Source organism: Physcomitrium patens, chromosome 16 (assembly GCF_059467195.1).
Source record: "Physcomitrium patens ecotype Gransden chromosome 16, ASM5946719v1, whole genome shotgun sequence".
NCBI classification, from domain to species: domain Eukaryota; kingdom Viridiplantae; phylum Streptophyta; class Bryopsida; order Funariales; family Funariaceae; genus Physcomitrium; species Physcomitrium patens.
Genome location: NC_143425.1, coordinates 151,305 through 223,393, shown reverse-complemented (window position 1 = coordinate 223,393; position 72,089 = coordinate 151,305). Strand labels below are relative to the sequence as shown.

Genomic DNA, 72,089 nt, shown 5'->3' with positions numbered 1-72,089 from the left:
AGTAATTATGCATCTAAATCTAGATTTCAACTATATAAACATGCTGAATATATAATGCAAAAGCAACCTCTAGAAGAACACCACCGATAGTAGAACTGTGAACAGTGTATTCCACAACACACGTAAGGGAACATTTGAAACATTAAAAGGGAGAAAAGATGAATCTCAAACCTCAGGGCAAACTTGGCAGCTTTAGCAGGGGCATCTGTCACAGTCGAATCAAGTTCCGCCTGTTTCCTACAAGCAGAAACAAGAAAATTCAAGTATCGGATTTACGTAGATCAACCTTAACTCAGCTCGAATAGCTGTATTAGAAATGTTTGCTTTGTCGGGGATATCTGTGGACAATACAACGTAACAGCTTGACATGTCTACGATACCATAAAAGAAGAAAATTTGTCACATTAACAAGTTCACAAATCTGCGGAAAATTCACACTTTTTGACAGGACTAGAATTTAGATCCAGGAAAAACTCTTACACAAAAATAAAAATAAAAGTAAATGGGAAAAGGGGGGGGGGGTCAATTTCTACTTACAAGCACTTTAATTATAACTCGATCTAATCTAATCCAAAACATTAAAAATTAACATTCCATTATTCCACTTCTACTAATTAAATCCTAATAATACCTTCAATGCCATTTTGTACATTATCTTTCGAAACTTGATGCAAGGCATAGCTAATATAGATCCAATTGAAAGATTGAAAAAAGGTGAAGGTAAGATTACCTAAAACTTGGAATCGATTTTCGAAACAATTCGATCCATAAAATCTCAGTGGGAGTGGCCTGGTGTGGTTTATCAGAAGGAAATCGCCATGGGATTGTGCACGGTCTGTAGGTATAATCAACCCATTGCTTTAGCAGCGGGAACTCCACTAGTTCGGCCGTGCTTTCCATAGCGGCTTCTGTTAAGTCTGCACTTCGTGTCCTAAAAGCCGCGTCAAAATACGCACTTCGATATGAATCTTGGATTGTTACCAACTAAAGCGTCGCCAAGACTCACGGAGGCCCTTAGCAAATCCTGCAAACATCAAGGTACGGCGTTCAGAGCGCCACAGACACTACAAAGCGGACCGATCCCCAGTCATGGGCCTTTTCAAGACGCAATTCGTCGAATTTCGAATTCGACATCCACTACACAGAGAAAGATTATGACTAGACACCCAATTGAAAACCGCAAGAAAAAACTACAAGACAAAATTCTCAGAAGGTTCTGCTTGACTTGAAACCACATGAATAACTACACAACTAAACAAAGAAGACTAGAAATGGTTCTAGATGTAGGAAGGCACCCACAATCAAAGCTCAGAGAATGAGTGGTAGAAACGAAGGAGATGGGGAGGCGAGGGAGCGACTAAGTATGGAAGATAAAAGAGTGCATAAGGCAACACGAGAAAGGGGAGCTGACCTGAATGAACAGTTTAACTCCAGTGGGAGAAAGGCGGAGAGCATTGCATGCGAATGAGGAGGTGGTGAGAAAATGAATGGCGCAAGCGCTGTGTTAGGACAGTTGGGTGATGAGCAGAGAGAGAGAGGGGGATGGAATTGCGGCAAGCAACGCAGTTGGTTCAATTGGAGTTCTGTTAAGCAGAGTGCAAGGGAAACTTGTGGCAGCAACTCAAGACACCTAATGGTTAGGGCAACCTCGGGTTGCATGGACCCCTCTCCCCCTCCCCTCCCCTCCCCTCGTGCACACATCCATCCGGGCATGGCCCTCCTCAGCCCTGTGCGGGGGAGGTGGCATGGATCTCATGCGTGACGGGCACACGGACTCCGATTCGGCCGAGGGGCGGAAGGGAAGCGAAGGGGGGAGGGAAGGGAAAGGGGAGGAGGGTGGAGCCGAGCAAACAAACAAACTAATGGATGGATGGATGGATGGATGGATGGATGGAAGGGCTGTGAGTGTGCCATTCATTGCCTCTCCTCTCCTCTCCTCTCCCCTCCCTCCTCTTCCCTCTCCGCCTCCCATCCTTGCTCCCCCTCCCACCCTCCGTCGTGCTGCTGTACCTTCCGCTGCTTTCGCATCAGCATCAGGATTGCCACCCTGACCCTCTGGTGGGGCCATCGTAATGGATGGATGAATGAATGGACGAATGCATGCCTGGGCTTTATGGATGGATGGATTTCCTTCGTCTTCCCTACTGTGCTGGCCTCCCCCTTCCCTCGAGGGGAAGATCTATTGCAATATGTATGTATGCATGCATGTATCTACCTATCTGCCTATGTAATGTACATATACACACATACGTATACAGATCACATTATATATCTAGTAGCTTGATACGTTAGAACTCATTTCTTTAAATCATTCTTTCATTTGTCAATTCCTACTTCCAACTGCAAGGTAAAGTCAATTGTATTTAGACTGAAATAATATTAAATTTTATTTATTGATTTAAAATAAATCAGAAATCCTATTTTAAACAATAAAAATATTAGTTTAAACAATATTGACATTACAAACCTATCAACTTTCAAATTATAGTTTGAATTGAAATTTCAAATTACAAGACATTGCTATTTTATTAAAAATTATGATGTAAATAAAAAATATTGTTGTAATATATTGTTTTAATATATTTCAAAATTTAATATACATAAAAATTTGGAAAAAATATAATTATTAATGGTGTAAAAAATATTCTATTGTAATAATAAAATAATAAAATAATATCACTTTATTTGCAACAAAAAGACGTGGTAAATCTTTTAATCAAAATTTTAGATTAAGCCAAAAAAAATAACAATAATAACAATATTCTTTATAATTCATAGTACTTTAAATTTAATAATGAAATCTCTCTCTCTCTCTCTCTCTCTCTCTCTATATATATATATATATATATACAAATAAATAAATATTAAAGTGACTCATTGTTTTACTAAATCAATCCACTCTATTGTAGCCATTATTAGAAAAATGGATCATTTCAAAAACCATCATTAGAATCATGATCTTTATATCAATTTTCTCCATTTTTTGTATTCTTAGTCTTCATCCAAATTTCCTTTGTTCCTAGCCTCTACTCTTTCCATTCTCAATCTTCATTTTGATCCCCTTCATTTCCATCTAATGTTCTCTTTGTGTCCTATACAAAAGTTATTGTACATAATAAAGAGATTTTATAGCAAAGGTGTACATGTGCAGTTGGCCTTCACCATTGACAAGTTCATTTCTTACACAAGGAGAGTAGGATTTGAGACAACTAGGCTGGTCATTAATCTTATTTGAAGAAAGAGGTGTAAACAAAATTGCTTAATATTTTTGTACAAATCTTATTTTATTTTTAGTATCTTTTTATTGTATAAAAATAAAAGCATACGTTAGCAATAATATTGGATCTTAGTTTTTTCAAGATATATTTTCTTGAATTTTTTTTTTTTAATAAAAATTAAAATCTTTCATGCTCTATATAGCCTAAAAGTAAGAGATATTTAATAAAAAGTCTTCTAAAGATGGTCAAAGAAAAGGTGGTTGTGGCTGAACTACTACAAGGGTGTGACATTAAAGAAATGAGAGAAGAAGAAGCTAAAAAATATAACGTACTTGCACAACCATATTCAAAAGCTTGCTATTGATTTGTACCACTTGATTTTTACTACTTGCAAATTAATAGCAAGCTTTTGATTTGTACCACTTGATTTTTACTACTTGCAAATTAATAGCAAGCTTTTGATTTGTACCACTTGATTTTTACTACTTGCAAATTAATAGCAAGCTTTTGATTTGTACCACTTGATTTTTACTACTTGCAAATTAATAGCAAGCTTTTGATTTGTACTACTTGGTAGACCATAACCGCAAGCCAACAAACTATTTAGGAGATTTTCTTTGAGGGAATTAGCTAAATTCTTATAGCACAATTAATTTACAAAAAATTGCATAATAAGTACTGTTACAAAAATACTATATATGACACTAATCAAGAAGTTGAAACAAAAAGTTTTAATATGAAAGCAAACAAGAACTTAATTAAATTAGATGAATATAAGATCAATACCAAGAAGGTGAACTAAAGCTCCAAGAGATGTGTTGTCAAGATTGAAGATCCCGTCAACATTGACTCCAAATATATGATATATTAAGAAGTTTTTTAAGAAGTCTTCATATTCCTTAAAGAAGAAACAACCTTAGAAAGCTTTATAAGAAGTTTTCATGTTGTTTGAAGATGAATCAACTTTAGAAAGCTTCATAAGAAATTTCCATGTTGTTTGAAGATGAATCAACATTAGAAAGCTTCATAAGAAGTTTCCATGTTGTTTGAAGATGAATTAACTTTAGAAAGCTTCATAAGAAGTTTCTATATTGCTTAAAGATGAAGCAACCTTAAAAAGCTTCATAAAAAATTCTCATATTCCTTGAAGAGGAAGCAAATCTAGAAAGCTTCTCGGATAATTTTTAAATTTTTTTTAGAACTTTTTTGAACTTATTAGAATATTCTAATAATCTTTTAAAATCCTCTAGAAATCTTTTAATTTTTTTTTGAAAATTTCTAAAATTTAATAAAATATTCTAAAAATATTTCTTAAATCTTCTTGTTGGATGTTTGTAATATCACATCTTTTTTTAACTTTGACTTCTACAAAGATCATCAATTTCATATTTGCTTTCTTCAATATATACAATATTTTAATAGTAATTTTATAAAAAAATCATCCTAAAATAGGTTTGGATTTTTAAGGATAGTATTGATGAAACTCATGTATCTTTTGTGGTATATTAATTAGATTTTATATTGATATATATATATATATATATATATATATATATATATATTCATTGATATTGTAATCATGCCAATGAATATAATATTCTAACTTACCTCTATTTTTTTGAAAATCAAGGATCTTTTCCACCTCATATTCTATATGATTATCAATTTCAATGCAAGGTAGTAATGATTATATTCTTCTTGAAAAATTTGATTCTAAATAAGCTTCTAAAAAAGAAACATAAAAGACTAGATGTATCTTTATAGATGTGGGTCGTTCCAACCAATAAGCTACTTGATTGATTTGCTTTTGAATATAAAATAGCTCCAATCTTTAGTAATCTAATTCATGTTCTAAAAGATTTAAAAAATAATTTTTTGCTTTATAAGTTAGAGATAAAATATGGCTTCTTTGACAAAATATCAAGATCAATCGACCTTACAAAAGACTACTAAAGATTGGAACTATTTTATATTCGAGACATGATTTTGACTTTATATTCTAGACATGGTTTTGGCTTTATATGTGTTTATAGTTGACTTTTAATTTAAAAATTTGGTCAACAACTTAACCACATGTCATATGTGTAGGTAGCTTGTAGAACTAGCTAATTATGTAGTATGCACATAAAAAACTTACCTTATAAGTTAAGACATGTGGCTTGTAAAATCAACATATATTAGAAATTCTTATCAAAGACAAGAACTTGATGAAAGAAAATGAACAAATATAATATAATAAAAATAAAGAAATATATATATTAAAAAAAATTGGAATGACTATTGCGAAAAGACAAGAAAATTAGAGACTCTTGAATCTAGATGAGAAGCAAGAAAATAACTGATAAGAGTGAAGACGGCTTCATTCTTACTTCTATATATATTATCTAACTAGGAGCTATGTCGCAATGTTTTATAAGACCTTTAATATGTGTTGACTTTGTGAGACACATGCTTTAACTTTCAAGGCAATTTTTTTATGTATGTACCACATAGTTAGCTTGTTCTTTAAGCTATCAATATGTGTGGCATATGGCTAACTTATTGACTATGATTTTAACCTAAAAAATCAATCATAGACACTTATAAAGTCAAAGTAGCTTCTTTGAAGCTTCTATATAAGATATTATAGAATTAACTTACTTTTACCTACTTTTATCTAATCATGTAAGTAATTATTGGTTTACATGTGTATGTCCATGACATTACCTCTCCTTCAAGGGACAATTTCTACAAGGAGCGATCATCATATGTTGAAGAAACCTAAAATGTGAAGAATTATATTTGCTACATACTTTGATCTTTCTTCTCTTTGAAGATGGTTGATAAGGCCTTTCAACTATTGATAGTGTCTCATACCAAGGCAAGAAGACCACCCAATTACTTGATTGTTGTTGAGACCTTCATAACTTCCTTTAAATAAAATACTTAGAGCGTTGTTAGAAGTTGTTCCTACTTTTAGTAAAATCACCAAATATTGCAAGTTCTTTTTACAGTCATGATACCAAATGCATTGTATCTTGCCATCTATTCGAAGAAAAAACATGTTATAAGTGTAAAATTCACTTTTTAATCTAATTACAAGATGGCTTCAATTAAGAATTTCTTGTAATGGGTGGTGTGAAGTGAAAGTAGTAAGAAAAAAAATAAAAGAAGCAAAATACAAAACAAGTGGAACAAGTGCAATCAAGCAACTGTATACTACAAAATTAGTTACAATTTTTTTTTATTAAGTTTTTATCCAATAAAGAATAAGAAATAAAATTAATTTTTTTAAAAAAAATTAATTTTTTTTATATTTTTAATGGTATAAGAAACATATAAATCTAAATTACTATGAGTAAGTTATGAAGGTTTAAAAAATAACAAATAAATGAATGAAAATTTAAGTAAATAATTTTACGTCAAGAGTAACTTACTTAAGAGATCAGGAATTTGAGCCTCACTAAGGTTCACAAGTAGTGTATATTGGTTGCTAAGAGATGCCACAAGGCCTTAGTCTTATCTTCTTAACTACCTTTAAGGTGCTACAACCTATATGGAACTTGATCACCTCCCTTCTTACAAGGACTATACTAGTTGTTCGTCCTCCTATTTTCTACTAGTAAACTCCATAATTTTATATTTTTGACTTCACCATGGTATTTAAAAACATCCAATTAGCCTAGGAGCCCATTGTGGCCTTCAAATCTTACTCCATTTCTTTTTAATGGTTTTTGAAGTGATAAAACTCATTTTTACTAAGATATTAAAAATTACTCTAAAATTCTTTAAAAATTCTAAATAAAATTTAAAAATATTCTAAAAATTCTAAAAATTTCTATAATATTTTTATAATATTAAAATAAATTTGAAACTATAATTTCTTACCTTGATATATTTTTATAGTAATAAAATTTATTTAAATCCACTATAAATCCTACTTTCTATATAAATAACTAAAAAAACATGAGGTTCTTTTTCTGGCTTCTTCTAATTGCTAAATAATATTTATAATTTTTTATAAGTAATACATATAGATAAAAATTCAATATAGATATTGATCTTAACAACTAATACCTACTATTCAATAATAAGTAAAAATCCTAAACTAACTAAAATAATTACTTCCAAGACTTATTAAGACTCCATTTTTTGTCCATTAATACTTTTTTCCTTCATTTAATATCCACTAAGCACATCTTCACCTAAAAATTATAATTTTGGTACTCCATATGCATTCTTTTATTTAAAAAAAATTAGTGAGTCAATTTGATGACTCATACATATTATTCTTGAGGATCTTCATCTCGATTACGTCGTCTTAAAGGTTATAGCAATTGTAATGTCTCATCCAACAAGACAGCAAATGAAGGCTCTTGAGTCGAATCCGATAGTTATTAGTTCTCTATTTCTTTAATGTCACAAATATAAAGTAGCTGCATAAGGATAGAAAGTAGAATGTTATTATGCATAGATCTTATTTCTTTTATAGAAAAGATCCTTATCTTGGTTTTGATGGATGTCAATGATAAAAAGCCTCCATCTTCTTTGCTACATTTACAAGATTCTTTGCTAGCTTTCATGTGTATTCATTGATATCATATCCATGTCAATGAATAAGCTAATCCAATTTATTTCGGCACCGCCTTGAGTCTAGAACTTCTTTCACTTCAAACTCTTTATTATTATCCACTTTCATAGAAGGAGGTAGTACTTGCCTTCTTCTTGGCATGTTCGTAATCTTGTATGATTCAAGAAGAGATACATGGAAGACAAGATGGATCTTCATTGATTCTGGTAGATGTAATCAATAAGCAACTAGATTGATATGTCTACAAATAGGAAAAGATACAAACTTACAATAGTTCAACTTATCACAAGAATAAGTAGCTTTATATTATGATAAAATTACCATATCTTGTCACTTACATTAAATTATGGTTGTTTCTTTCAATAGGCATCTATGTTGATCTTTTGTCACTCTTGAGCTTCTTTTAATTGCAACTTTATTATTGCATGTAGCTTAGACAAACAATTTGCTAAATCTTCTGCCTTAAGATTATTAACTTTTGCAAAGTCAAAAGTATTAAGTCATAGATAGTAACCATAATTAACAAAGAAAGGTATTTATTGCATAGAAGAATGCATCATATTATTATAAGCAAATTGTGCTAATGGCAAGAAGGTTCTCTAATCGTCTTGTTGATAATTGATGGTACATCTTAAGTATTGCTCCAAAACTTGGTTTAGTTGCTTTGTCTATCTATCAATTTGAAGATGAAAAATCAAAGATAGTTTTATATCTATCTTTATAATCTTAAAAAAGATTCTCTAAAATCTTGATACAAATTGAATCTCTTTATCCAATATACTATCCTTGAGCAATCCATAATATTCATAGATATTATCAAAAAAAGCTTGACTATTTTTTCACTTATGATAGATTTTATATATGGTATAAAATATGCTATCTTTGTAAAATAATCTACTATTACAAATATAAAATCATGCAAACTTGAGACTAGAAGATCCATAATAAAATCCATAGAAAAAAAAGACTATGGTTATTCTAGAATAAGTAATGGTTGAAAAATTTTGTAAGGTCCATGACGGGGAGTTTTTGATTTTGAGCAAACATTCCATGATTGAAAAAAATCTTTGATTGTCTTCTATATTGGCAACCACCAAAAATCTCTAGATATCAGCTCTAAAATTTTCTTGTATCTAAAATATCTAGCTACTAGAAAATTGTAGCATACTTGAAAAACACATAAATGTACTTCTCCTTTTGGAACATATAGGCGTCCTTCAAAATAGAGTAGGTTTTTTTTGAATTTGAATTTGGAAGCATCATGAAACTTAGAAGAAGGATTTTTGAGATACATCATTTCAAATGATGGCTTTGTAATATATCCTAAAAAAGTTTAAATTATTATGAATTAGAAGATTTCAAAAATGGTAAGAGATGTCCAATGCTTTTTTAAAATCTATCAATTACTATTGGATCTTCATCAAGGACTTTTTTCAAGTTACAACTCCACTTACATGTTTGACTTGTATAGACAAACTTCAAAAATTAAGAAGCAAAAATAATATTTAATGCTTCAAAGACATTATTTATTTTTGTATCAATCTTATATTATGTCAATTTTTTCAAGCTACTCTTTATAGAATAAGATACATTGGACTTTGCTTTTGATATTGTATTGTTACAAATAGGAGTAGATGATAAACTTAACCTAATAGCTTTACATTCAAGAAATTTTTTAGTAGCCAAGATCAACTATAACATTCACAACAAAGAACTTCTTGCAATTGTAGATTAGTTTTAAAAAAAGAGCCATTATCTAGAAGGTGCTTCTAATCTGGTCACTACTTATATAGACTACAAGAATCTTGAATGTTTTATTTCAGCATGTAATTTGAATCTTTTTAAGCTTATTAGAGCATGTCTTTATTAAGATTTGATTTCAAGTTCATTTATTGACTTGAAAAAAAATAAGATTTTTTAGATGTCTTTTTTAAACATTCTTATCTTGCATCAAAAGAATGAGACACATCTTTAGATCAATAAAGAATGGTTTTTTTAAATTAGTTGTTGTATTATGTGTATTCTTGCTTGAGAACATATTAGGTGCCTAGTTAAGGAAAGTAAGTAGGAATGTAAGAACAATCCTACTAAGTCTAATAGAAACTTAAATAACCTTAAATAGTCTTAAATAATCTTGAACAAACTTTGAATAATAAAAAATAAATTTAAAAGAAGTTATAAAAGAATACAAAGAAGTATTAAACTAATTCCAAATAAAAATAACAAAAAATCTTAAAGAAATATAAAACTAAATCTTTATAGAAATGACAATAATTTCAAAAAAATACTAAAAATAAAAATCTTTAAATAAGTAATAAAAAATTATTTTAAAATACTAAAAATTTAAATATTAATATAAAACTAATTAAAACTAAAATTGAATCTTAACCAAATCTTAGATAAAATCTTTAGTCAAATCCTAATTAAAATCCTAATCGGATTTTAACCAAATTCTAAGTTAAATTTTAATTGAAATCCCAATGAAATCCTAAATCCTAGATAAATCTTACACTAGATCTAAACCAAATCCTAAAAAAACCTTAGATCAAATCCAAAACTAATCCTAATCAAATCCTAAATTTTAAAAAAATTCTTGACAAATTCTATAGCAAATGGAATTTTAATAATTTATAATTGAATCATTGATATCAATTCAAATTTTGCATACTTCTTAATATCTTAGTTAGAAATAATTATAAGAAAGATGAAATTAATTTTACTTACCAATTGAAAAAAAACAAGATAATTCAATCGGATATTAGAAGGCCTTTTACTTCAATCTAAACGCTAAACTTTTAGTGCCAATATTTTCTTCTTGAATTTTTGAATTTTTCCCAAATTTCATCTAAAATTTTGAAAATTGAGTCTAAAATCCATACAAAAAAAATTCACTTCAATCCAATTAGTAGATTGCGGGAGATCTTAGAAATATTCATTAATCCTCAAATTCCAATTTTTGAGACTTCAACCCATATATATCTTTATATACTTTGATCTAATAATTTGATTGACTTCAAAATTTCTACATGTATTAAAAACTAAAACACCAACATATTGCCCAAAATTCACTTGTACTTATACTACAAAACTTAAGAAACCTTCAAATTTGCAAACATATTTTAGTTTCTCAAAAATCTAAACCAACTGAGAACATCAATAATTTTGATAGTCCTTCAAAAATTCAATATTCACTTGATTGATATAAATCCAACATCCAAAAATCTTTCTTCAAGTTTGCTTTTAAATTCTACTCTTTGATTTATCAAAAAACCATGGAGTCACCATAAGTATGTAGTTTTGTGCCTTGGGATTTGATATCAATGCAAATTGATAATTAGTCCTCTTTAGATATCAATTCTTAGCTTTTTAAGGTAAATTTTGCTAAAATTCACTTTTAATTCCCTCTTATACATGTGTATATTATTCTTTATCTCATTTACTTTGATTTTGATCATTCATGCATTTACAAAGCAAATAGAAGTTCTTTCTATAAAAAAGTAAAATTAAAAATAAATTTTTTATTATCTTTTTGTCATTTATTTTTATTTTTTTATTACATCTTTTTATTAGATTTTTCTATAATAATATTTTTATTTTTATTTTTTACTATATATTCATATTACCACATGACACTAAAGTATTTTTATTTTTGGATATTATAAGACTTTAGAGCTTATATCTATATATTTTTAGTGGTTGCAAATCTAAAAGACAGTGAAAGACTTTGTCTAGTCATGTGACATTTATTTAAGGTCAATAACTCCTCATCATCAATTCTATAGACTTTTCCAACCATTGCCTATATCCAAACAATCATGGTCTTTTATTTCTATAGATTTCATCATAAATCTTTTAATCTCAAGTTTATATGATTCTATATTTGTAATAGTAGATTATTTTATCAAGATGGCATATTTTGTACCATATACAAAATCTATTATAGATAAAAAAAATCTAAGTTTTTTTTTGAAAACATCTATCACTATTGTGGATTATCCAAGGATTTTATATTAAATAGAGGGATTCAATTTATATCAAGATTTTAAAAAATATTTTTTAAGATTTTAAAAGTAGATATAAAGTTATCTATGACCTTAAATCTTCAAATTAATAGACATATGGGGCATATTAATCAAGTTTTAGAATAGTATTTAATATATACAATTAACTACTAAGAAGATGATTAAACAACTTTTTTGCCATTGGCATAATTTATCTATAATAATACAATATATTCAGCTATTCATCAAATATCTTTCTTTACTAATTATGATTATCATTCATAACTTGATACTTTTGACTTTTTAAATGTTGATAATCTTATGGTAGAAGATTTGGCAAATTATTTGTCAAAGCTACATGTAATAATAAAGATGCAATTACAAAAAGCTCAAAAATGATAAAAATTAAATACAAATACTTATTGCAAGGAACAACTATAATTCAAGAAGAATAATAGGGTATGGAAACTTTATTGTAATATTAAAAATACTATCTTTTGTGATAAGTTGGACTATTAGAAGCTTAGAAATTTTTTTATTTATAAACAAATTGTCACGGCCATAATCATGTAAGCTAATAATTATATATAGAAATAGGTAGAAGTAAGTAAAAGTAGATAAAAGTAAGTTAATTCTATAATATTTAATATAGAAGCTTACTTGAAACTTCTTAGATGCTGCTTTGACTTCATAGGTATCTTTAATTGACTTTTTGGATTAGAAACGTGGTCAACAAGTTGGCCATGTGCCACACATGTTGTTAGTTTGAAGATCAAGCTAATTATGTGGCCCACACGTAGAAAAACTTGCCTTGTAAGTCAAGGCATGTGTCCTACAAAGTCAACACATATTGGAGGTCTTATAGAACGTCGCCACGTAGCCCCTAGTTAGATAGTATATATAGACACAAGAGTGAAGGCTTCTTCACTCTTGTGAACTCCTTTCTTGCTTCTAGTCCAGGTTCAAGAGTCTTTAGTTTCTTGTCTTGTGGCAATAGCCATTTCAGTTTCCTTTTAATATACCTACTTGTTTATATTTTGACTTATTATATCGAGATAGCCTTTTTGTGTATATTTTCCCTCATCGAGTCTTTGTCCTTGACAAATTAACAAGAGTACACTTACAATATCAGAGCTTTGTTTTTCTTGAGTGAGAGTGGATTACCCCTTTCTCTTGACAAGACATAAGCGTATTAGAAGTTTGCGGATTACCCACTTCTAAACTAATATCGTTCTTAGTATCTTCTTTGTTATCAAGTCTTTCTTTGCTTTTGTCTTGAGCAGTATCAAACAAATTTTTCTTAGTGTCATTATGGCAGAGCTTGTTGAAATGAAGAGTGCAATGGCACAAATGCAAGAGCAAATGAGGGAGTTAATGCTTGCGATGCATCAACTCAATTCACCAACACATGAAAGAACAAGAATAGCAAAAAGTGGGGATATAGAGATGATCGGAGCTGCTTCAACATCTACAACAAATCACGTTCCTTCTCCAATTGTATAACACCCTGTAAGCACTAGAGAACCAAGAATTGCCTTACCCGAGAAATTTGATGATACGAGATCAAAGTTTCGAGGGTTCATCAATCAAGTACAATTGGCAGTTGAACTTCAACCGCAAAGCTATCCAACTCCAGGATCACAAGTCAGGTTTATTGGCACTCTACTTTCTGGTTCTGCATTATCATGGTTTTCGTCTTTTCTTGAACAACGAAATCCAATATTGGACAATTTGGAAGCTTTTTTGGTGGAGTTTCGATCTATGTATGGTGAACACGATGCAACTCGTGTTGCAACAAATAAGATCCGAATTCTGCGACAAGGAAATCGCTCAGTAACAATGTATGCTTCACAATTTTGACAACTTGCAATTGACATCAAGTGGGATGATGCTGCACTCATTAGTCAATTTCTTTATGGATTTTAATACGAAGTAAAGAAATTGATGCTCAACTTACCTGATCCTCAAACTTTGAGTCAAGCAATCGATTTTGCGGTAAAATGTGATAATCGACTTTTCGAATTTCAATCCGAGAATCATTCACGGGAACCTCAACGTTATTACTCAATGGCAACATCAACATCTTTGCCAAACATACATTCAGAAGTAGAAGACATGCAAATTGACGCGGTACGTTTTAAACCCCTAACTGAGCAAGAAAAGATTCATCGTCGTCAAGAAGGATTATGTTTATATTGCGGAGAACCTAAGCACACTGCTCAACATTGTCCAAAGAAACGACGCAACTATAAAATGAGGGGTACGACGGTCAAAGAAAACAACATGTCGGAAAACGGATTCGTCCAGCTACAATAGGGACCATGCAACTGGAACCTTGTACAATTCCTAATGAAGGTCCTATCCTCTCCTCAGAACCCTCTCCTTGTTTTATAATAGACTTATATTTAGGACCTAAGAATTACAAAGCCTCTGCTTTATTAGATTCGGGAGCCTCAGCATGTTTTTTAGATGAACAATTTGTTAAAAGTCGTAAAATATCTTTTGTACAGAAACCTAAACCAGTACATGTAGAAGTCATAGATGGTCGTCCCTTGTCTTCTGGAGATGTCACTCATGAAACTCATCCTATAAAAGTAACAATAGACGGTCATGATAGCTACATAGCTTTTAACATAATTAAATCCCCGTCCAATCCAGTTATTTTAGGTTTATCCTGGCTAAAAAAATATAACCCTCAAATAGATTGGAATTCGCGTAAACTTGACTTTTCCAAAAGCGTTATTAATAGTTCTACCAACCAAGTAAAAAATTATAAGTCTAGTATAGTAAAACCCATACTGATAGGTGCAAAAGCATTTATACACGCAGCAAAAGAAGGATCAACTTTTGCTATTTATGCTGCACCTATTTCTGAAAACGTAAAGACTTCAAGTGGCATTCCAAGTCAATATCAGGAGTATCAAGACGTTTTTGAGAAAAAGAATGCAAATATTCTTCCTGAGCATCACCCATATGATTGTTCAATCGACCTCAAGGAAGGAACTCAGCCACCATTTGGACCAATTTACAGTTTATCGCAAGATGAGATGGCTGAACTCAAGACATATATTGACGAGAATTTAGCGAAGAATTTCATACGCCATTCAAAATATCCGACAGGAGCTCCAATTCTATTCGTAAACAAAAAAGATGGATCTTTACGAATGTGTGTTGATTATCGAGGACTCAACAAGATCACAATCAAGAACAGGTATCCATTACCTTTGATATCAGGACTCCTTGACCAGTTGAATCAAGCTAAGATCTATACAAAAATAGATCTAAGAGGAGCATATAATCTAGTACGGATCAAAGAAGGAGATGAATGGAAGACTGCGTTTCGAACCAGGTATGGACATTTCGAATATAATGTCATGCCCTTTGGACTCACGAATGCACCAGCTGCTTTTCAACATCTCATGAATGATGTATTTTGTGAATTCTTAGACAATTTTGTCATCTGCTATCTAGACGATATCCTGATCTATTCTAAGAACGTCGAAGAATATGAAATACATGTTCGTCAAGTATTACAAAAACTTAGAGATGCAGGATTGTACACCAAGATGGAAAAGTGTGTATTTCACACTACTCAAGTTGACTTTTTAGGATACATCATTTCAAATGATGGTCTCATGATGGATTCTAAGAAAGTCCAAACAATCATGGATTGGAAGATTCCAAGGACGGTAAGAGATGTCCAATGTTTCTTGGGATTTGCCAATTACTATCGGATCTTCATCAAAGATTTCTCACGAGTTGCAGCTCCACTTACACGCTTGACTAGTAAAGATAAATTTCAATGGAATCAAGAAGCGGAAGCAGCATTTGAAGCCTTGAAGACATCGTTTATCTCTGCACCAATCTTATATCGTGTTGATTTTTCCAAGGTATTTTTTATGGAAACAGATGCATCAGATTTTGCCTTGGGTGCAGTTTTATCACAAATGGGAACAGATGACAAACTTCATCCGATAGCTTTTCATTCAAGAAAATTCTCAGCAGCCGAGATCAATTATGAGATCCACGATAAAGAACTTCTTGCGATCGTGGATTCCTTTCAAGAATGGCGTCATTATCTAGAAGGCGCTTTTAGTCCAGTCACTGTGTATACAGATCACAAGAACCTCGAGTATTTCATGTCAGCACGCGTGTTGAATCGTCGTCAAGCTCGTTGGAGTATGTCTTTGTCAAGATTCGAGTTCATTATCACTTATCGGCCAGGAAAACAACAAGGTTTGTTTGATGGCCTATCTAGACGTTCTTATTTTGCACTAAAAGAAGGAGATGCAGCTTTTGAGCAACAAAGAACGGTCCTCTTGAAACCGGAGCAATTTCATCTCCGAGCAATGAAATCAACATTGACTGTTGATTCAACTTTTCTCAAGCAAATCCAGTCCAGTATGTCCTCAGACCCTCTTGTTCATGATATCGAGAATAATTCTTCCAAGTCTCATGATCCTTCTAAGTTCGAGTTCAAGAATAATCTATTATATTTTGAAGGACGCCTATATGTTCCAGAAGGAGAAGCACGTTTACGTGTTCTTCAAGCACGTCATGACTTTCCAGCAGCAGGGCACTTTGGATATAATAAGACTTTAGAACTCATATCAAGAGATTTTTGGTGGCCACAAATGTGGAAGTCAGTCAAAGACTTTGTACAATCATGTGATATTTGTTCAAGATCAAAAATTCCTCGTCATCGACCTTACGGACTTCTTCAGCCATTACCTATATCAAAACAACGATGGTCTTCTGTTTCTATGGATTTCATCACAGATCTTCCAAGCCTAAGATCTTGTGATTCTATATTTGTGATAGTAGATTGTTTCACCAAAATGGCACACTTTGTGCCATGTATAAAATCTATCACAGGTGAAGAAACAGCTAAGCTTTTCATTGATAATATCTATCGCTATCATGGATTACCTAAAGATATCATATCGGATAGGGGAACTCAATTTGTGTCAAGATTCTGGAGGACCCTTTTCAAGATTTTAAAAGTGGACATAAAGCTATCTTCGGCTTTCCATCCTCAAACTGATGGACAAATAGAGCGTGTAAACCAAGTCTTGGAGCAGTATTTAAGGTGTACTATCAACTACCAACAAGATGATTGGATAACCCTTCTGTCATTGGCAGAGTTTGCTTATAATAATACGGTACATTCTTCCACGCAACAAACACCTTTCTTTGCCAATTATGGCTATCATCCACGACTTGATACTTTTGATTTTTCAAAAGTTGATAATCCTGTAGCAGAAGATATGGCAAATCGGTTGTCAGAGTTACATGCAATAATGAAGACACAATTGAAGGAAGCTCAAGAACGACAAAAGATAAACGTAGATCTATATCGTAAGGAGCAACCACAACTCAATGTGGGTGATAAGGTATGGCTACTTCGTCGCAATATCAAGACTACTCGACCTTGTGACAAGTTGGACTATCGTAGGCTTGGCCTCTTTTCTGTTTCTGAACCGATCAACCCAGTTGCATATCGGTTACATCTACCGGAGTCAATGAAGATCCATCCTGTATTCCACGTGTCTCTTCTTGAACCATATAAGACAGTGGATATACAAGGAAGAAGACAAATGCCACCGCCTCCTATAGAAGTAGATAATAATGAAGAATTTGAGATAGAAGAGATATTAGACTCAAGGCGGCGCCAAAATAAGCTGGAATATCTTGTTCATTGGCGCGGATATGATATTAGTGAACGCACATGGGAGCCATCCAGGAATCTAGCAAATGCATCAGCTAAAGTCAAAGTTTTTCATCAACGACATCCATCGAAACCAAGATGAAAATCTCTCTTATAAAAGAGACAAAATTGAGGCAAGATAACATTCAATTTCCTATCCTTGTTTGTAACTTCTTTGCATTTGTGACGCTAATTAGATGGAGAGCCAACAACCAGCGGATTCAACTCAAGAACCTTCGTTTGCTGACCTACCGGATGAGACATTACGATTGTCACAACCTTCAAGATGACGCAATCGAGATGAACATCTTCAAGAACGACATGTTCTTCCTCGAATAGATGGTGAGATACAACGCATTTGGTATCACAATTTGGGAAGGGACTCCCGATGTTTGGTGATTTTGCTAGAGGTAGGAACAACTCCTCATGGTGTTCCAAATATTCTATTCGAAGGAAGTTACGAAGGCCTCAACAATGATCAAATAACTAGGTGGTCTTCCTGCCCTGGTATGGGACACTACCGATGGTTGAGAGGCCCTATCAATCATCTTTGAAGAGAACAGAGATCAGAGTATGTGGCGAATACAATTCGTCGCATCATAGATTTCCTCAACATATGATGACCGCTCCTCGTGGAACTCGTCTCTAGAAGGGGGGGTAATGTCACGGCCATAATCATGTAAGCTAATAATTATATATAGAAATAGGTAGAAGTAAGTAAAAGTAGATAAAAGTAAGTTAATTCTATAATATTTAATATAAAAGCTTCCTAGAAACTTCCTAGACACTGCTTTGACTTCATAGGTGTCTTTAATTGACTTTTTGGATTAGAAACGTCGTCAACAAGTTGGCCATGTGCCACACATGTTGTTAGCTTGAAGATCAAGCTAACTATGTGGCCCACACGTAGAAAAACTTGCCTTGTAAATCAAGGCATGTGTCCTACAAAGTCAACACATATTAGAGGTCCTATAGAACGTCGCCACGTAGCCCTTAGTTAGATAGTATATATAGAGACAAGAATGAAGGCTTCTTCACTCTTGTCAACTCTTTTCTTGCTTCTAGTCCAGGTTCAAGAGTCTTTAGTTTCTTGTCTTGTGGCAATAGCCATTTCAATTTCCTTTTAATATACCTACTTGTTTATATTTTGAATTATTATATCGAGATAGCCTTTTTGTGTATATTTTCCCTCATCGAGTCTTTGTCCTTGACACAAATCAATCTACTTGCTTATTGATTACACCTATCAGAGTCAATGAAGATCCATCTTGTATTCTATGTATCTCTACTTGAATTACACAAGATAATAAACAAACCAAGAAGAAAACTTGTCCCACTTCCTCTTATAAAAGAAGACAATAATGAAGAATTTTAGGTAGAAAAAGTCTTAGATTCAAAGTGACACTGAAATAAGTTGAAATATCTTTTTCATTGATATAGGTATGATATTAGTGAATGCACATAAGAGCCAATAAAGAATGTTGTAAATGTAGCAAAGAAGGTTGAGGCTTTTTAATAATAACATCCATCAAAATCTAAATAAAGAATAATAAATCTTTGCTATAAAAGAAACAAGATTAAGAAAAGATAATATTCTATCTTCTATTCTTATTTGTAGTTTTTTTATATATTATAATACTAAAGAGATAGAGAACCAACAACCAATGGATTCAATTAAAAAACTATCATTTATTGACTTGTTGGATGAGATATTGTAATTGTTTCAATCTTTAAGATAACATAATCAAGTTGAAGATCCTCAAGAATGACATATTCTATCTTGAATAAATGGCAAGATACAATGTATTTGGTATGACAACCTTGGAAGAGACTCTCAATCTTTGATGATTTTATTAGAGGTAAAAACAACTCTTAATGGTATTCCAAATGTTTTATTTGAAGGAAGTTATGAAGGCCTCAAAAACAATCAAATAATAAGGTGGTTTTCTTACTTTGATATGGAACATTATCAATGGTTGAAAAGACCTACCAACTATCTTTGAAAAGAACAAAGATCAGAAGATATTGTAAATATAATTTGTTGTATCTTAAATTTTTTTAATATATGATGATTATATCTCATCAAATTTATTCTTAAAAGAAGAAGTAATGTTATAGATATATTATCATGGATAATATTTATTTTAGTAATTACCTATATGATTAGGTAGAAGTAGATAAAAGTAGATTAATTTCATAATATCTTCTAAAAAAACTTCCTAAAAGCTTTATAGATATGATTTTGATTTTATACATAGTTATAGTTGACTTTTAGGTTAAAAATTTGGCCAAAAAATTAGCCACATGTCACACATGAGAATAGCTTGTAGAACAAGCTAATTATATGGCACACACATATAAAACTTGCCTTTCAAGGTAAGACATATGGCTTGCAAAGTCAACACATTTTAGAAGTCCTATAGAAAGTTGCTACATAGCTTCTAAGTGATAATATATATAGAAGTAAGAGTGAAGCCTTCTTCATTATTATTAATTTTTTTCTTATTCTAATTTAGATTCAAGATTCTTTAATTTTCTTATATTTTAGCAATAGCCATTCTAATTTTCTTTTAGTATATATATTTTCTTACTTCTAATTTTTTATAATTTTTTGAAAAAAATCTCACTTAATTGTTTGCTTTTATTAGATTCTTATCCTTAATAAAAAGCAAAAGAAAGTTTGATATCCACCTTTAATATCTTGAAAAACAAATTCTAAAACTTTAATATAAATTGGTGTCTTAGATAAAAAATGATGTCATTAGGTAGACCATGATGTCAATATATATTATCAAAAAAGAACCTTGGTGTTTTTTTTTTGCAAAAATTATTTTTTTGCATAGAATAAAATGTACTATTTTTTGTAAGTCAATCCACAATAATATAAATTCCATCAAATATAATTGATGGCAGTAAATCAATAATAAAAGCCATTGCTATTCAAGACTATGGTTGTTTTGAGATTGATAGTAGTTCTAAAAGTCCATAAAGACAGTGTTAAGAATTCTTGAATCTTGAACAAATATCACACAAGAAGACAAAGTCATTCATAGTCTTCTATATTTGAAGCCACCAAAAATCTCAAGAGATAAGCTCCAATATTTTTTTGAACCAAAATATCCTATAATTGAAAAATCATAATGAGATTGAAGAATACAAAGTCCTATTGATATTTCTAGAATATATAAATGATCTTTAGAATATAAAAGATCTTCTACAAACTTAAACTTATTATTATAAAGATGTTGCTTGATATTAAAAAATAATGAGTCCATAATTGATGCTGCACAAATTTGTTCAAAAAAAACTTAAATCAATAACTGTAACTATAGAAGTAGTATTTAGATGAAATTATTTTGGCTTCAAAAGAGTGATATATTATTGATCAAGTGTTGTTTCTTTGATTTTATATACAAATCATAAGAATTTGGAGTATTTAGAATAAGACATATCTCTTTAATAAAGCATTTGATAGTCTTTACTATTTTTTTGGTTGATATGTAATTATAAAATCAAAACAAGATAATGACACATTTCAATGAACTTGGTAGTGATTCAAAATTCAAGTTGATATAAAATACTCGAAATTCTTGTGATTTGTATATACAATCACAAGATATATAGTGCCTTCCAATAAGTCATGCCATTCTTTAAAAAAATCTATAATTGCAAGAAGCTCTTTATAATAAATTTTATAATTGATCTCTGCAGCTAAAAACTTTCTAGAATAGAATATGATTGGATGGAACTTCTCATCTTTTTCCATTTGTGATAGTGCAATTCTTTATACAAAGTCAAAAACATTAGTTTCTTATAGGAGGCATTTGTAAAATTTGGATGGAGCAAAATTCGAGCTGTAGTGAAAGTTGCCTTCAAATCTTAAAAAGCCCTTTGTGCTTGAAATTCCTATCCAATTTATCTCTAGATGTCAATTGAATGAAAAAAGAAAACAACGTAGAAGAAATTTTTGATATATATCTTATAAAAATTAGCAAATATAGCAAAATATTTTATATGTTGTATTGTCTTTAGAATTATCCACTTTATTATAGCTTGAACTTGCTTTGGATCCATCAATAAGCCTCCATTGGATATAATATATCCAAGATATTTTACTTTTGGTTGATAGAATATATATATATATATATATTTTTAATTTGGCATATAATCATATATCTTGTAACTTTTGTTAGACTAATTGTACATATTCTTCATATTCTTTATAAGATTTGGAATAGATTAAGATATCATCAAAATAACAAACAACAAACTTGTCTAAGAATTTTCAAAAAATATCATTCATTATGTGTTGAAATATAGTTGGAACATTTTCAATTCAAAAGGCATAGCATTATATTCAAATATTTGTATCTTGTCCAAAATGCCTTCTTTCATTCATCTCCTTCTTTAATCTACACCAAATTATATGCTACTTAAAGATTTATTTTGGTATAGATCTTAGCTTGACCAAGTTGCTTTAAAAGCTTCAATATTAATAATAATGGATAACGATTCTTTATCATTAGATTGTTGAAGCCATGATAGTCAATACACATTTATAAAGATCTATCTTTTTTCTTCAAAGAAAGTATTGGTGTACCTGTTGGAAATTTAGAATATCAAATAAAGTTCTTTATAAGATTTTCGTTGATGTAATCTTTCAATAGCAAAAGCTTGTTTTGTGATAGGTTGTAGATTGGGCCAAATGGTGGTTGACCCCCTTCTTAAAAATTAATGGCACAATTATATGGTCAATGCTCTTATAATATATTAGCATTCTTCTTTTTGAAGATATCTTAAAACTTTGTATACTGCCTTGAGATAGCTACTAGCAAGTTTGCTTCTTCAAGATCTAAAGTGGCATAAATAATAAATGGCATTTTATACTTAGGTGTCTTCATAAAAGACTTTACTCCCAAAAGTTAAGGCTTTATTATTGATAATTTCTTAACAGGAATTTAATAGGAAATTCAATCTTATGACACCTCCAATTTATAGATAGATTATATCTTTTTAACTAAATAAGTCTTAAAATAATAATATTAGATAGATTTTTAATAATATTAAATATTATTTTTCTAATATGGCTTTCAAATGATATTTCTAGTAGTATAGTCTTATGAGTAATAATTTCTAAAGATAAAGGTTAATCATCTATTATTTCTATATATACAAGTTTTGACTTCTGCACTGAAAGAATTTTATGAAGTTTAAAAAACTCCTCATCTAAAAGGAAAGTAGATGCTCTTGAATCTAATAAGGCATTTGTTTAAAGTTTTTGTAGGCCAAAAAATAAAGGTATAATAAAACAATAAGTAGGTTGGATAAAGAAAGAGGGACCTTCATAAATTTGAGATATTGAAATGTCAAGTGGCACGATCCTTATTGTGGCTAGGCTTCTTTGTTTTCTTAAAATTTTTTACTCCTAGTCCTATTTATATGTTTTTTTTTTGAACAATTTTCAAATTTATAACCTTCTCTATCTCAATAAAGACAAAGGCTTTATTAAAATTAATGATTCTTTTCTTCTACATTAAGAGGTTTGAACCATGCTACATCAATTTACATATTGTTAACTCTACAGTATGAAAGTAATATATTTATTGAAGCAATAGAGTAGGAATTTTTAATGTATTGTTTTATCAAAGTCCACAAGTGTTGAGCTTGACTGCATTGAAATAATTAATTATTATACTTTATATTTTGGCTAATAACTTCATTGAGTGTTTGAGGATCAAATAATGATAGTAATAAGTCTTTTACATCATTTTTTAGAACTTATTCATTCCATTTGATGTCATAAGCCAATTATCTAAAATTAGATATATAAATTGATGTAAAGCATGACCTTTGGCATAATGAACAAATCTTTGTTGTTTTCCATTAAGCCTTATCATGTTCTCCAAATGTCTCTGCAAATACTTCTAAGAAAGCTTCAAAGTTGCTTAAGATTAGAGATCTTTTTTTAAATAAAGGAAAAAACTAAGATTAGGCTTGTTTTATGAACAAGGTTTTAACTAAATCAATTTTCTATTCTTTTATTACATACCACTAAAGTTGTAGAAAAATTACCAATAAAATTTGGTTAATAAATCCTTGAAACTTCAAGCATGTGCAATTAAATATTTTTGGAAGATTAAACTAAGGCTCTTTACATTATTGAATAGGTGAATTTTCTTATTGAAGTATAAGTGCCACTATCTCCTTAGATATAGAAGCTTGAGAAAGTAGTTGTATCACAAGCTGACTTGCTCCAAGTCTTACATTACTATGAAATCTTGCAATAAATCTTTCAATTTCAGTAGTTTTATAAGCTAAAGCATTTAGTTTATTTATAATAACATCTAACTTGGACTTGAGAGACTCAACCATATTAACATCTTCACCTCTAGCAATCTTAAAAATATATATATATATATATATATATATATATTAAACAATACTAATATAGATGCAGATACTCTACAACTTCTAAAATACTCAGATGCCTTCAAAAAGAGAGGTAATCCACTCTCTATTAAGAATGATCAAGCTCTAGGATTGATAAGATAGCAGTTTCAACAAATTACTATAGATATACTATACTTAAAACCAAACAAGAAGTTGAACTAAAAATTTTCAACATAAAAACTAACAAGAACTCAATTAAACTAGAGGAATATAAGATCAATACTAACAAGGTAATCTACAGCTTTAAGAAATATGTTATCAAGATTGAGGATCCCTTTAGCCTTGATTCCTATATATATTAGATATTAAAAAGCTTCTTAAGAATTTTTCATGTTCTTTGAAGATAAAGCAACTATAATAAGTTTCATAAGAAGTTTTCATATTTTTAAAGATGAAGCAACTCTAGGAAGCTTCTCAGATAACTTCTTTAATTTTCTTAAAACTTCCTAGAACTTGCTAAAATATTTTAAGAAATTTTTAGAATCTTTTAGAAATATTTTTAAAATCTTTTAAAATCTTCTAAAATCTATTAAAGTATTTTTAGAATATTTTTAGAATCTTCTTGTTGGATGTTTGTAAAAAATATTTTAGAAGAAGAAAGTAGTAATTGATTGGTTAGAATCAATAATATTTGGAATTTATAAATAAGACTACAATTAATTCATATATGAATATAATTAGCTTATTAATCCAATTCAATAATTTTTTATTAGTTATTTGAGCTTTGTATTATAACACAATGACAACAATGGCATATTAAAACAAGATTTGCACTTGCAACAACTTATATCATAGTATTGTGTTCAAAAGTGATATAATATGAAAAAATAAGATTAAATCTTATAAGAATTGGTTTATAATAAAGAAATAGAAAATTTTCTTTTATAAAATTAAATTCTATATATTTAAAGAATGCTACTTATACATATTTTTTTTAATATTTTCATGTATTTTTATTTTTATTTTTTTGAACAACACATCATAAGAAAAAGAATAAGAATTATAAATAATAATAAAACAATAAAAATCTAACAACATCTATTGCTTCACACAAGAATATTTTTTCTTAAAATATGAGCTTTACATATTAAATATATTTTATACTTTTTAACATACTCATTTTTATTGGTTTTGATCATAGTATATATTTTATTCTTTTCATTTTTTATCAATAATGGATGTCTTTAGAATTGATGCCTCAATTCTGTATTGGTAGAGTTGTAAGATTTGAACATGAGTTCTATAAATGGTGTCAAGAAGATGAACCTCCTTAACACAAAATTAATGAAGTCTTGAAATTAATCCAATAAATGGCATAAAAAGTTCTAAACTAGTCTTGAATTTTGCCACCTAAAAACTCTAGCAAATCCCCTCCAACAAATTCATATGAATCTCCCTCATCATAGCTCTTTTTCTTGTGTGAAATAGCTTGTTAGAAAGCTAACAAGAAGATCCAGCTTTTTTTAAAATTTCAAAATAAGAAGAAGAAAATACAAGAAATGGCATAGAAATCTCTAACTAATCTTGAATCTCATCGCTTGAAAACTCCAACTACCCCCCTTTTTACAAATTCGCATGGTTTTCCTTCTTCATAGCTCCATTTCTTGTGTACTATAGCTTGTTGGAAAACTAAGAATTTGATCTAACTTTCTTCAAAATTTCAAAATAAAGAGAAGAAAATAAGAGAAATGGCATAGAAATCCCTAACGAGTCTTGAATCTTATGGCTTGAAAACTCCAGCAACCCCCCCCCCTTTTATAAATTTGCATGGTTCTCCCTCCTCATAGCTCTATTTCTTGCATGCTATAGCTTGTTGGAAAGCTAACAATGCAATCTAACTTCCCACAATTTCAAAACAAAAAGATAAAAATTCAGTAAGTGGCCTTTAATACCCAGAACCAAGCTTGAATCTCACTTCTTTCTCCAAAAATTCCAATGACCCCCCCTTTCTCCTCCTTTTGACCCCAACCCCTCCTCCTCTCAGGAAAAAAAAAAAAAAAAAAAAAAAAAAAATCCTTGATACCAAAAATCCCTATCTCCAACCCTCTCCCAATATCCATCTTGAACCATTGTAGAGCCGGGTATTTTTCCTAAAAGATAATACCCTCAAGCTCAAATAATGCATTCAAGACAACAATTTCATATTCTAAACTCTATTCAAATTTGAAAATGTATTAGTATTAGTATTATATTCCTCCTCTCCCCCTACAAGTAAAATAGTTATCTTCTAAATAGCTTGGATGCACTTAAATTGAGTGCATCACAACCATGATGCAATGCATTTGACCACAATTTATTCTCCAATGGTTTTTTTGTCTAAAAATCATACCTATGCCAAACTTGCATCACTACACAAGAAGAAAGAAAGAAAGAAAAACAAAAAAACAAATAACACACACATCTTAAATTACTTCTGGAGTGTACACTAAATGTAGCACAACATCTCAACAACCCAAAGTTAATGTCATCAAATTGAGCTGATCTTCCACTTCTGCAACTTCAAAAGCAGATACATTCCAATCAATAGCTCTTTGAAAGTACCACAATGGGGAGTGGCAAATTTGGTCAATGAATCTCCATGTCTGGGTGGAAAGATAAGACAAGGCACAGCTTGCACAGTGAAGAAGTTCACCAGAATACTTGAATAAGAATTGCCAAACTGAAATGGTGGCAGAGTTGAGTTGTTGCCAGACCAATGAGATGGACTCAATGAAGTTCATTTATGCAGATGTCATTAAAGCTCATCATGTGGAGTCATTGAGCACCAATGCACCTGATGATGTGCAATGACTCCAGCAGATACTAACTTGTAAGATTGTATTGAATCAGGCTAACAGTGGAGTTACTACAACTCTCATCAGCAGACTTAATCTAACTGAGGGCTCTCTACATTTCTAGTCACATCCATCACAACACATATGTCAATATCCCAGCATCAACCATGGCATTATGCCCACCACCACTCCTCTGATATGCCCAGATGTACTATCATCATGCTGGGACTGTAAGACACTTATCCTGATCACCATTGCTTTGGCATTGACATATCTGTGAAATTATATTTCTGCACTGGATGATCATGTACTCCAATGATGTATATTGGACTATGTCAAATCCAATATTGCAGGCCCTTCTTCATTCCTGCAAAAAAATAGGTGAACATAAAATATGCATGGTTGCAATGAGGAACAGATCATCATGTGAGCAAGGGAGTTTGCAATGAACCCTCTTCACAAATCAGGCTACAGGTATGAATTAACCATGCACCACCCAATGCATAGCAAGACTCACTCCTCTGCATCTTCCAAAAGCAAACAGTAATCAACACAACCCAAGATAAGTTCACACAATACCTGATCGTCAAAGCTAGTCAAAGCTCTTCAATAGCTATAACTCCCAGAGAACTGCTGTATTGGTCTGAAATTCTCTAACATTAATCCTCAACTACTTCACACTCTGGCAACTAGTCTGGAGGTTCTAACAATGTCTTCACCATTAGCTGTACATTACCACCTGATCATGTCAACAGGTTAGTGATTATGAACACATTTCGCCACAGCAACTCAGAGTAACGTTGGATGAGTGTAAGGACTGCCAACTCACCCGCACCACAGCAGGGTAGGCTCACAGAATGATAGGTACCAACTGCCCTCAAATATCAACACGATCTTCTCAAACTAGAACATAAAAACCACGGTCCTCCAGTAGTTTGAACAGCTCAAGTTGACATGGAGAAAGCCAACCATTGCTGGTTGCTTGTGACCACAGAGTCGCACGGGGATCTACTTCCACCCTTGACAGTAGAAACTTTTTTGAAATTGATCACATGAGTATGGTTTGCTGATTGAGAGCTTGGTAATGAAAGAGTTCTTTGTGAACAAAATCGGCGTCCAGAAACAGAGCCACAAATTCTAATAAACGGTAAACGTCCGTGAAGCTGGACAAGAAGCACAGCGATGCACACACCACAGAGAATTGACCAGCATGAAGCGTGTCTTCCTTGCAGTTCCATTTCTGCCTCGCAAGATCGATACCTCTCGGGCTACTCATCCCCGACCCACCCTTGTAGTCTCGAGATTTTTCGCTTTTCTTGGGTTTGGAGATTCCCCTCGATGTCTCATCCACTTCAAGAGTGAAGGAACCTTGCAGAATGGACGTCCCAAGGGAGATACTGCTACGATCTGCAAGTCGTTGCACCAGCGCTGGATCTAACAAGTGCCCATCAGATCCTGCAATATTGAATGTAAATGTTGAACTCCGATCGCTCTGGCACAACGGCCCATAGATTACGACAACATGCGGATGACCAGGGGTAGAGTGCCTCAACTTCCTGAGAGAACATATGAGCCAGTTAACCAGCGCTCGCAGACGGAAATTAATGCGTGTAAGACCAATTTTGTCAGCAACATCCAAGCCCCCACACACGATCATTCTTGAGGGGTTGTGGCCCTGCGATTCCGGTGTTATCGGGTTGTTTTCGCAGACGTCACGCGGGCGAGGGTAAGAAGGAGAGCACGGCGCCGAGACAGAGGACGGTGTCTCCGGAAGGGAGCCCATGAGAAACTCTTGGTGCATCTCATGTTTGCTGAAAGGCGGTGTTCTGTTGGAAGGACTGTCAAAGCCCTTAGGCAAAGTGAGCATAAGCGGAGATTTCTTCCCAAAATCTCGCGACAGAAAGCTCTCTTCGTCCACACTCATTCCCTTGTGATCCCACCCTTGTTTCGGAATCTGTAGATACCGCAATCCTGGCATGCCCTCCTTTGCTCTTTCCAACCTCGGGGTTGCATCCTGTTGTGTGCCCTTCTCCTGGCCACCGTTATGCCCTTGCGTTGCATCGGAGTGGCGCCTCCTGTGGGATCTTGAGAATTTCAACGTCACAGGTAGAATCTCTTCCTCTTTGCGTAGCGATGGTTGATGGCAATTGTCAAGTGAACTCGAGGAAGCCCTCTGGTTGTGATCTAGTGAGTCCTTGGAGTGGTGGTTGATGGAAGACGGCGATGACTGAGATCGTACCCACCACTGTTTTGATATCTCTACGTCTTCTTCTCGTCTCTTGCCTTTAAGAGGTACTATCTCCTGGACACCTTCAATTCTCAGAGCTGGATCTGGCTTTGGTATCCCGACCGGGGACATCGCATTTATTTTCTTGTGAGGTTGGTTTAGCTGTGAGCCACCCGTAATGAACCGTTCTTCGAATCGCGCATTCAAAACATCCTTTTCGCGAGGAAGCAACGTTGTTCGAGCAGAAAGATGCTGCTGCTGCTGATGGGATTCTATGGATGAACCAGATGATGAGGAAGAGCGCAAAGGGTCCCAGCTACCCGTTTCGGAACTCCCTGCTGTTGAAACAATTCGAACCATGCCAATAGCACGGGCCCGTGATGAATCCCCTAAGCTTCGTATCACGGATATCTTGATTACCAAGCAACCGAAGCCCGTAGGATCAGACCCAAAAACTTTGTAAAACGATCCCACGATGAAGTCAGGGTGGAACAGATTCAATCCCAGAGTATCCATCGCCTTCGCCCCGAGACCTGATACGTCCAAAAGCACGTGCCACCCATTTTGACCCGCTTCCCGAATCCATTGGAGCGAGTTTTTGGCACCCGAGCCGCACGATATGACGGGGTATGCCATCATTCCTTGCGTATCCATGGGCATCGGCTGATTTGGAGAGAAATCCCCTCCTTCCGTGCCTCCGTGTCCAGTATGGAATCCCCATCCTTTGGATTTCACTGCCTTCCTTTTGAGATGAAGCTTCTTCTTCACGTCCGCCTTGTCCAACTTCAGGCTGGGCCATGTCAAATTGGCGTTCATCACGGTCGCTCCTTTCGATTTAGCGCACTCGATGAGCGCATCCTGGCTCTCGCAGCAATGATCGTAGCCCAATAGCAACTTAGAGGAGACGTGAAAGGGGTAAGATTCTCCCAAAAGCTTGAAAGCTGACAATTTGTTGGCAGTAAAGACAATAGCATACTCGTTCTCATCGATGTTCATGTAGCGCAGCACCCTTCTTCTGACCATTATCTCCGTTTCCTCAGCGGTGTAGAGGGCGTGCGTGGTCAGATTGGCGGAGATGTAGGCCAACCCTAAGGCAGCCGATGGAGAGTTGGAAGCTTGCTGGGAGTAGGAAAATAGACCCACCCCCATGTAGTCCAGGCATACTTGCGACCGCTCATTCAAGTGCGGGTACTCTTGCTCGCGAATGTGGTCCACCACCAACGTATCTAGATACAATGGATACGACCTCAGAAAATTCTGGAACGCTTGCCCTTGGTTGGGCAACGCACTGCGCTCGAAGAAGACCTCCTCCATCACCTGAGCTTCTCTCACATGCTCTAAAGCCCCTCACTCACCTGAGATTCCTGGGGAAATCTCACATCCATCCTTCCTCCATATCTTCCTGTGTACTCACCATAGGCAGTGTCAGAGTCACTGTTCTATATCGTGGTGACACAATTCGTCGCTGATCTCAAACACAGCCTCATGCGGTTCTCAGAGGTTTGAGTGACGACCAAGGATAGCGAATACCTTCATGTGCGAGAGAGAAGATGGGCAGGATGGAGAAAGGATACAAGAAGCAGACACGTCTGAGTCATAGCAATGCAAGGAAGATGCACGTGATTCGAGTTCCAGAGAGTAGTACCTGAGTCTTTGAGGCTACATAGACGTGGATTTAGGATTCTGTCAAAGTAGATTACATTGAGCACTGGTGATACCATTCTGAATATGCATCTGCACGAGATTAGTCAGACAATTGCTTTGTAAGCCGCTGAACAGTCTGAAAACGAAAGATGAAGAGGAGAGTTACTTCCAACTGCCAAAGTCAATTTGCCAAGAACTTGGCGTTCAACCGAATTCCAGGTGAGATTGCCCATCCCTAAAAATTCTAGATTCGAATATTCAGCAGCTTCCTGTAACTTATGTTGCACTTGTTTAGCACGCATCTAAATCTTTCGCGAGACGGGAACCCGTTGGTTCGATTCGATGTGCCGCAAACGCATAGTGACTGACACTACTCTAGGTCGATGAAATACTCCATCGCTGTTGCACAGATCTAAGCCTAGCAAACGTGCACACATACAAGTGTAGAATGGAGGGAGACATCCAAATGCGCTGGTGGATTGAAATGCAAATCCGAAATAAATCTGAGAACAGGAGAAGCGATCCTCCCATTCCAAACACCGGGGAAAGGATGTGAATAGAAGAATCTGGGAGAAACCGGCGCTGTAGAACTCCAAGCGATATAATGTAGCGCGTTGTAACTGATGAGGCGAAGTGAGGTAGTGAACCGTTTGAGTGAAAGGGGGAGAGAGTATGGTGTCGTGGTGACACGTACATGATGAGATGATGAGACAGCTGATGCAGGAGTACGGCCTACCCCTCCGTCGCCACTCTGATCATAAAAAAGAAATCAAGCCCTAGCAAAGCACTTGAAAATGGCGCGGAGGCGAAAACAAAGCACCTGCATAGTTTCTAGTGGAAGAAGGGGGGGGGGGGTTCTAGAAGAAGCAGAGCAAGCAGCAGCGTAGAAAGAGAAAGTGTGAAGAGGGGATGGGAGAGGCCTTGGGGTTAATAAAGAGCCGTGAAGGTAATGCAGATAAGATATAAAAAGATACCTGAGAATTGCCAGCATGAGGGAGAGGAGAGGATCAGAGGGGGTGCTGAGGAATTGGCTCGTGCGCGAGGACCAGGCTTGCCGAGTTGGATGGTGTGCGATGACGGCAGAGTGCGTGTGTGCCGAGTGATGCCGCAGGCAGGCAGGCAGGCAGGCAGGCAATCTGGCTCGACCGATCATCCTCAACAAGGCAGGCAGGTCCTGTGGGAGTCCTGGGACACGAAAGTCAAGCTGCCCTTGAGCCCCGAAGTCAACAGCCCACCCTCCCTCCCCTCATCCCGTGAGCTGTGGCATCCCCACCCCCCAAACCCCATTCCATGAATCCATCCCAGGGGTTGAATAACGCCTGGGTAACATTGTCGAATGTGTGGAATTGAAGGTCACTGTCCTGGTTGTGTAGGAATAGGTGCTCAACTCTTGTCATAGTAATTTTTCTTCATCAATCAACAAATGGATTTTGGGCAATTTTAACAATTTTTAAAATATTTTTTTCCTTCGCCCATGCTTGCCAACCTGCAAAATTTTGAATTTAGGGCAGGAGGAGACTACCATACAGGTGGTTGGAATATCAGGTCGGTCTTGAGTTTAATTCCAACCACCTGTACGGTAGTCTCCTGCCCTAAATTCAAAATTCAACTAGTATCACAGATGAATGAAATGATAAAAATACAAGTTGAACAACTATCTCTCAAAATTGCCTTACCTCCACTCTTTTTTCTTTCTTTTCTACTGAAATTTCGTAGTTTTCAAGGTCATATTTAATCCCCAACTATGTCTTGGTCTTGTGAGTTGGCCACATGACAAGTATTGTGTACCAAATGGTAAGAACTTTGGTTTTACAATGACAAAGATGGATGAGGTGGTACTTTCTACTCATATTTGTAATAGAGAAGTATATCATAAACAACATTGTTTAAAAATCACAAAAATAGTGCAATAATTCATATTGCATTGATATAAAGGGATTGTTGATATCAATCAGCATTAAAAGGGTAGACTTAAACAATCATATTTGGTGCTTAGATTCTTTTCTTAAAATTTATAGTACATGATTTGTCTATTTATTTTTACTTTTACAATTTTCAGATTTCTAAGGCACATCCAAGTTTCAAGTATTATTTATATGATTTTTTAACTTTGTATTTATTATGATTTAAGAGTAGAGTAGATTTAAAAAAAACAAAATGCTTTCAAATTCTTTTTTCTTTTTAATATAAAAAATAAATGATTAACATTTTTTTACTATAACTATTTTTATAAAAAATAAATTTTTAATATTGATTTTTTAGTATTCATTGTTTATATATATATATATATATATATATATATATATATATATCTTAAGTAATCCATGTGTAATAAATATATAACATCATTTTTACAAGTTCTTCAATATAAATCTATTATATTATATTTTTTTACATGATCATTCTAAAAAAATATGGTTTTTACATATTATATCTTTTTGTAGAAATTGCAACAACTTTTTCAATGCACATACAAAATCATTTATTTTTTTTGATAAACTAGATATTGTAAACTATGCAAGAATAATTTTTTCTTTCATATTATGCAAGTATCGAGCTTTCTATAAATGCGCACAAAGTTTTTTTTTTGTTATAGAATATTTATTTATTTATTCTTTGTGAATCCCACTTATAAAACTTAATAGGTGGAATTTTTTTAAATAATATTTTAATTTATTTAAATATTAAAATATTAAAATTAAAGAATCTATTTGATTATATGAATATTTATTAGAATTTAGCAGTGTTTATGAGTTATAAGAGTCTTATTAGAGAAAAAGTCAAAAAAATGGAGTCTTAGTAGGTCTTAGAAGTAATTATCTTAGTTGATTAAGTATAAGTTTTTAATAGTAAGAATTAATATTTTGTTATTGAAATCAATATCTACATTGAATTTCTATCTGTTTATATTATTTATTCAAAATATATAAATATTAATTAATAAGTAAAAAAACAAGAAAAAACCTCATAACTTTTTAATTATTAATATAAAAAATGAGATATTTGATTTATTTTATTATGATGAAAAATTATAAATTTAAAATAGTAATAATATTAAATTTATATTAATTTTATAAAAAAATTATAAATATTTTAAAATTTTATTTAAGACTTATAAGAAATATTTTAAAAAATTTAGAATATATTTTCAAAACATTGATAAAAATAATTTTAGCAACTTGAGAAGCTATTGTGAAGTATTTGAGCAAGATTTAAAGGCCCTACAAGATACTTAAACTAATCAAGTATTTTGAATACCTTATTAAAGTCAAACTGTATATATTAAGAAGCTAACTAAGAGCTATGTGGCAAAATTTTATAAGACCCCCAATATATATCCAACTTGCGAGACATATGTCTTAACTTGTAAGAAAAAATTTCTATGTGCATGCCACATAGTTAGCTTCTATCATAAGCTACCAACATATACAATACTTGGTTAATTTGTTGATCAAGTTTTTCACCTACCAATCAATTACAAATACATATAAAGCCAAAAAGGTATTTATAAAACTTTTAGAAAGCTTTTCTATAAGATGTTATTAAATTTATTTATTTCAATATATTTTAATTAATTTTAATTAATTTAATAATTATATATATATATATATATATATATATATATATATGTCTATGATATTATTATTTTTTTTGAAACAAGTTCCATAAGAAGTAATTATTACATGATGATGAAGTCTAAGCTATGACATATTATATTTGCAATATACTTTAATCTTTTTTTTCTTTGAATATAATTGATAAGTCCTCTCCTTCATTGATAATATCTCATTTTAAGTTAGAAAGATCACCCTAATATTTAATTTTTGTTGAAGCCTTTGTAACTTCCTTGAAATAAAGCATTTGTAATACTATCAAGAATTGTTCTTACTTCCAATAAAATCACCTAAAATTGAAAATTTCTTTTAAGGTTGTGATTTCAAATACATTATATCTTGCCATCTATTCAAGAAAGAACATGTTATTCTTGAGGATTTTTATCTCTATTATGTCATCTTAAAGGTTGTAACAATTGTAATTTTTTATTTGATAAGTCAAAAAAGAATAGCTCTTGAATTAAATTTACTAGTTGTTAATTTTCCATCTCTTTAATGTTACATATATAAACAAACTACAAAAAAAGGTAAGAGATAGAATGCAATGATTGCTTGACCTTATTTCTTTTATAATAAAGATTTGTTACCCTTTATATTGATTTTAATAGATGTTATCATTAAAAAACATCAATTTTTTTTATTGTATTTCCAAGATTCTTATTTAGTTTCTATATGTGTTCACTAATATCATATCTATATAAGTCAATAAGATATTCTAGCCTATTTTAGGAGCACTTTGAATGTAAGACTTCTTTGATATCAAATTCTTTATTCTAATCTACTTTTATAAAAAAAATTGCATTTGTCCTCTTTTCAACATATCTATTGTTTTATACGGCTCAAAAAGAAATACATAGAGTACATAATGGATCTTTATAGACTCCAACAAGTGCAATTAGTAAGAAATTGGATTAATCCATTTATAAATAAGAAATGGTCCAAGTTTAGTATAATCCAACTTATTACAAAAGGAACAGTTTTGATATTACAACAAAGTAATTATATCTTATTACTAACATGGAATTGAGCTTATTTTTGGTGATAGGCATATACACCAATATTTTATTATTCTTAAGATACTTTTAGTTATGCTTTCATTGTTGCATGTAACTTTGATAATATTTTTTTAAATCTTCTAAAATAAGATTATTAACTTTTAAAAAGTCAAAAGTATCAAGTAATAGATAATAACCATAATTAATAAAAAAAAGTTTGTTTAAAAGATTAATATACTATGTTATTAAAAAAAAAGTTTAAGAATAATCTACTTTATTTTAGAAGATAAATACACTATGTTATAAAAATAAACTTAGCTAGTAGCAAAAGAATTATTCTATCATATTATTAGTAGTTGATAGTATACCTCAAAAACTATTTCAAAACTTGATTTATCTACTCTATTTGTCCATTAATTTGAAGATAGAAAGAAAAAGTTAATTTTATATTTATTTTTAGAAACTTAAAAAGAATTCTCCAAAATCTTGATACAAATTGAATCCTCTTATTCGACACAATATCTCTTGGTAATCCATAATAGCAATAAATGTTATTAAAAAAACTTAATTATTTCTTTATTTGTCATAGATTTTTTATAAGGTACAAAATGTGCCATCTTAGTAAAATAATATACTTTTATAAATTTAAAACAAGAAGAACTAGAGACTAAAAGATTTATAACAAAATCAATAGAAATAAAAGACCATGATTTTTTTAAAATGGATAATAATTGAAGAAATTCATAAGATTAATGAAAAGAAGTTTTTGGTCTTAAAAAAATGTCAAATGATTTTATAAAGTATTTAATTGCCTTTCTTATTTGAGGCCACTAAAACTCTCTAGATATTAGTTTCAAAATCTTATTGAATTCAAAATTACATATTATTGGAAAGTTGTAACAAGTTTGAAGAATGTAAAATTATACTTTAGATTCTAAAACATATAAGCAATTGTGAAAGTAAAGTAGATTATTCTTAAACTCAAACTTTGAAGTATCATGAGACTTAGAAGAATTATTTTTGATATCATGAATAAGACAATCAAATGACATATTTGATTAAACATGCTTGAAAAAGATTGGATCAACTATCAATATTGATTTTATTGCTTAAAAATAAAAATGCTTTGGATTCAAGAAAATTATTCTTTATTGATTAAAAGCTATATTTTTTTCTTTTGATATAAGATAAAAATATTCAAAAAAGATTTTTGACAAATCTTATTGTTTTTTTAATCAATAAGTGATTTTAAAATTAAATCTTGATAAAAATTTCTTCAATGAATTTGGTAATAATTCAAAATATATATTGATATAAAAAAATTAAGTTTTTTATGATCAATTATACACAATTATTAGATGAAAAGTACCTTCTAAATAATGATGTCAATCTTGAAATTAATCTATAATTACAAGATGCTATTTGATGTATATTTCAAAGTTATTTTTCACTTCTTAAATATCTTTTGAATAGAAAGATATTAAATGGAATTTATTATTTGCTCCTATTTGTGATAATATTGCACCAAAGGCATATTTTTATGTATTTGTTTCTATAAAGAATGCTTTGATGAAGTCCACATGATGCAAAATTGATGCAAAAATAAATATTGTCTCCAAAGATTTAAATGATGCTTCAATCTCTTTATTCTAGTGAAGTTTGTCCTTACGAGTCAAACATGTAAAGAAAGCTACATCTTAAATAAAAACTTTATTAATTGTTTTTAATGAAGATTTGATAAAATTAAAAAATTCTAAAAAAATTACATATTTTTGATTTTTTTTAGGATCTTCCAATCCATGATAGTTTGAACCTTTTTAGGATTTATTTTAAGGCCATAATTTAAAATAATATATCCTAAAAATTTAACTTGAGCAATATAAAATATACACTTTTATATCTTGACATATAATCCTACATCTTTAAGTTTTTGAATATACAATAAATATGAAGTTCATACTCTTTTATTTTCTTAGAGTAGACTAAAATGTTTTCTAAAAAATAGACAAAAAAATCATCAAGAAATCAAAAAAAGACATCACTTATTAGATGTTGAAAAGTAGTTGGTATATTTATGAATTTAAAAAGTATGATATTATATTTAAAATTCCTATAGTTGGTTTAAAATATAATCTTTTATTTATCTTCTTCGTCAATGCAAATTAGATTATATGCTCCTTATAGATCTATTTATATATAGATCTTTGCTTAATTGAGTTGATCAAAAAGTCTTGAAATTAATGGTAAAAGATACCTATTCTTAATGGTAATGTTATTGAATCCTTGATAATTTACGTACATCTATAGACATCCACCTTTTTCTTTACAAATAAGATAGGAGTTCAAATTCAAAATTTTGAATTACAAATAAAGTTCTTAAATAAGTTTTCATTACTATATTCTTTTAGTGCAACCAACTTGTTCTTTAATAAGCTATACATTGGTCTAAATAAGGATTGTGATTCTTTTTGAAGATTAATAGAAAAATCATAGTAAGATATTTATATTTTTTTTTCTAAATAATGTCTTGATGATCTTGTTATTGATTTGGAATATTACTTGAAATCTTTCTATCATCAAAAATAAATGTGGTATATATAAAAAAAAGATGACCTTTCTTTTGTAGTATGTATAAAAGCTCTTACACCTACCAATAAGAATTTGGTTATATTTAATTTATAAGTTTCTACTTGATTAATAAATTTTTGATTTAAATTATAAAAAAAATCAAGATTATAAGAAATCCAATCTATTTGAAGGTTATACTTTTTTAGCCACAATAATTCTAAAATGATTGGATTAAATAGAGATTTAATTATATTAAATATTATTAAGCTTTTGTAATCTTTAATTGCTATATTTAAAAGAACTATTTTATAAGTAATATCTTCAAAAGTCAAGAAATAATCATCTATGACTTTTAAATGTATGGATTTAATTTTCTTAGCTTCTGATATTTTTTGTTCATTGACAAAATTTTAGTCTATACAAAAAATTGAGATTCAAAATCTAATAAGATTAAGACTTTGTGATTTTTTGGTTCTAAATCAACTTCTATTATAAAGCAATGTGAAGTATCTAAAGAAAGAATAGGACCTTTACTACTTTTTGTATAAGACTCTAGTTGCATTATCTCTATTGTAGTTAGAAACATATATTTTCCAATATATCATCTTCTTTGGTAACCATACTCTTTATTTTGTGATTATATTGCATATTAAAATAATTTTAAATAATATGCTGAGATTCTCCATAATATAAAAAAAAACCTTCCTAACAATGTTAAATCTTTTTTTGCTTAGTAAGAGATTTTGAACATATTGTATCAATTTGTGTAGATTTTGGTCTTAATGAATAAGCTTTTGAAAACTTAGAAGTTGTTGCCATGACTTGACTTATACTACTTCGATCAAATCTTTGTTCTTGACATCTTTCAAGGTATTGATTATTGCATGTAATGGCTTGAGCTTAAAACTTTGATCTTATTTCAACAAACTTCTTTGGCATACTTATCTTTGCCTTTATCATACTTGTAGTAGTAACACTTCTTGGATTTTGTTGTAAACTTGATTTATTTCCTTCTCTCAATTCTATAACATCTTAACATAGACTTTCAACTTCATTGTTGACTTTCTTATAGGTGTCAAAATACTACTTCTATAGACAATTTGAAAAAAATATTTAAATCAAATTATAAGAGGGTAATTTATAATCTCTAATACTAAATAAAAATTTTGATGAAAAAAGATAGTTTACTCTATTTAAGAAAAAAATAAATATTAAAAATTAAAATATTAATTTAAAGATAAATAATTGACAACTTTCAAATCATAATAAAAAAATAAAATAATCTACTCACTTTTAAAACAAAAGAAGAAAAATAAGTGAGTACTTTTATCAAATTATTAAGGACATGAAACTTAAATAATTAAAAATTTAATATACTCTTATATTACTTGAAAAGAATAGATATCCATTCATAGCTAATATAATATTAAAATTAGAATGACTATTGTTAAAAATAAGAGGATTAAAAAATCTTGAAATAAGACTAAGGACTTAAAAGGAATTAACAAAAATAAAAAAAGACTTATTCTTGCCTCTATATACACTATCTAATTAAGAATTATATAGAAATATTCTATAAGACCTCTGATATGTATTTGACTTGTAAAATACGTGTTTTAACTTGCAAAGAAAGTTTTCTATATGTGCACCATAAAATTAGCTTGTACCACAAGCTATAAATATGTGCAATACATGGCTAATTTATTGGCTAAGTTTCTAACCTCCTAATAAATTATAAATGAATATAAAGTCAAAAAAATATCTATGAAGCTTTAATTAGCTACTTTACAAGATAATATCAAATTTATCTATTTTGATTACTTCTATATATTTATATTATTTATATAATTATTGAAATAAATATATATTTTTGTGATATACACTTAACAGAAGTGAAAATAGATTTGTAACTATCGTGGATCTTTATGAGTTTTTGAATATTCTTTAATAAATATTTTATATATTATCAATATCAGTTATAAAGGTGCTATTTCAATATTTATGGAAGAAGTTAATAATAAAGTTTAAAATTTATTTTTACAGGTTTTATAATTTAAAGAAGAAAAAAGATCAAATTCACTATTAAAACCAAGAAGTTTTAATACTTTAAGTATAAGAAAGATGAAGATAAGTATACCAAAAGAATTTGATAGAATAAGATCAAAATTTTGAAGATTACTACAACAAATCAAGCTCTATCTAAGCTTACATTCTTCTCAATATCTTCATAGATTTATTAAAATTAGATTTATAGAAGCATTCTTATTTGAAATTACTTTCATAGTTTGTATACTTGATAAAAAAAGATTTATAATTATTTTATGATTTTAATTCTTTCTTGAAAGTATTTTTGGCCATATTTGAAGAAATTGATTGGAAAAAAGTAGCAAAAATCAAATTCTTATTTTTACAACAACAATCATTTTTTATTACTATATATGCTACAAAATTCCAAAATCTTGTTTGTAGTGTGGATTGAAATGAAAAATTCCTTATCAATCAATTTTGATTTGGATTAAAAAATAATATCAAAGACTTATTGTTGATATTGCCAAAAATATATTCATTAAAATAATTTATCCTTTAAGTCATTGCATGCAATAATTAAATTTTTGAAAGACTACAAGAACAAATATTTGATTGGATAGATATAAGTGAAATTATAGCAGTAATTTCTAAATTTTTAGAAACTTATTTATCAAGTCCAAAATCAATGTAAATTGATAAGGTATATTTTAAATCATTTAGTAGGCTAGAAAAGACTTGATGTTTTAAAAAATATTTGTGCTTATATTATAGAGAATCTAAGCATATTATTTAATATTATTTGAAAAAAATATAATCACAAAATAAGAGATATAGTTGCCAAGGAGGATAATGTATTAGAAAACAAGTTACTTGAGTTATAATGAAAATTGTGCAATTAGAATCTTATGCAATACTCAATAAAGATTTTATACTTTCTTCAAATTTCTTATCTTATTTTATAATAGATATTTTTTTAGGATAAATTTTTTTCATAATTTTTATTTAATTAAATTAAAAAAATCTTAGCTTATTTTATAGACAAAGATTTTAATAAAAAATAAGTAATTATTTTAGTTAAAAAAAATTAAATCCATGCATGTATCATAGACTTTTCGTATTTATTCTAATATTTACTTGTATGATTAAGTAGAAGTAGATAAAAATAAATTAATTTCATAATATTTTTTAGAAATTCTTTCTAAAAGCTTTATAATTTTTTTTTTGACTTTACATGTTTTTGTAGTTGATTGATAGAATAAAAACTTAATTCTATCAATCACCCAAAACAATTTCATCTTTGAGCAATGAAATCAACATTGATTGTTGATTCAACTTTTCTCAAGCAATTTCAATTAAGTATGTCCTTTGATCTTCTTTTTCATGATATCAAGAATACTTCTTCTAAGTCTTATGTTACTTCTAAGTTTGAGTTCAAGAATAATCTACCTTATTTTGAAGGATGTCTATATGTGCTAGAAAGAAAAACTCGTTTACATGTTTTTCAAGCATATTACGACTTTCTAGTATGAAGATATTTTGGATACAACAAGATTTTGGAGCTAATATCTAGAGATTTTTGGTGGATGCTATCAGGGTAGAGAGAGTTTGCCTTAAGAAAGCGTTGAACTTTTGGCTGGTATTAAATGCTCAATCAAGTTTAAAATATAAAAGTATCAATTTTATATATATAATATTTTTTTTAGGGCAATCACACAATACATAAGCCCAAGTACCAAAAAAACACCCAAATATATGATAAAATAACTTAAAACCTTATATATCCTTATTAGAAATGTTTTCTGAACTTCAACAACTCATATCTTACAATCAGACTATCCAAACATCCGTAAATTTAACATGAAGTATTGATATACTTTCAGAAACTATCACAAAAAATTCAACTACAAATTCGTTTACGGATCTTGAGATATCAACAAAACCCTAATAGTAGCTTTAAACCCTAGCTTACATACACTCGTATGCTATTTTCTTCATATCTCACAAAATAAGTACTCTAATACCATAAAACTTTGAACTATAGATTTTTAATCTAATAACACACACTTATAAAAATTTGAGCCAAAAATTCGTCCAAAAACTTAAGATATGGCTCCAACCATTACTACCTTTGAATTACATATGCTGTCTTCAATGCCATATGATACCTTCATCTAGACTTGGAATTTGTCAAACAATATATATAAAGTATAGCCAAGAAAGTGTTCTCTTCAATTCAAGTCACTAATCTTTTATTGCTCTCCGTATACATATGTTATGCTTCAAAGAGTGACAATAGATACAAATTTGACACCTTAACATTGAACACCTATATCTCTTTCACAAAAACTCGAAATCACACAAATTCTTCATCCAAATTATATCTAAAACCCTGAACTTGTTGATCCTAGCCTCTAAAGCTCGAATTACTTCGAAAAAGAAACCCTAATTCATAATAAGGCCTTGGGCAGTCTCCTTGAAGCACATTCGGCATGGCCTTCAACCAATAGGAATGAAGATCCTCATTCCTTGCCTTCATCCAACCATGCCTTGCTTTCATCCCTTCCAATAAGCCTCCTATTAGTTAAGATTTTCTTTTTTAGGCTCTAATCTTAAGCTTTATACTAAATATCTAAATCCTACATAATATAAATACTATAATCAAAATAGATAAATCTCCAAATAAATTTACTTATATCAATTATCTTTAAATTTATTTACTAACCACTCTAATCTACATCAAGACATATAAATGTATTATATGTCTTAATTATTTTTTACATAATATAAATAATTATAGTATGATAATATAAATTTTGAAGGCTGTAAAAGACTTTGTTCAATCATGTGATATTTGTTCAAGGTCAAAAATTCCTTGCCATTGCCATTATGGACTTCAGCCATTACTTATTTTAAAACAACTATGGTCTTCTATTTCTATTGATTTTATTACAAATCTTTTAGTCTCAAGATTGTCTGATTCTATACTCGTGATAGTACATCGTTTTATAAAAATGGCATATTTTGTACCATGAATAATAACTATCATAGGTGAAGAAAGTACGAAGATTTTTTTTGACAATATCTATTGATATTATGGATTGCCAAAATATAATGTATTGAATAGGGAGACTCAATTTGTATCAAGATTTTAAAAAACTCTTTTTAAGATTTTAAAGGTGGACATTAAGCTTTCTTTGGCTTTTCATCCTGAAACTAATGAGTAGACAGAGCATGTAAACCAAGTTATCGAACAATACTTAAGGTGTACTGTCAATTATCAATAAGAAAATTAAAAAACCCTCTTGCCATTAGCAAGATTTTATTATAATAATATGATACATTCTTTTATGTAATAAATACCTTTCTTTGTCAATTATGGTTATCATACATAATTTGATACTTTTGACTTTTCAAAAGTTGATAATCCTATGGCAAAAGGTTTGACAAATCGTTTGTTAAAGCTATATATAATAATAAAAGTGTAATTAAAGGAAGCTCAAGAATGACAAAAGATCAATGCAGATGCTTATCGAAAAGAACAACAACAATTCAATGTAGGTGATAAGGTATGATTACTTCATCGTAATATCAAGACTACTTGTTTTTGTGATAAGTTGGACTACCACAAATTTAAACCTTCTTCTATTTGTCAATAAATCAATCGACTTGCTTATCAATTACATCTATCAGAGTTAATAAAGATCTATCATGTCTTCCACGTATCTCTTTTTAAACCATACAAGACTGTGAATATATCAAAAAAAGAAGAAGGTCCGCCTCTTCCTATAGAAGTGGATAATAATGAAGAATTTGAAGTAAAAAAAGTTTTAGATTCAAGGTGGCACCAAAATAAATTAAAATATCTTGTCCATTGGTGCGGATATGATATTAGTGAATACACATGAAAGTCAATAAAGAATCTTGCATATGTAGCAGTGGTAGTGGAGGCTTTTCATTGATGACATTGATCAATACTAAGATGAAGAATAGTAAGTCTTTGCTATAAAAGAAACAAGGTTTAGAAAAGATTGAATTCTACCTTCTATCTTTGTTTGTGGTGTATGTGTATTTGTCATACTAAAGAAATAAAAAACCAACAACTAGTGGATTTGACTTAAGAGCCTTCAATTGTTGATTTATTTGAGAAGTTGTTATAATTGTCACAACCTTCAAGAGGATGCAATTAAGATAAAGATCCTTAAGAATGACATGTTCTTCTTAGAATAGATGGCAAGATACTATGCATTTGGTATCACAACGTTAGAAGGGACTCCCAATGTTTGATGATTTTACTAGAAGTAGGAACAATTCTTGATGATATTCCAAATATTTTATTTAAAAGAAGTTATAAAGGCTTCAACAAAGATCAAATAATTGGATAGTTTTTCTACCTTGGTATGAGACATTATTGATGGTTGAGAAGCCCTATCAACCATCTTCAAATAGAACAAAGATTAGAGTATGTGGCAAATATAATTTGTAACATCTTAGATTTCCTCAACATATGATAATTGCTCCTTGTGGAACTTGTTCCTTGAAAAAAAGATAATATCATGGACATATACATGTTAATCAATAATTACCTATATGATTAAATAAAATTAGGTAAAAGTAGATTAATTCCATAATATCTTCAATAAAAACTTCATAGATGTTGCTTTGACTTTCTAAGTGTCTATAATCAATTTTTTAGGTTAAAAACATGGTCAATAAGTTGGCCATATCCCACACATATTGGTAGCTAGAAGAGCAAGCTAATTATATGGTCCACTCATAGAAAACTTACCTTGTAAGGTAAAGCATGTATTTTGTAAAGTCAACACATATTAGAGGTACTATAATATATTGCCACATAGCTTTTAGTTAGATAATATATATAGAGGCAAGAATAAAGCCCTCTTCACTTTTATCAACTCCTTTCTTACTTCTAGTCTAGATTTAAAAGTTTCTAGTTTCCTTATCTTTTGGCAATAGTGATTCTAGTTTCTTTTTAATATACATATTATTTTATTACTATTTTTTGATTTTATTTAATATAAATTTTTAGATTTATGAATCTTCTTCCAATTCATATCTTTAACATTTTTTTCAAATAGAATATTTAAAACATTGTCAAAAGTTTTTCTTACTTCTAATAAAATCACCAAACATTAGAAGTTTTTTTTTAAGGTCGTGATACCAAATATGTTATATTTTGCTATCAATTTCACATAAGACATGTTATTTTTAAAGGTCTTCATCTCAATTAAGTTGTCTTGAAAGTTGTGACAATAGCAATGTCTCATTTGATAATTTAATAAATAAAAGCTCTTGAGTTGAATTTGGTAGTTGTTGGTTCTCCATTTCTTTAATGTCACAAATGCACAAAAGCTACAATCAAGGATAGAAGGTAGAATGATATTTTCTTTAGATCTTATTTCTTTCATAGTAAAAATTTATTATTCTTTATCTTGATTGTCATAGATATCATTGATAAAAAGCTTCAATTTTCTTTGCTGCATTTCTAAGATTCTTTGTTGACTTCTATATACATTTATTAATATCATATTCATACCAATAAATAAGAGATTCTACCTTATTTGTAGTTGCTATTTTAATATGTGTTGACTTGCTTGGAAATGCACTAGGCACCTAACTGTGGAAGGTGAGATTGTGTTTTATAAATATCCAAGAAATTCTAACAGGTTTCACTCATATCAAAAGAATATAATCCAAATTTTGATTCAAAGGTGCTAAAAAAAACTCTTCTTAGTAGCTTCAACCACACATAAATCTCAATTACCTTATTACTTTTATATTTAAGCAATTTGGATTTTTTTTGTAAGCCTCAATCCTAATTAGTGAGCTGGAACAAGCTATAACTTCTAATCTGACCATCTACTTGATGTGAAATTTTGCATGCAATTGTCAATATAAGTCTTTCATATACTTGAGAATTTTTAGCCAATCCAACTTATAGATTGTGAAAAAATCTCCAAAAATTGCACTGATATCACTCGCATGTCAACTTAAAAGGTGAAGCAAAAGTTCTAGTAGTGATTTCTCCTTCTCCAACTATTAACTTTGAATCAAAATTGATGTGCAATTTGATCTTCAAGTCTTTCAATACCATGCGAAATTTTACCTTGATTGAGCTAATAGATCTTTAGATATCACAGAAACTCTATCCAACCCCAAACTGCCAACTTCTAATATGTTCTTATATGAAAACCTAGATATTTCTCAATTTCATTGTTGGATTACCAAAAAATTTTACATACTTTTAAAAAACCTAATTATCTAAGCATTGTCAAAGTTTGAATTATAGATGTGATACCAATTTTACAAATTAGCCAAAGATTGCTAGCCCTAATTTCATTGCATAAATCTCAAGTTGCCAATACAAACCTTAACTTCCAATAATAATTACTAGCTTTTTTCAAATCCTACCAAAATCAACCTTATTTTTATAGAATAAGTTCTAACCTAATTCTCAAATCCTAATCTTTAGTCTTCAAACAACCCCTATTTTATCCTAGGCAGTTGTTTTAATAGCTAGAGGTTTGATTTTGACCTTGTTTCACAAATGGTCTATCCCCGAATATTAATTTAACTTATCCTAAGGATTTTTTAGTCTAATCCTACTTTTAATTTAACTTTAGTATTAATTATACTAATTATTTACCTCTTTTAACTTGATTTTATTAATTTATGGTCTTTTTAAGGTAGTAAAAGAGTCTCTATAGCTAGAAGGTAAAATTACTAATTAACCTTCAATCTACTAACTATTAAGATAAGAAAATAACTTAAGAAGCTTTTATAAAAGCCATGTTTACATATCTTAAATTATAATTGAAGTAAGATAATTAGATATTAATTAAAAATTCAATTTTTATTATAGTTTCACTATATAGTCATATTACATCATGACACTGCTTTGAATCTAAGACTTCTTCAACGTCAAACTCTTGATTATTATGTGCTTTTATAGAAAAAAGTGGCATTTGTCTTCTTTTCAAGATATTCACTATCTTATAGGGCTCAAAAAGAGATATGTAAAATATGAAATGGATCTTCATAGAGTTAGGTAGATATAATCAATAAGCAACAAGTTTGACTTATTTACAATTAAAAAAAGGTCCAAGCAAATAATAGTCCAACTTGTGATAAGGATGAGAAGTCTTGATATTATAACAGAGTAACCATATTTTGTCAACCTTATTGAATCGTAATTGTTCCTTGCAATAGGCATCCGCATTGATTTTTTGTCATTCTTAAGCTTCTTTTAACTGTACATTTATTATTGCATGTAACTTTAATAAATAATTTGCCAAATCTTTAAAAAGTCAAAAATATTAAATTATAGATAATAATCGTAATTAGCAAAGAAAGATGTTTGTTGAATAGAAGAGTGTATTGAATTATAATATGAAAATTTTATCAATAATAAAAGAGTTTTCTAATCATCTTGATAATTATTGATGATACACCTCAAGTAAACTTCTAAAACTTGATTCATTTGTTTTGTTTGCCCATCAATTTAAAAATGAAAAGCTGAAGAGAGCTTTAAATCCACCTTTAAAATCTTAAAAATAATTCTTTTAAATTTTGATATAAATTTAATCCCTCTATTTGATATAATATCCTTAAGCAATCTATGATAGCAATAGATGTTTCCATAAAAAATGCCTTGGAAAGATCAACATTATATAAAATTCGTATAGAAGTAAATTTCTTTTTTAAAGTATCAAAGGATGCTTTGGCTTCTTTACTCTACTAAAGTTTGTCTTTATAAATCAAACATATAAGTGGAGTTGCAAGTTGAAAAAAATTCTTAATAAAAATCCAATAGTAATTGGCTAAGCTCAAAAAGCATTGCACATCTCTTACTATTCTTTAAATCTTTTAATCCATAATAGTCTAGATGTTTTTTGAGTCCATCATTAGTCCTTCATTAGAAATGATGTATCCTAGAAAGTCAACTTCTAGAATATTTGCATTATCTTTTTAAAAAATATCTTAGAAATCTTAATATTGGCTAAAAATATTATTTGACATCTACTTACTAAGAGAAATAGGTATGGCATATAAAGTAAAAGATGATCATTTTTTTTTGCAACATGCATAAAAGCTATCATACCTATTAATAAGGGTTTGGATGTACTAAAATTATGTATTTTTATTTGACTAATGGAATTATGGATTAAAGTTCCAAAAAAATTAAGATTACAAAAAATCCAATCTATTTGAGGATTATATGTTTTTTAATCAAGATAATCCTAAATTAATTGGATTGGATAAAGATTTTATTATATTAAATATTATTATGCTATTATGATCTTTAATTGCTACATGTAAAAGAAAAATTTCATGCATAATATCTTCAAAATATAACAAACAACCATTTATGACTTCTACATATACAACTTTAATTTTTTTGATTAATAATATATCTTTTTTTTTAAATAAAATCTTTGTTTATAAAAAAAGCTGAGGCTCTTGAATCTAACAAAGTTAAGACTTTGTGATTTTTTGGTCCTAAATAAACTTCTATTATAAAACAAGATAAGAGATTTGACGAGAGAATAAGACCTTTATTAGAAGTTAAATAAGATTTCAATTACATGGTCTCTATTATAGCTAAAGAAACTTATTTTTTGACACATTGTTTTCTTTAGCAACCATGCCTCTCATTTTTTGGTTGCATTGTTTCTTTGGATAATATTGAGCACTGAATTTAGCTTCTCCACAATATAAGCATAAGTCTTCTTGACATTGTTAAGTCTTTTTTTGCTCTGTAAAAAATTTAAAACATATTTTTTCAATTTGCATTGATTTTGGCTTTGATGAATAAGTTTTTAAAAACTTGGAAGCTACCATCATTATTAATTTTTTTCTTTTTCAATTGAATCTTTGTTCTTGATGTCTTTCAAATAATTGATTTTTTCATGTAATTACTTAAGTAATTGAATTATTTCAAAGATTTTACCTTTCGCATTGTCAATAATAAATCTTTGATATTATCATTCAATCCATATTGAAATTAATTGATAAGGGCTTTATTATTCTAGTCTATGTCATAAATGAGGTTTTGGAATTTTGTAACATATATTTTAGTTGATCATGATCTTTGTAGTAAAGATAAGAGTTTGAACTTTGCTACTATTTCTTGATCATTTTTTTCAAATGTAGATGTAAACACTTCTAGGAATTATTTCAAATCATAAAAGAGTTATAAATTATTTTCTATAAAAGATGCAAACCAAGAAAAAACACTTCTTGATAGAAGTGTGCATATAAATCTGATTCGAATAAATTCATTAAGATATTAGAAATTATGCAACTTCAAATAGAGCTTGACTTATTATAAAATTCTTTGAAGTTTTGATCATATTTGATCAAACTTCTCAAGCATATTAATTCTTGTCTCCCTCATACTTGTAAAAGCAAAACTTCTTGGATTTGGTTGTAAGGTTGATTTACTTACTTCCATCAACTACACAACTTCTTGATATAAACTCTAAATTTTTTCTATATGCATAAGAATAGTACCTCTCTAATTCACGTAGGAAATACGTGAAATTTCTACACTTAGAATATTGACTATCGCATGAAGATTTATAATAGTTCCAGATTTATTCTCACTTCTACTAAGAGTAGCATCTATAATCTTTCTTTCTATAGATAATTCAAAAACATTTAAAAGTTAAATTAGAAGAGAGTAATTTTTAACCTCTAATATCAAATGTAAATTTCTACAAAAAAAGATAATCTACTCTCTTCAAGAAAAAAATTAGTATTAGAAAATAAGATTATTTATTTAAAAGTAAATAATCTATAACTTTTAAAATACAATAATAGAAGTAGGATAATCCATTCACTTCTAAAAAAAATAAAAAATTAGCACTCTTATCAAATTATCAAAGATATGAATCTTGAAGAAAAGAATCTTTAATATATTCTTGTGTCACTCAAAAAAATTAGGAAGTCATTCAAAGATGACATGGTATTGAACTAAAATAGCTATTTTTAAAGACAATAAAACTAAAAAGTCTTGAAACAAGACTAAAGACTAAAAAAAATATTGACAAGAGTAAAGTAGGCTTTACTCTTGCCTTCATATATATTCTTAATTAGAAGGTATGTGGCAATGTCTGGTAGGACCTCTAAAACATATTGACTTTGCAAGACACATATCTTAATTTATAAGGCAAGTTTTCTATATGTATGCTACATAGTTAGCTTGTTCTATAAGCTGCCAATATGTGGTTAACTTTTTCACTAAGTTTCTAACCTACCAATCAAGTAAAAACACATGTAAAATCAAAACAATATCTATGAAGCTTCTAGAAAGCTGTTCTAAGAAAATTATGAAATAAATCTAATTTTACCTATTTTTATTTTATCATATAAATAAAGATTAGAGTAAATGTGTATATTTGTGATAAGTCTTCAACAATAATCAAATAATAGGATGGTCTTTTTGTCCTAGTATGAAAGACTATTGATGGCTAAGAGGACCTATTAACCATCTTCAAAGAGAATAAAGATCAAAGTTTGTAGCAAACATAATTTATTGCATGTTAGATTTTTTTAATATATGATGACCTCTTTTCATGGATTTCATTCCTAGAAGAAAAAATAATATCACAAACATATATATTTATTCTAATATTTATTTATATAATTAAATAGAAATAAAAAAATAAAAAAATTTTCATAATATTTTTTAGAAATACTTCTTAGAAGCTTCATAGACATTGCTTTGACTTTATATGTATTTGTAGTTGATTGATAGGTTAAAAACTTTGTCAAAAAATTAACCACATATTAGTGGCTTACAAAACAAATTTACTATGTGGCGTATATACAGAAAACTTGTCTTACAAGTTAAAATATGTATCTTATAAAGTCAACACATTTTGGCATTCTTATAGGACATTGCTACGTAGCTCCTAGTTAAGAGTATATATAGAGGCAAGAGTGAATCCTTCTTTATTCTTATCAATGTCTTTCTAGTCATTAGTCTTATTTTAAGACTTTTCAATATTCTTGTCTTTGAAAATAGCTATTCTAGCTTAATATTATATCATCTTTGAATGATTTTTTAGTTTTTATTTAAGTGACACAAGAGTGTGTTGATATTTTAATTCCTTGAGATTCATGTCTTTGATAGTATATAGAAATCATAGATGGTTGTTTATTATTTTATAATGATGTTATTTATAAAATTATTATTTTAGATGTAACAACTAATTGATATAAATACTTATTAATATTTAATGTGATTAGATCTTCTTCCAATCTTATTATTTTAAAATTATTGTGACTAAAGAAGTATAATTCTCAAATAAACTAGATCTCTTGTAACCTTGATTTTTTCTATAGTTTCATTAAAAATCCTATTATCAAGTAGAAAGTTATAAGTCTAATAGAATCAAATTCATATTGGTAAATGAAAATCCTTTTATGCATGCTACAAAAAAAGAAAAATATTTTTTGCTATTTATACTATATTTATTTTTTATAATAGAAAGAATTTATGTAGCATTTCTAGCTATTATGAAGATTACTAAGATCTTTTTAATAAAATAAATATAGATACTTTTTTAAAGAATTTTCTTTATGATTGTTTAATTAATTTTTGAGAAATTCAACTGCCATTTAGACTAATCTATAGCTTGCTACAAAATATGTTGGTTGTATTTGAGGAGTACATTGACAAGAATTTGAATAAGAATTTCATGCCCTATTTTAAATTTCTAATAAGAACTCTAATTTTATTTTTGAAGAAAAAATATGAATCATTGCAATTTTTTATAAATTATTGAAGATTAAATAAAATCAATATTAATAATAGATATCTTTTATCTTTGATTTTATAATTTTTTAATTGATTGATACAAATAAGAATCTATACCAAAATAGATCTACAACATGCATACAACCTAATATTAATTAAATAAAAAAATAAATAAAATACTATATTTAAAATGATAGTATGAATATTTCAAATATAATATCAAATTTTTTAGGCTTACAAATATATCAATTGATTTTCAATACCTATTGAAAAATGATTTTTTGAGGGTTTTTAGATAATCTTTTATTTTTTTATTTAAATAATATTTCAATCTTTTCTAAGGATACAAAAAATCATAAACTTCATTTTTTTTTATTATAAAAATTTAAAAATATATGACCATATACTAACATAAAAAAGTATATATTTTACACAATTTGAGTTGATTTTTTAGGATATTTTATTTCAAATAATGGCTTTAAGATACATTCTAAGAAAGTTAAAATTATCATATATTCAAAGATCTCAAAAATAGTAAAAAATATATAATATTTTTTAAAATTTATTAATTACTATCAGATCTGTATTAAGTTTTTTTTCCAAATTATAGCTCCACTGACATATTTGACTTGTAAAGACAAACTTAAGTGGAATAAAGAAGCCAAAGAAACATTTGAAGATTTCAAAAAAACTTTTATTTTTGTATTAATTTTGTATTATGTTAATTCTTTCAAAATATTTTTTATAGAAATATAGCATCAAACCTTATTTTGAATGTGATATTGTTACAAATGGGAGTAAATAATAAACTTTACTTTGTAGCTTTTTATTGAAGAAACTTTTCAGCAATCAAGTTTAATTATGAGATCCATAACAAAGAGCTTTTCACATAACAAAGAGCTTTTCACAATTGAAGTTTAATTTCAAAAATGGCTTTATTATCTGGAAGGTACTTTTAGTCTAATCAATACATATATATATATATATATATATATATATATATATTCATTACAAGTATCTCAAATATTTCATGTTAACACATGTGCTAAATTATTGTCAAGTTCATTAGAATATGTCTTTGTCAAGATTTGAAATCAAAATCTCTTATTAAGCAAGAAAATAATAAGATTTGTTATATGCCATATTTAAATATTTTTATCTTGCATCAAAAAAAGAAGATGCATCTTTTGATTAACAACAAATAGTTCTTTTGATGCCAAAGTTTTTTCATCTTTAGGTACTAAAATCAATAATGATAATTAATTCAAATTTTCTTAAATAAGTTTTATTAAATATATTCTCAAACTTTCTTATTCATGATACTAAAAATAATCTATCTAAATCTTGTGATACTTCAAAGTTTAAGTTTTGGAATAATCTATTTTATTTTGAAGAACTCTTATATATTTGAAAAGATGAAGCACAATTATGTGCACTTTAAGCTCATCATGACTTTCTAGCCATAGCTGATTTTGATTATAAGAAGATTTTGAAACTCATATTAAAGAATTTTTGGTAGCATCAAATATGAAAGAAAATTAAAAACCTTATACAATCATGTGATTTTTTATTAAGATAAAAATCTCTTTATTATTGATTTTATAGATATCTTCAATTATTACCTATATTTGAATAATCATGGTCTATTATTTCTATAGATTTTATCATAGATCTTCTAGTCTTAAATTATTATGATTTTATATTTATTATAATAAATTATTTTATCAAAATGGCATATTTTATACCATAGATAAAATCTATTATACGTAAAAAAACAACTAAACTTTTTCTTGATAATATCTATTGCTATGATGAATTGTCTAAAGATATTGTACTAAATAAAGGGACTCAATTTGTATCAAGATTTAGAAAAATATTTTTTAAGATTTTCGAGATAGACATAAAATAATCTTTGTCTTTTTATCCTTAAGTTGATAGACAAACAAAATGGATGGATCAAATTTTGGAGCAATATTTGAAATGTATTATCAACTACTATTAAGATGATTAGATAATTCTTTTTCTATTAGCAAAGTTCGTTATTAATTGATGAGAGTATAAAGCTTCTTATTATAGAGATCTTTTGCTTATATATGTCTTAGTTATTTTTTATCCTCTTCTTTGCACTTGTTTATATTAGTTATCAACCAAATCCTTATTTGTATTTAATACAACCTATCTCATTTTAAACTTCTATTATTCAATGTAAAATCAATGGAATGATTTGAAACCTTTTTTAATAGATTATTTATTTCATCTCTTCTTTAAATTCTAATTTTTAAAATAATTAGTGAATTAAATCATTTAAAGCATAAAAATCTCATAAGATAATTTTTTGATCATTGCTTTTCCTTCATAATCCTACACTCAATCACTCTTTTGTACAAATTGTCACAATATCTTGAATAAAATGTCATAATATCTTGAAAAATTTTGAAAAAATTCTTAACTTGATAAAATAATTATTTCCTAATTATTATAATCATAACTGTCATAGACACCAAATTATGATCCCTCAAATTTGTTGCCTTTGACTTGCAAAAATATTAGAATCTTCTTGCTTTAATACTTCATTTCTCCTTGATCTAATTAATTATTGCCTTCAAACTTTGCAAAAATGTAAATACACCTATTTTAAATATTTTTCTAAAAGCTTATTGTAATCAATGATTCCAATCAATTACAATAGATTTCAATTAAAGATCCAAAATTTGCCTTCTTTATTAGCCAAAATAAAAGTTATAAAAACCATGCCTTTGTACTTCTTATTTTTTAAAATTACCTTGATATTTTTAAAGAATTATAAAAAAGATTTAAAAATAAGAATCCATAATATGTGATCTACTCTATCTTCTTTATGATCTTTACTAACAATCTTTTCAATTATTAATCTAATGTCTACTCTTCTATTAAAAAATAAATGAGTATATAAACTAAAATAACACCTTACTAATATTAATCTAATTTTATACTTGAAGTAGATACAATATATATGATATCTATTATTTAACTATTAAACAACCCACATCACAACAATAATACATCTTTCTTTCTAATAAACATATTTTTATGTGAATTATGGTTATTATCTATAATTTAATGTTTTTGACTTTTCAAAACTTTGTAATCCTATAACAAAAGATTTAGTGAATTATTTATCAATACTATATACAAAAATAAAGAAAAAATTAAAAAAAGCTTATAAATAATAAAAGATCAATGTGAATATCTATTACAAAAAATAACTTAAATTTCAAATAAACAACAAGGTATGGTTACTTCATTGTAATATCAAGATTAGTTATCCTTATAACAAATTGGATTTTTGTATACTTATCTTATTTTCTATTTGTAAAAAAATTAATTCAATTTTTTATTAATTAAACCTATTTGAATCTATGAAGGTTCATCTTATATTTTATATATCTATTTTTGAGCATTATAAGATAATAGATATACTAAGAAGAAGAAAAATGCTACCTCTTCTTATAAAAATGGATAATAATTAAGAGTTTGAAGTTGAAGAAGTCTTTAACTTAAGCTAGTGCCTAAATATGTTGGAATAGTTAAAGTATATAAGTAAATGTGAAAGTAGAATAAGTGATATTGTAGAAGATATTACTTTAGGTAAATTACTATTGATTAAAGGATTGATTTTTGGTATATAAAAAGGCCAAGAAATAAAGTAAATGAATAGATAAAGAATCTTAAGAGTATAAAAAATATACTAAAGATATATTTTTATAGTAGATAAGATAATAATATATAGTCTTCATAGATTATTGGATGGATGTATTCATCAAAGGATAGAAGTTGTCTATTAGGGTTGCAGCCACTACCTATAAGTAATGAGTATTGGAAATAAAAGATATCTTATTCTATATTTTCTTTGTGTCCAATCTTGCTAATACTAAGTATTATAACTTTATAGTGCTTATTCTTCAATAGATTATAGATCCACTCATATTTAATTATGTATTTTGAAGTTCTTTGAAGTCATGTTGTGAGGAGTAGATCTTTTGGTTGATGCTGATATTAGAATTTGGTATCATCTAATTCCATTATTGCATCTAGTTGTTGATGTAGTTTTATTCTTACTTATTGTTAACTGCATTGATAATCTTGGAGATTATTAGATACCTTAGAATGATGTTTTAAAATACTAGTGTTGTATTTCTTTGCTGATTTATATCATTTTCTATCTAATATTGTGGTTTTATGTGGTAAACTTCCCTTGAGATCCACTTATAGAGATATGAAGTATTTTGTGATGTTAGAAGTATTTTATGAAAGAAGAGAGGTGATTGAGGAGTGGCAAAGCTTATACAAGAGGTTTAAATAAAATATAAGACTTGTCAAAAGTCCTATAAGTGAAGTTGAGAGTGAATTAAGAGTGATATCATTAATTCACTCACAAAGAGGGCATTTTAGATTTCTAAATCAGCAACATCTTTTTGTTGATTTTGAGAGATTTTTCTTATCTTTTTTTGATTTTTTTTAATATACTTCTTTCTTAGACATAACTTTAAGTGAAGGTGAAGATTTGAGAGTGATTGAAAAACTTAGAGGTGACAACTTCTACCATTAGTAGAAAGAAATAGAGCTTTTGTTGGTTTTATTGGATCTTTGAGACATTGTCAATGAAAGTTAAGAGCCTCCAAGTGTTGATGCTAATGCCAAGGTGAAGAAGAAATAAAAATCTTGTGAAAAGAAGGCTTTTGGCATGATTGTATTAAATTTGGATGATGCCAAATTTTCATTTGTAATTACTTGCAATGGACTAGTAGAAGCATAGAAGACTCTTTGCAACATCTATGAGAGTACAAACCTTGCCAACATTCTATGAATAAAGAAGAAGTTCTTAAGAATAAAGATGAGAGAAAGAAATGACTTCATGGCTAATGTCCATAAGGTAAAAGCACTTGCAAACCAACTAGCAATTGTTGAAAAGATAGTTGATAATAAGGACGTTGTGTTGACATTGCTTATGAAACTTTTAGAGTCTTACAACTACTTCATTGTAGCACTGGAGTCTATCAATATGAAGAATCTTACTATAAATTATATTATATCAAAGCTAATCCATGAAGTGACCAAGAAAAAAGAAAAAGAGCTCGAAAATAATAATTCAACTCTATTTTTAAGATAAAGCAAATATAGCTATTTTCATCAATATAATAATTTAAAAAATAATATAAAAATTTCTATATTTATAGAAAATCAGATTACTTTGCTAAAAATTGCTATAAAGTCAAGAAAAGAAATAGGAAGAATGCAAACAATACTCATGATAACTTTGATGGAGATGACTACGCTTTTATGACAAGTGAAGGAGTCTCTTTGGCTGCTATGTCCAAGTAGATTATAGGTTTGGGTACTAACAAGGACATGACACTATATAAGTATTCATTTGATACTTATAAAAATATTTCAGCAATCAAAATTTAGTTGGAAGACAATGGCATAGTACAAGCTATTGAAATTCGATCTATTGTTATCGAAATTGTTGTGAAGAACCAAAGCAAGAGAATCAAGTTGAAGGAAGTCTTACTTATATCAAAGATGAAGAAGAACCTTCTTTTAGTGAACAAACTTGTATCATATGGTTGTAAGATTCAATTTGATAAGAATGGATGTTTTGTGAAGACATTAGATAGACAATATGTTGCCAAAGGCCTTAGAAAAGGCTACCTCTACTTCATCAATTATAAGAAGATGAATGAAGTAGAAGTGATAGTATTAGTTGATTTTTCATAAGATCAAGTCAAGTTTGAAATTTAGTATCAATGATTAGATCATTTAAATGCTAAAAGCATGAAATATCTCCAATATATGATAAGTAGCTTAGATTTTAGTCAATTCAGCCACAATACCTTGATACTTGCTTGTGAAGGTTGTATACATAGCAAATAACAAAGAGCTTCATTTCCAAGAGGAGTTGCAACATGTATAAGTAAATTATTAGAGATTATGTACTCTAATATTTTTAAACCAATGAAGATACCATCAATTAGAGGAGCAAGGTACTTTGTCATATTTATTGATGATTTTTTAAGAAAAGTATGGACTTACATCATTAAAGCCAAAAGTGAATGTTTCTCAAGGTTTAAGGAATTTAAGGCTCTTATAGAGAAATAATGTGAGTACAAGCTCAAAATATTACATATGAATAATAGAAGTAAATTAATGTTAAAAAAAATTGATGAGTTCTTGAAAATTCAAAGTATTATAAGATAATCTTCTACTTCCTATACTCCACAATAAAATGGAGTTGCTAAAAGAGAAAATTATACCATTGTAAAGATAATAAGGAATATATTTCATGCATAAAATTTTGGGCATGAATATTAAGCAAAAGCAATGATAAATGCAGTGTATATAACGAATAGGTGTCCAATAAATACACTTACATCAATGACTCTATAAGAAACTTGGAGTGGCAAGAAATCTTGTATTTCATACATAAGGATTTTTGGATGCATTGCCTATGCAAAGATATCAGATTTTATGAGGTTCAAACTTAGTACAAAAGATACAAAATATATGTTTGTTAGATATTGTGTTGAATTTTTAGATCATAAGAGTGCTTATGAGTATTTGGAGATGTATCCAAATAAGAGTATTAGTGTATTTATGGACACATCTTTAAATTTAGTAAAAAAGAAGAAGAAGAAGATGATAACATTGATGATAGTAGAAATTTAAATCAAGATGAAGAACTAAAGAAGATAGACCATAATATAACTACAATTACTAGGATTAGAAATAGAGACAATAAGAATGTTGAAAATGATGATGATGAAGAGGAGTATCAACCTTTGAATGTGAAGAAGTAAGTTTTAAGAAAAAAAAAACTCATAAGAAACCTTAGAGTGAAAGAAGGTGAAGCTTCATTGAATGAAAAGAGATATCTTTTGAGAAATAGAAAACAAATTGGTATATAATGGAAGAACCACATCTTTCTTCAAGTAAGTGAAAAAAATACTAATGTTATATTTTTTATTGATCTATTGAATTTGTATGATGTAATAGAATCCATAGATGCTATGAAGTGAGAGAATGCCATAGAAGAAGAATATAAATCACTCATAAATAATAGAACATGGAAATTGACTCAACTTCTATCAAATCAATCTGTAATTGATTGTAAGAAGGGTGTTTAGAATGAAAAGAGATACAATAGGCAATATTATGAGATATAAGTCTAGATTGATTGCTACAAGCTAATCACAAGTTATTATATTGATGTCAAAGAGACATTTGCTCTCATGGCCAAATTCACCACCATTTGTACTATTAAAGTAATTGGGGCAGCAATAGACTTTGAGATGCATCAAATGGATGTGAAGACGGCTTTTTTGAATAAAAATCTAAAAAAAATATTTTTATGGATCAACCTCAAAGATTTGTAGAAGAAAAGAAACAACATCTTGTTTTTAAGTTGAAATTTTTTTTATTTAGACTCAAGCAATCTTGAAAGGCATGGTATCAACACATTAATACATTCTTTGTAAATGAAGAATTTGGAAGAAGTGAATCTGATCATTCCTAGTATATGATGCAATCAAGGAAGTTCATATTGATTGTTATTCTCTAGATTGATGATTTCATGATCTTAACCAATATTATGAAAATAATGGAATGGTTGAAAGAAAATATAGAAAAGAAGTATGAAATGAGTGATTTATTATTTAAGAGTGGAATTTGTAAGAAATCATAATAAAAAACTATTATAATAAGCCAAAGTAAGTACATTAAAGAAGCATTGAAACAATTCAACATGAAAGAGTGTAAGCCTACTGAAACACCTTTGGACGCCAATTTGAAGTTGATGAAGCTCATGGATAAAGAATTTTCTGAAGTTGAAGATCAAATAGAAGGTGTTTCATACAAGGTAGCAATGGATTCACTTATGTATGCAATAGTTGGCACAAAGATGGATCTTGCATATGCAATGAGGATTGTAAGCTAATACATATCAAAGGTTAGATTAATCCATTGGACAACCATCAAAAGAATTATGAGGTACTTAAAAGATACTTTGTATTTCAAATTGTACCTTTGAGGTAATAATATTAATTTGCATGATTATTATAATGGAGATTGGGTTGGAGATGCAAATGATAGGTCAAGAATAGGATATGTTTTTTTTGTTGGAGTAGGAGCTATCTTATGGAATTGTAAGAAATAATCTATAATTACAAGATCAATAATGGAGGCAGAATACATGGCAGTAAGTCATAATACAATGGAGGCAATATGGCTAAGATAAGTTTTAAAAGATATTGGAATAGTACAAATAGAAGAAAATTCAATAAAATGTGACAATTAAGGATGTCTTGTATTTATAAAGAATCTATAACATCATTCAAGGACCAAACACATTGACATTCAACATCACTTCTTAAAAGAGAAGATTGAAATAGAAATAATTGATATGAAGTATTGTACGATAGAAGACATGCTTACTAATTTGTTGACGAAGATATTAATAAAGGATAGACATCATATGTCAATAAAAATATTAGGATTGATAGCCTTTGATTAATAGTAAAATCAGAGTATTAAAGTATATAAGTAAATATAAAAATAAAATAACTAATATTATAAAGGATATTTCTTTATAATACTTATTTTTTAATATTGAGTTATTAGAATTTAATGAGAACTCATAAAGGTACTGCCATTGGTTCGACATTGATATTATTGCCCAAACAAGAGCCAATATATCAAGAGCCCAATATGAGAGGAGTGATTAAAAATCATATTAAGTTATCTTGGAAGTAGAAAAATTTAAGTTCTATCACTGTTCTTGATATTGGAGTAACATATTAGGCAAGTTGGAGTCGAGAAGGTGCATTTAAGTTATTTATATTTTTCACATCAAGGATCTCATCAAATCTTTGAGCTCAAAAAATCCTTGCATGCAATAGGAGGTTAATATTTATTGATTTTTTTTCTGTATTGTGGTTATTATTGCTATCAATAGTTTTTCTTTTCTCCTAATTTTTAAAGGCTAAAAGAAAAGATTCAATGATAATCTATATGCAATGGTTGAAATAGCATAGTTTAGTAGAAAATCAAACAAAACCTTCAAACTTGTAGCTGCTATAAAACTGGATTAATTTTTGTTGTAGTGATAATAGCTAGAGTAGTTAATTTTTTTTGTTGAAAAAAAGCACCATTATTAGATTATGTGAAGTCTTGCTCAAGAATGTATCAAATATTTGGCTATAAATAGTAGAATTAGAATTACAAAAAAAAAATCTTAATTCTAATTGAATATCAAATAACTTTAATTAAGCTTTTACAATGCTAAATAAGCTTTAATCAAATTCAAAAAAAATCTTAAAGAAATTATAAAAGAAGTAATAAAAAATCTTTAAATTTTTTAAAAAAAATCTATAATAAATCTTAAAAAAATCCTTAAAAAATCTTATAGAAATATTATAATAGTCACAATTATATCTTAAATAAATCTCAATTAAGTCTTAATTTAATCTTAATTGAAATCTTAACAGACTTCAATCAAATCTTAGGCCAAATCCTAAATCTTAAGAAAATTATAAATCCTAAGAAAATCTTAAAACTTAAATCCTAAATCAAATCCTAAATTCTAGTCCAATTCTAAATCCTAACAAAATTCTAATCAAATCCTAAATCCTAATCCAATCCTAATTTTAAACCAAATCCTATCCAAAACCTAATCAATTCAATTTAATCCTAGTATAGTTTAGAATTTCAATATCTATTGATTAAATCATTGATCTTGCTTAAAATTTTATATACTTCTCAACAACTAAGTTAGAAATAAGCACACAAAATTTAAATAGAATCAAACTTATCAAATAGAAGAAAAATATCAAAATTTGCTTAGATGTTACCTAGCCTACTTCTTCAACCTTGATACTAGTCTTTTGGGACTAATATTTCTTTTTTTCATCATTCAATTATTTTCAAAATTCACATATGTATAGAAAATTAAGTCTATTACCTTCACATATAAATTTTATTTCAATCAAATCAATAGATTGTTGAAGATCTTAGAAATTCTAACTATTTCTCAAAGTCCAAATTTTGAGACCACAACCTACTTGAAATTTACTAACTTTTAATTCAACCATTTGATCAAGCTTAAATTTATAACATACTCTTTAGAAAACTTTTATGATAAGACCTTCAATTTTAGGTAAGATCTACTATCAAACTTACAAAAAAATTCAAAACATAATATTCTTTTTATTTCATAAATTGCAAAATCACCCAAAACAACTATAACTTTGTAAAGCTCTTACAAAGCCATTACATACTCAAATCACTTAAAATCAATGCCTAAAGATATCTTATTAAGTTTGCTTTCAAACCTTGCCTTCCAATCTATAAAAGAATCTTGAAATTGTTTTAGATATCTCATTTTGTGCCTCAGGTTAATAACTAGTCTTCTTTGGATATTAAATTTTACCTTATTGAATTAATTTTTATTAAAATCAACTTCTTACTTCCTCCTATATATGATCATATATTTTATTTTTCTAATCTATCTTATTTTGCTTTATTTATGGTTTTAAGAAATAAATAGAAGCCTACTTTACAAAAGGTAGCATTTACACCTTTAGTTTTACTTTCTTTTAGACTATTTTCTATTTTTTAAGATAATTTTCTATAATATTTGGAGTAAGATCTTCTATAATATGATAATTTCTTTATCTTTTTTACCAATTAGTTTTTTTACATCAAGACACTATTGATTCAATTCTTGACTAAGACATGACTTTTAATAAGATAGATTATATAGACCCTAATGTTATTGTGTCAATATTAATTTATAATGTACCATATGTTTTATAAAATTTGAAGCCTATTCCAATATCAAAAGCTTTACTTTCTAAATTAATAGAATTGTAAAAAGAAACAATAAAGATAGAAATTTTAGAATCTTTATTTGCTTCCTATTCAAATAGATGATTTACAATACTTAAGAAATCAGTAGCATTTAGAATTATTCAAGATATGCAACCAAAAAATAAGATAATTATTAGAAATATAGGATCTAGATTAGTTGTAGATGAAGTAGTAGAAGAATTTGCCAGTCATGCTATCTATTCTATTGGAGACTTATATTTAGGATATGATTAATTTCAATTAGCCAAAAAAAATATAGAATTTATAATTATAAAGACTCTTTTGGATTTGATGAGAATATATACCTTATCTTAAGATACAACTAATTCAATAGCTTATATATAAAATGCAATGAATTATATATTGAAAGAATTTGTGCTTAAAAAAAATTCTATTTTTAGATGATATATCAATGAAATATTATAAGTATGAAGAAAGAAATGAAAATATTGATGCAAATGGTTGTAAAATATTTATTATGAAACATATTGAAGATAAGGCTTAAATATTGGAGAAGCTTAAATTGATAAATTTGACATTATCTTTAAAAAATCAAGTTTTAAAGTTGAAGAAATTCTAGTGGTAGAACATATGTATAAAAAATATGATAGGAAATCAAACTAAAATAAAGTTAGTATAATATCTAAAATAAAAGTATGCAATAGTATTACAAAAGTTAAAAGTTTATTGGATGCATTTTCACGGACATATATATTTATCTCAATAGTTATTTATATGATTAAGTAGAAGTAGGTAAAATAGAATAATTTCATAAAGTCTTCTGGACACGGTTTTGACTTTAGATGTATTTATAGGTTAGAAACTTGGCCAAAAAGCTAACCATGTATTGGTAGCTTATGGAACAAGTTACTTCCATGTAGTAGCTTGTAGAACAAGCCAACTACGTGGCGCATACATAGATAACTTGCCTTGGAAGATAAGACATGTAGCTAGCAAAGTCAACACATGTTGGAGGTCTTATAGGACATCGCCACGTGGCTCTTAGTTAGATAGTATATATGGAAGCAAGAGTGAAGCCATCTTTACTCTTGTCAACGCCTTTGTAGTCTTAGTCTTCTTTCAAGACTTTCTAGTTTTCTTGTTTTTGGCAATAGCCATTCTAGTTAATATAACATCACCTTTTGAGAGACTTTCTATTTCTCTTCAATGATAAAAGAATGTATTGAAGATTCCTTTTCTTCGAGATTCATGTCAATGATAGTTTGACAAGAATTCTAACATATTGTTTCTGTCTTGTTCTAGAAGTGAGTGGATTATCCCACTTCTATTATTGTATTTGGAAGGTGGCGGACTACTCACCTTTAAACAAAAAATCTTGTTTTTTAATACTGATCTTTTCCTTAAAGAGAATGGATTATCCTTCTTTGTCGGATTTGTTTTTAGAGGTTGCAGATTACCCTCCTCTAATTTAACTTTTGAATTCATTTGAGTAGTCTATAGAAGGAAAGATTATGGATGCTACTTTCAATAGAAGTGAGAATAGATTTGCAACTATAGCAGATCTTCATGAGTTTGTCAACACTCTAAGAGTGCAAATCTTACATATTTTTGATGTAAATCATAGAAGTACTATGCCTACGCCTATGGAAGAAGTTCAAAGTCTGCAACAAGAAGTTGTGCAGTTGAAAGAAGCAAGTAGATCAACGTCACAACCAAATCCAGGGAGCTTTACTTCTATAAGTATGACATGGACAAGGATTAGTATGTCTGAGAAGTTTGATGGAACAAGATCAAAATTTTGAGGATTTTTATAATAAGTTAAGTTCTATTTAAGGTTGCATCCTTTCCAATATCCTGATGGATTTACCCAAGTCGGATTTATAGGCGCAGTACTATTAGAAAGTGCTCTCTCTTGGTTTGCACCTTTAATGGAAAAAGTTTCACAACAATTTTATGATTTGAATTCATTTCTAGAAGTGTTTACGGCCACATTCAGAGAAAGTGATCGAGAACAAGTAACAGAGACCAAGCTTCTATCTTTACGACAAGGATCACGATCAGCCACTACATATACTACCAAATTTCAAAACCTTGCTTGAGACGTGGACTAGAACAACAAAGCACTTATCAACCAATTTCGATATGGATTGAAGGATAGCGTCAGAAATTTGTTATTAACAATGCCGAAAGTAAAATCTTTGGAACAATTTAGTACTCAAGCCATTGCATGCTACAATAGTTTATTTGAAAGGCATCAAGAACAAAGATTTAGTTGGAGAGGAACAAGTCTAATAATGATGGCAGCTCCCAAGTTTTCTGAAACGTATTCTTCAAAGTCAGTGTCAAGATAGAGAGAGTTTGCCTCAAAAAAATGCTGGGCTTCTGGCTATTACTAATTATCCAATCAAGCTTGAAAATAAGGGAAGCCCTAAGTTTATATATAAATTTTCCTTTTTTGAGCAATTATACCAAATACACAAGCCTCAAGTAACCAACAACACCCAAAATATGATAAAATCTTCTAAAACCTTGTATATTCTTTTGTGGAGATTTTTCCGAACTTCAACACCTCATATCTCCTAATCCGACCGTGCAAACAAACTCAAATTTTACATGAGGTACTAATGTATTCTTATTAACTCTTATAACAATTTTTAACCGCAAATTCTTTGCAGATCTTGAGATATCTTGAAAATCCTAACAATCGCTTCAAACCCTTGTCTTTATATATCTGCGTGCAATTTTCTTCATATCTCACAAAATATAAGCTCAAATGCCACGAAATTTGTATGTATAGCTTCTTAACACAAAAATTTACATTCTCCAAAATGTTTGAGCTAAAAATTCATCCGAAAACTCAAGTTATGGCTCCAACCATTACTACAAACAAAACTGCTTACTTACTGCCTTTGATTTGGAAGTGCACCTTTCAATTCCTTATAACTCCATATGAACTCCAAAAGCAATAATTCTTTCATAAAAGATATAGGCCTTGAAATCGCCGTTCTAGTTGCAGCTTCCGATCTTCAAAAGCTATTGTAAAACTCCTCGTATCTTCAAAAGAGTAACAGTATGTCTTAAATTAATATCTTAACTTCAAACGGCTATAACTTCTTCACCCTAACTCCAAATCCTCTAATTTTTGCACACAAATTGTACCCCAAACCCTAAACTTTACAATTCTAGCTTGTAATCTCCGAATGCCCTCGAAAGAGGAACCCTATTCCCTAATAAGGCCTCAGGCAGCCTCCTTGAAGTCCATTGGGTATGGTATTCGACCAATAGGGATGAAGTTCCCCATTCCTTGCCTTCATCCGACCATGCCTTGCTTTCATCCCTCCCAATTAGCCTCCTACTAGTTTAGATTTTCATCCTTAGGCTTCGACCTTCTCCCAAGGCTTCATATTAAACATTTAGGTCCTATATTTTTTTTTAATGTCAAAATCAAAACAAGTAAAGAAACAAAGTAAAGTTTCTTATATCAACTCCTTTTAATTTAATCTACTAGCCACTCTAACACACATCTAGATTTATTAACATATAATATATTTTAACTATTTTTTACATACTGTAAGCATTTACAGTACGACACTGAAACCAATGAAAATTGATATGATACATTTTAAACCTCTCACGAAGCAGCAAAAGACTCGACATCGCCAAAAGAGGTTGTGTTTATATTGTGGAGAAGATAATCACATTGCTCAATATTGTCCAAAAAAGTAATACAATTACAAAATAAAGAGCACAATTACCAAAGAAGATAGTATGTCAGAAAGCGAGTTTCTCCAGTTTTTATAGGGATCGTGCACTTGGAATCATGTGCAACATCTAATAAAAGTCCTATCCTCTCACCTTGTTTTATAATAGAAGTATATTTAAGATTTAATAATCACAAAGTCTTTGCCTTGTTAGATTTAGAAGCCTCAACATGTTTTATAGACAAAGATTTTGCCAAAATTCAAAAAATACCTTTAGTGAAGAAAGTTAAATCCATACATGTAGAAGTCATAGATGATAATTCATTGTCTTCTGGAAATGTTACCCATCAAACTCTTCGTTTAGATGTAGCAATTAAAGATCATAACATCATAGTAGTATTTTATATAGTAAAATCTTCATCTAATCCAATTATTTTAGGATTATCATGGCTAGAAAAATATAACCCTCAAATAGATTGGATTTCTTGTAACCTTAACTTTCCTCATAGTATAATTAAAGATTGCGTTAGCAAAGAAGAAGTATGTAAGTCCAGTACATCTAAATCTTTACTACTAGGTGTAATAGCTTTCACGCATGCTGCAAAAGAAGGATCATCTTTTGCTATATATGCTACACCCATTTCTAATGGTGAAACAACATCGAGTGGTATTCCTAAGCAATATCAAGAATTTCAAGACGTTTTTAAAAAGAAAAATGTACATATTCTTCTCAAGCATCAACCTTATGATTGTTCAATTGAACTACAAGAAGGAGCTCAACGACCATTTGGACTAATCTATAGCTTATCGCATAATGAATTGGCTGCATTAAAGGAGTACATTGATGAGAATTTAGCAAAGAACTTCTTGTGCCATTCTAAATCTCCAGCTAGGGCTTCTATCTTATTTGTGAAGAAGAAAGTTGGATCTCTACAAATGTGTATAGATTATCGAGGATTCAATAAGATCACCATAAAAAATATGTATCTTTTACCTTTGATTTCAGGATTTCTTGACGAACTCAATCAAACAAAGATCTATATCAAAATAGATCTACGAAGAGCATACAACTTAGTTCATATCAAAAAAGGAGATGAATGGAAGACTGCTTTTCAAACTAGGTATGAGCATTTTGAATATAATGTCATGCCTTTTGGATTCACAAATGCACCGGCCGCTTTTCATTATCTTATGAATGATGTTTTTTGTGGGTTTTTAGATGATTTTATTGTTTGTTATTTAGACGGCATTCTAATCTTCTCTAAGAACACAGAAGAACATGAACTTCATGTTTGTCGCGTGTTACAGAAACTTAGAGATGCAAGATTATATACCAAATTTGAAAAGTATGTATTCCACACTACTCAAGTTGACTTCTTAGGATACATCATTTCCAACAAAGGCCTTATGATGGATCCCAAGAAGGTTCAAACTATCATAGATTGGAAGATTCCAAGAACAATACGAGATGTGCAATGCTTTTTAGGCTTTGCTTATTACTATCAAATCTTCATCAAGAATTTTTCTCAAGTTGCAGCTCCACTTACACGTTTGACTTGTAAAGAAAAACTTAAGTAGAATAAAGAAATAGAAGCATCATTTGATGCTTTGAAGAAGGAGTTTATTTTTGCACCAATTTTATATGGCATTGACTTTTCCAAGGCATTTTTTATGGAAATAGACGCGTCAGATTTTGCTATAGAAGCCGTATTGTCACAAATGGGAACGGATGACAAATTCCATTCAATAGCTTTCAATTTTAGGAAATTTTTAGCAGTCAAAATTAATTATGAGATCCATGACAAAGAACGCCTTAGAATCATAGATTCATTTCAAGAATGGCATCATTATCTAGAAGGCATATCAAGTTCAGTTACCATGTATACAGACTATAAGAACCTCGAGTACTTCATGTCAGTACGTGTCTTGAATCGCCGTCAAGCCCATTGGAGCATGTCTTTATCTTGATTCAATTTCAAGATCACTTATTGACATGGAAAATAACAAGATCTATCAGATGCTCTTTCCAGACGTTCTTATCTTGCACCAAAAGAAGGAGATGTATCTTTTGATTAACAAAGATCAATTCTCTTGAAGCCTGAGCATTTTCATCTTTGAGCTATAAAATCAACATTGACTATTGATTTAGTATTTGTGAAGCAAATTCAATCAAGCATGTCCTCTGATCCTCTTGTTCGGAATATCAAGGATACTTCTTCTAAGTCCATGATACTTCTAAGTTTGAATTTAAGAATAATCTATTATATTTCAAAGCACACCTATATGTTCTAGAAGGTGAAGCTCGATTACATGTTCTTCAAGCTTGTCATGATTTTCCAGCAGCAAGACATTTTGGATATAATAAAACTTTGGAACTAATATCTAGGGATTTTTGGTGGCTGCAAATGTGGAAGGCAGTGAAAGATTTTGTACAATCTTGTGATATTTGCTCAAGATCAAAAACTCCTTGTCATCAACCTTATGGACTCTTCAGCCATTACCCATTCTAGAACAATTATGGTCTTCTGTTTCTATGGATTTTATCACGAATCTTTCAATATCAGATTCTTATAATTCTATATTCTTGATAGTAGATCATTTTACCAAGATGGCATATTTTGTACCATGTACAAAATCTAGCACAAGTGAAGAAATAGCTAAGCTTTTTATTGATAATATCTATCGCTATTATGGATTGCAAAAAGATATTATATCAGATAGCGAGACTCAATTTGTATTAAGATTTTGGAAAACCCTATTCAAGATTCTAAAGGTAGATATAAAACTTTCTTCAGTTTTTCATCTTCAAACTGATGGACAAACAGAATGGGTAAATCAAGTTTTGGAAAAGTATTTGAGATGTACCATCAACTATCATCAAGATGATTGTACAACTTTTTTACCATTGGCAGAGTTTGCATACAATAATTTGGTACATTCTTCCACTCAAAAAATACCTTCCTTTGCCAATTATGGTCATCATCCACGTCTTGATACTTTTGACTTTGATAATCATGTAGCGGAAGATTTAGCAAATCGCTTGTCAGAGCTACATACAACAATGAAGATACAATTAAAGGAAGGTCAAGAACAACAAAAGACCAACACAAATGCCTATCGCAAAGAGCAACCACAATGTAATGTGGGCGATAAGGTATGGTTACTTTGTTGTAATATCAAGACTACTTGTCATTGTGATAAATTAGATTATCATAGGTTGGGACCTTTTCTTATTTGTAAACAAATCAATTCTGTTGCTTATCGATTATATCTACCGGAGTCTATGAAGATCCGTCCTGTATTTCAAGTGTCTCTTCTCGAGCCGTATAAGACAGTGAATATTTTGGGAAGAAGACAAATGCCACCTCCTCCTATAGAAGTGGATAATAACTAAGAATTTGAGGTGGAAGAAGTGTTAGATTCAAGGTGGCACCGAAATAAGTTGGAATATTTTGTTCATTGGCACGGATATAATATTAGTGAACGCACATGAGAGCCATTAAAGAATCTTACAAATGCAGCAAAGAAAGTTGAAGTCTTTCATCAACGACATCCATTTAAACCAAGATGAAGAATAGCAAATCTTTGCTATAAAAGAAATAAGATTAAAGGAAAATAACATTCTATCTTCTATCTTTCATTATAGCTTTTGTGTATTTGTGATGAGATGGAGCACCAACAATTAGTAGATTCAACTCAAGAGTTTTTATTTGCGGACTTACCAGATGAGACATTGTGATTGTCACAACCTTCAAGACGACAGAATCGAGATGAAGATCTTCAAGAATGACATGTCCTTCTTTGAATAGATGGCGAGATACAACGTGTTTGGTATCATGACCTTGGAAGAGAATCTCAATGTTTAGTGATTTTATTAGAAGTAGGAACTACTCCTGACGGTGTTCCAAATATTTTATTTGAAGGAAGTTATGAAGGCCTTAACAATGATCAAATAATAGGGTGGTCTTCTCGCTCTTATATAGGATACTATAGATGGTTGAGAGGACCTATCAACCATCTTCGAAGAGAGCAAAGATCGGAGTATATAACAAATATAATTTATCGTATCTTGGACTTCTTCAACATATGAAGACTACTCCTCGTGGAACTCATTCCTAGAAGGAGGGGTAATGTCATGGACATATATTTTAACCTCAATAGTTACTAATATGATTAAGTAGAAGTAGGTAAAATAGAATAATTTCATAAAGTCTTCTAGAAAAGCTTCTTAAAAGCTTCATAGACGTGGTTTTGACTTTAGATGTATTTGTAGGTTAGAAACTTGGCCAAATAGCTAACCATGTTTGGTAGCTTGTGGAACAAGTTACTTCAGTATAATAGCTTGTGGAACAAGCCAACTACATGGCGCATACATAGATAACTTGCCTTGCAAGATAAGACATGTGGCTAGCAAAGTCAACACATGTTGGAGGTCCTATAGGACATCGCCACATGGCTCTTAGTTAGATAGTATATATAGAGGCAAGAGTGAAGCCTTCTTCACTCTTGTCAATGCCTTTCTAGTCTTAGTCTTGTTTCAAGACTTTCTAGTCTTCTTGTTTTTGACAATAGTTATTCTAGTTAATATTGCATCACCTTTTGAGTGACTTTCTAGTTCTCTTCAATGATAGAAGAGTGTATTGAGGATTCTCTTTCTTCAAGATTCATGTCTATGACATGCATGTGTATTTTATCATATTTGAGTGCCTCATTTTTTCCACATTTTAGAGCCACTATACAAGCTATTGAAAAAAAAATAAAAGCTTTATTTGAAAGAAGGAACATGAAGAAGCTATAGAAAATTTGAAAAAGATTTTAACTTTACCATCCATCTTTAGACAAATAGATTATAAATTTAGATGGCTAATAGTAGTGATAGTAGATACTAATCTAATAGTAATTAAATGGACTATTGGACAAAATGATCAAAAAAGAAAGAATTTTTTTATGAGATTTAGAACCAAAACTCTTATAGATAGATGAAGAGCATATGTACAAGTTAAGCATGAATTTTAGAAAGAACATACAATTTTAAAGATTAAAAGAAATTATTTGATTAAAACCAATGTGGTTTTAAAAATAGATTATTTATTTTTATTTAATATGGTATATAATTTTTCTAGTCTAGATATTGTTATGTTGAGATGGATAGCATATATCAGGACATTAAATCTTATTTAGGAGCACATCACTAGCAAAGTTGATTTGGTAGTAGATATGTCATCTAGAACTTGATATATTGGTAAAATAGAGATAATAGCTTATAAAAATAAAAAAAGATAGAAATATAAAGACCTATGGATATTTATTTGCCATCAAAGAAGTGAGTTGCAAAGATGGGATTGAAGTCTTCTAAAAAGATTTATATGAAGGGAGGCTTAAAGATATTGGAATTTATTTGATCATAATATAGAGGCAAGAAGGTTGGATGGATAAGACTTTTAAAGATATTCAACATTAAACTTATGACTATCTTCTTAAAGAAAGATTTTTATGGAAGAGACCAAAGAAGGGTGATAAGCTCCCATTGTAAGTAGTAAGAGATTCAATGACTATAAACAAAGTTCTAGAAGAATTTCATGACACACTTTGAGCTAGACATAGCGGAGGTTGGACCACTTATATTAAAATCAAGGAAAGATATTGGAAGGAAAGACTATTCAAAGATGTAAAAAAAAATTTGGGCTCTTGTACAGATTTCTAAGTACAATCCAAGATTAAGTATAGAGATGGACTTTGATCTACCTATCTACTTTTTATCCATTTTCAATTATCCATAGCTATGTTATTTGGACTTTGGAACATGAAATATTTGATTTTAACAAGGAAAAAACTATCAAATTTTATTGAAAGAAGGACTTTGAGGACCAAGTCTATAAAAGAAGTATATCAATTTATATTAGAAGATATTTTTAGCTAATATAGAAGCATTGGAAGAATGAAATTA

The 72,089-nt window shown here is 29.5% G+C and overlaps 2 protein-coding genes across 8 annotated transcripts in view; both read right to left on the bottom strand.

Annotated features, from left to right (window-relative positions):
* Window positions 1-1,600, bottom strand: part of LOC112293528 (damage-control phosphatase At2g17340) — a 4,823-nt gene extending 3,223 nt beyond the window's left edge. Inside the window, exons 1-3 of one of the 2 annotated variants that reach the window (XM_024543041.3) lie at window positions 1,412-1,600; window positions 731-1,024; window positions 172-237 (exon numbers count right to left, since the gene is read on the bottom strand). In XM_024543041.3, coding sequence (XP_024398809.1) covers window positions 172-237; window positions 731-900 — 236 coding nt within the window. In that variant the 5' untranslated portion in view covers window positions 901-1,024; window positions 1,412-1,600. Of the gene's footprint in view, window positions 1-171; window positions 238-730; window positions 1,025-1,299 lie in introns of both variants that reach the window. The other variant, XM_090256641.1, reaches the window with a different exon arrangement.
* A 25,047-nt stretch (window positions 1,601-26,647) lies between these two features.
* On the bottom strand, window positions 26,648-31,337 carry LOC112293450 (uncharacterized). Of its 6 annotated transcripts, XR_016506839.1 has the most exons (5): window positions 31,286-31,337; window positions 30,593-30,681; window positions 27,550-30,349; window positions 27,300-27,459; window positions 26,648-27,087 (listed from the first exon to the last, which is right to left on the bottom strand). XR_016506839.1 is itself a non-coding variant. In XM_090256640.1 (3 exons), exon 3 carries the CDS (start codon window positions 30,259-30,261, stop codon window positions 27,769-27,771), a length of 2,493 nt encoding a protein of 830 aa, XP_090112766.1. In that variant the 5' UTR covers window positions 30,262-30,349; window positions 30,593-30,681; window positions 31,286-31,337; the 3' UTR covers window positions 27,146-27,768. The 6 variants fall into 6 exon arrangements, 1 of the variants encoding a protein (XP_090112766.1); XR_016506838.1 differs by having other exon boundaries at window positions 27,300-30,349; XR_016506841.1 differs by lacking the exon at window positions 27,300-27,459.
* Between the last annotated feature and the right edge of the window lie 40,752 nt (window positions 31,338-72,089).

What these genes read in the sequence shown, in the direction of transcription:
- LOC112293450 (XM_090256640.1), bottom strand. Translation starts at nt 30,261, where the DNA reads ATGGAGGAGGTCTTCTTCGAGCGCAGTGCGTTGCCCAACCAAGGGCAA.